General features: G+C 43.7%; 1 protein-coding gene across 1 annotated transcript; it reads right to left on the bottom strand.

Annotated features, from left to right (window-relative positions):
• Positions 1 to 4,205: 4,205 nt before the first annotated feature.
• PPA1 (inorganic pyrophosphatase 1) lies at positions 4,206 to 32,117 on the bottom strand. Its single transcript, XM_059662491.1, has 11 exons — positions 31,914 to 32,117; positions 29,368 to 29,426; positions 19,165 to 19,218; positions 18,201 to 18,320; positions 15,454 to 15,540; positions 13,909 to 14,035; positions 8,495 to 8,622; positions 8,142 to 8,227; positions 6,377 to 6,446; positions 5,121 to 5,163; positions 4,206 to 4,555 (listed from the first exon to the last, which is right to left on the bottom strand). The coding sequence occupies exons 1-11, from the start codon at positions 31,975 to 31,977 to the stop codon at positions 4,524 to 4,526; spliced, it is 870 nt and encodes a 289-aa protein (XP_059518474.1). The 5' UTR covers positions 31,978 to 32,117; the 3' UTR covers positions 4,206 to 4,523.
• Positions 32,118 to 60,948: the final 28,831 nt, after the last annotated feature.

The raw sequence follows: 60,948 nt of genomic DNA, 5'->3' as shown, positions 1-60,948 counted from the left end.
CCACCTCCTGGCAACCGGGGATCCACAGGAGCCCAGCTAGAAATAAGCCCCAGGGGAGAGGGGAGGCACTCTCCTTCCACACAGGCCTGAGACTCCCCTTTTCCAAGAGTTATCTAGGTGGCGGGGCGCAGGGAGGGGGGAAGGGGGGTGGGGCTGAGCCTGAGGGAGAAATCCAGCTGTAGGGGTGGACTGACTCAGGAGCCTCTTTATCCCTTTGGCCTAAGACTCCTCCCCATCCAGAGGCACCAGGGCAGAGGGGTGGGTTGGGAGGGCCAGCTGGGGGACCTCCACACCCCTCCTCCACCAAGAGATACCTACCTGCCCTCAGGTAGCACCTGCAGGGATCAACAGAAGCCCCAGCAGCACCGGGTAAACCACGTGACCCAGAATAAACCTGCAAAGCTGCTGAAAATCATCCTGCCCTCAAACCACAGAAGCAGACCCAAACACACCTGCTAACCCAAGAAGGGCGATGCCTGCAAAAACGGAAGATCTAACTAGGACCTAGAGTCTCCTAACACAACAGACAAAATGTCTAGAGCACTATTAACAACCACCCATCAGATTAAGAACTAGGAAAAGCACAACTTGAATGTGGAAAGACAATCAATGGATGACAAGATGAATATTTACACGAATTTTTATGCATCTGTGTTAAAACTGCAATTAGTCCTTAGAAATTCCCTTGAAATAAGCTAAAATATAGAAAATCTCTTAGCAAAGAAATAGTAGTTACAAAAAAAGAACCAATGGAAATAGTAGAACTGAAAAATACAGTAACAGAAATAAAAGACTTGCTGGATAGTTTCAATATTAGAGTGGAGATGACAGGATACTCATTGAATGAGGACAAAACCATGGAACTCACCCAGTCTGAAAAAGAGAAAATAGTCTGGGAGGGGTGGGGGGTGGGGTGGGGTGAGGCAGAACCTACAGACCTGTGGGATAATGACAAAAGACCCCATATTCATATCCTCAGAGTCTTAGAAGAGAGGAGAGTGGGGCTGGGGCAGAAAGAGTATTTGAAGAAAAATGGCTGACCATTTTTCTCAAATTTGGTGAAGGACACAACCTTACAGACACAAGAAGCCGAGCAAACTCCAAACAGGAAAAAGTGCTAATCTGGCAATAATTATCTTAAGTGAAAATGGTCTAAATTGGTGATTTTCAACTGGTGTGTCACAAAATATTTTAAAACATGCAATACCTGACTATTTAGTCAGGGACACTGACCTCTTTTCCTTTAGATTTTCAAATAAAAAAATGGCAACAGCCAACACAACAATAGCCATCGGTGTGACTGAATCAAAATTATACCTATTTTTGGTGTGCCACAGAATTTTAGTAATTAGTTTATGAAGTGTGCCATGAGATGAAAAAGGTTGAAAATCGCTGGTCTGAACATATCAATTAAAAGAGTGGATAAAAAAAAAAATACAGGCCCTGGCCGGTTTGGCTCAGTGGATAGAGCGTCAGCCTGCCAACTGAAAGGTACCGGTCGATTCCAGCCAAGGGCACATGCCGGGGTTGCAGGGTTGATCCCTAGTAGGGGGCATGCAGAAAGCAGTCAATCAATGATTCTCTCTCATCATTGATGTTTCTCTCTCTTCCTCCCTCTCTCTTAAATCAATAAAGAAATATATTAAAAAAAATACAACTCAACTACATGATACTTATAAGAATTTACTTCAAATTCAACAACATATGTAGGTTGAAAAATAATAGAAAAAGATAGACCTTGCCACCATTAATTTAAAAAGTGGCTATATTAATATCTGATAAGGTAGACTCCAGAGGAAAGAACATTAGTAAAGACAAAGAGGAACATTACATAACAATATAAGAATCAATCCACCAGGAAGACATAAAGATCCAAAGTGTGTGCATACCAAACAACAGAACCTCAAAATACATGAAAACACACACGTGCTCTGATAGAGCTGGACAGGGAAACAGACAAATCTACAGCCATCACTGAGGACTTCAACACCTTCCTTTCAGCAACTGATAAAACTAATAAAAATCAAGGATATAGAGGATCTGAACACTACCATCAATCAACAGGAGTTAGTTAACAGAAATGTAATATTCCACCCAACACCATCAAAATACACATTTTTTTCTAAGCACCTGTGGAACATTCCCCGAATCAGACCACATTCTGGGCCATAGGGCAACCTTAACAATATAAAAAGTATTGAAATCATACAATGTGTGCTTCCTGATCTTAATGGGATCAAACTAGAAATCACTAACAGAAACACATTAGGAAAGTAAGCACATGGCTAAAATTGATCGATCATAATCTCAGCAAGATTTTTTATAGGCATAAACAATAGACATAGGAAAGTTTTATTTTAAAATTTAAATGAGGCCTGGCCAGTGAGGCTCAGCGGTTGAGCTTTGTCCTATGGACCAGGAAGTTAGGGTTCGATTCCCAGTCAGGACACATGACTGGGTTGCAGGCTCAATCCCCAGTAAGGAGAGTGAAGGAGGCAGCTAATGATTCTCTCTCATCATTGATATTTCTATCTCTCTTCTCTCTCTTTCCCTTCCTCTCTGAAATCAATAAATATATGTATTTTTAAATTAGCCCTCGCTGGTTTGGCTCAGTGGATAGAGCATTGGCCTGCGGACCGAAGGGTCCTTGGTTCGATTCAGGTCAGGGGCACGTAACTTGGTTGCAGGCTCCTCCCCACCTGGGCCCTAGTCAGGGCGCGTGCAGGAGGCAACCACTCGATGTGTTTTCTCTCTGTCTTTCCCTCTCTCTTCCACTTTCTCTAAAAATCAATGGAAAAATATCCTTGAGTGAGGATAATATATAAATAGAGAAGATAGAAAAAAAATTTAAATAAGAAGGCACATTTAAACAACTAGTTAAACAATTCTTGATAGAAACTAAAGTGGGAGGAAGTACTCTGTGTGGTAGTAAGGCTTACCATGCAGCTACAGAAATCCAGACAGTGTGGTACTGACAGAGGAACAAACACATAGATCAGTGGAACAAACAGAGGACCCAGAAACAGGCCCATGCATCTGATATTTAACAGAAGCACAAAACCAATTTAATGAAGAATAGCCTTGCAACAAATGGTACTGAAGCAACTGAACGTCCTTGGGAAAAAAAAAAAAAGAACTTTGACTTAAACCTTAACACCTTATACAACAACAAACTCAAAATGGACCATAGACTTAAATGTAACACTATAATACTTTCAGAGAAAAACAGGAAAGAACCAGTATCTTGTAGGATGCAAGAACTTACATAGGTGATTAATTTGTATAGAATATATCATTCAAATGAGTATAAAACTGGGAAATCCTAATAAGATCGATGGATTGAATAAAAGCCAATGTCCTGGCTGTGATATCATACTATAGTTTTACAAAATCTTACCTTTGGGGGAATCTAGGTAAGGTATAGAGAGAATCTCTCTATTATTTCTTACAGCTGCCTGTGACACAATGATTTCATTAAAAATGTCAAAGTGTTTTAATGCTTAATACATAATGTGAATAACATCTCTTCACTTTTTTAAAAAATATATTTTTATTGATTTCAGAAAGGAAGGGAGAGGGAGAGATAGGTAGAAACATCAAAGGAGAGAGAGAATCATTGATTGACTGCCACCTGCACGCCCCACACTGGGATTCGAGCCGTGACTTCCAGGTTCATAGGTCGATGCTCAACCACTGAGCCATGCCAGCCAGGCTCACCTCTTCAATTTTACAAATGAAGGAACGGAAGTTGGGTGGGAACTGACCGAAGATTACAGAATTAATAAGTAGATGGGCTAGGATTAAAAATTCAGGTCTGTATAGGTCCACAGCCCATGAACTTAATCACAAAGCTATTCTGGCTGATAACTCAGAGAATAATGTAAATAACTTAAGAGTTCAATTAGTTGCCTAGAGAAGTAAAGAAGGTAACTATATCACTTCAAAACGTGAGCAAGGTTGTGTTTTCTGCTAATATGATGTAAATTTAAAAGCTTCTGCTTTACAGTGGGATGCTAGGAATTGGGCAAGAGCACAGTATCAAGACTACTGTAAAAATAAGAAATTTCACTCTCAGATTCCTAAAAGTAATATCAGTTTTAGTCTAAAAGCTATTAAATTTTCATTGATAGAAAACAAACAACAAATAGCGCCCATGCCTGCTTGGTAATGTCTGGCTTTAGATTAAAATGAAAATATAACACAAATTTCAGCAAAATAATTTTATTTTCTAACACATAGTAAACATATACATCCAATATCTCGCACATTTATTCACAAATGACTTCCAAATTCCAATAACTGCTTTGATATTTAAGCCTGTGCTAAAAGTTATCTTAGCTGAGATGAAAAATGCTTTCATATGGATAACACACTAAATATATTGGATTGGTCACAGCAGAATTTCCTTTGTTAGTTAGATTAGTTCTATAAATTTAAAGCTTAGAAAAGCCACTACTTTTGCATCTAATACTTCCAGATGAGTATGATGCAGTAATATCAGCTTGTATTCCAGAGAAATTTCCTTAGTTTTTCTGGTGATGGAACCATTTATCCACTATATTCAGAGAAAAGAAAAACAAATTAGAACCCTCATTAAGAATCAAAATATAGCCAACATACAACAAAGAAGAATATACTTGCTTTAATGTATCCTACTATTGATTACCATAAAACAAACTTCCAGACCTGCAAGTTTCACTACGGCAGAAACAGGCAATTTACCAGTGTTTTCTTATAGGCTTCGTTACTCTTGATACTAATCATACAAACATGTGATTCTCATTAGAGGAACCTGACAGCGAATTCTAAGTCTATGGGGGGAGAACTCAGTGCTGGGTGAAGCAGCCTATAGCCAGATGGGGACCCAGAGTCCACGAAGCAGGTCCCCAGAACCCAGAGAGTGGGTCCTGGTGTGGAAACGGCTGTGATTAGGGTTGGCACCGAAGGTGGTACGTACAACCATTTTCTTCCTACATACGTTATGAAACTCTACAAATGTTTCTTCTCCCCTTCCTTCTCTTTCTTTGTATGGATGTGGTATGTAAGATTTATCTATAGATATAATTTTCCCACACATTCACACAAGGTTTAATGTAATTTTACTAGAATATTGTTCTTACCATCTGCAGGTATTGTGCAGGCAGATTCACATGGTGGTGGTAACTAAAATAAAATGTTAAAATACATTAGTCTAATTCTTTTTAATAAAACTAAAAAAAGTATACTGACAAAAATGAAAATGAATCTGAACAGAAGACAACTATCCTAATTTTTAGGTTCAAAAAATAATAATTTATAGGAATGCAAGGTTTGCTCTACTGCTAAAAAATGTTAACAAACTCAAGCCTCTTTAAATGACATACATGAGAATAAATAATAAAACTAAATGTATTCTGAAATAAAGAATAAAAACTGATTCACACACACAGTGATTTAATATATATTACATATATATAAAATGTAGGCAGAGTGTTCTCATTGAAAAGTTATGACTGCCAACCAATAGCTTTTCCTATCCAATTTTTCTTATTCGTTTCAACTTTGTCAGGATTCATACATAAAGATAAATATACATTATTGGCTTCATCACTAAATTATTTTTCCTTTTACTCAATTAAAAAGCAGTACAAAATCAGACCTAATTTTCTTTTGTTTTCCTTATTTAATATTGTAAACGAGAATAAATTAAGATGATCTAGTTAAATATATTAGTTAATCTGAATCAGATAAAAAATAGTACAAAAACAAAATTATGTCTTTGATAAAGGGTTTACTGTCTGAGCCCGGCTGGCGTGGCTCAGTGGTTGAACACCAACCTATGAACCAGGAGGTCACAGTTTGATTCCAGGTCAGGGCACAGGCCTGTGTTGCAGGCTCAATCCACAGTGGGGGGCATGCAGGAGGCAGCTGATCAATGATTCTCTCTCATCATTGATGTGTCTACCTATCGCTCTCCCTTCCTCTCTGAAATCGATAAAAATATATTTTAAAAAATTTTACTGCCTTATATGAAAGTCTTTTCTGGGGTTATGAACTGCCCCTGCAACAGTACCTAAAATGTGATAACTTTAACTGACCTTGACAAGTAAGTTGCCATTGATTCTTTTGTGAAACATGGCTTATAATAGGTACACAGGCACTTGGGTTAGTAGTACAAATTGTACTAGTTCGCTACCTGCCCAATTTAGGGTGGACTAGGACACTACTCAGCTTTTACATGCAGTCAAATGTCTGCTTAGGTGTGTTCACGTTTTGTAATTTCAAGACCTCACACAGTAATATGCATACAGGAGGTACTCAAGTACTTGGTGAAAGCAGTACTTTCCCTCCCCATTTAGCACCATATTTGTCCTTTTTCAAGGAAGCTTTTACGTACAGCATCCACAATGGCTTTGGCAGCATCGGGATCACACTTGAAGGGGCTCTCAGACACTGTGGTATTCATGCTATTAAATAAAACAAAGGTAGTCTTGAGTTGCAGTAACAAAAATTCTCTCACGAGTTAAAAAACAAGTTGAAGATGGTAGGCCAGAGGAGATTCAAGTTCAATTTACTTGAACCTCAGGTTTACTCAAGTTGCAGGATACAAAATCGGTATACATAAACCATTGCACTTCTATACATTAATAACAAACTATCAGAGAGAAATTAAGAAAATAATCCCATTGCCCCAGCCAGGTGGCTCAGTTGGTTGGAGCGTCATCCCATATACCAAAAAGCTACCTGAAAAGATGTTTAACATCAATAATCATCAGGGAAATGCAAATCAAAACCACAATTAGAAAATCTCACACCTGTTAAAATTACTGTCATCAAAAAGACAAGCGACAAAAAGTGTCAGCAACGATGTGGAGAAAAGGGAATCCTCGTGCACTGTTGGTGGGAAATGTACACAGCCACTATGGAAAACAGTGTAGGGATTCCTCAAAAAACTGAAACTAGAACTAACATATGACCTAGAATTCTACTTCTGGGTATTTACCTGCTGAAAATACTAATTCAAAAACATATATGCACTATCATTGAAGCATCTATATAGTTAAAATTCTAATATGCAAATAGACCTAATGGCGGAACAACCGAACAACTGGTCGCTATACGTGTGCTGACCACCAGGGGGTGCACGTGGAACATCTGGCTGAGGCAGGATGGTGGAGCAGGTAAGCAGGGGTGCCAGACCAAGGCAGGGTGCCGGTCACTGTCATCGGGGCCAAGCCTCTGGTGGTTACTGAAAATTCTTTGTTCCCGCGCGTGCCATGGTACGGCCCAGCACTCGCACATGTAAGTGGACCCAAGCAATTCAAACTCATATTGTTCAAGGGTCAACTGTACATACATATTCATTCTGTAATCAGCCACCTTACTGAATGCTTTATTTTTTCTAGGATTTTCTGAGTACACAATCATATCATCTGCCACAATATGCTTCCCCTTTTCAATATTCCTACATCAAAACACATGATTTCTTCATTGGCTACTATTTTCAGAACATTAGTTAAGAGGTGATAGTGGACATTCTCTTACAAATCTTTAAAGACCTCAGAGGAAGTATATTGCCCTGAACATCAGGAGCCAGATAGACTTGAGTACGAGTCTTAACTCTGAAAACACTTTGGGATGACTCTGGTTAAGTTTAATCTGCCTATTCTCTGTTACATGCTTTGCAAACATTTACTGCTCAGTAAATATCACCTACTATTAGTGGCAGTAAAGGTTGTGTGAATGGTAGACACTGGTTATTTGTGATACACCTTACACATTCACATCAGAGAGTACATACCCTAGCACTCCACCTTATTTTACCCATTCCATTCTGCCTCCTTAATGCCTTTCCCAATCTCTTACCCTCAGAATGTTCTGATCTCACTGTCCCCCTGACAGTTTTAGTTTGTCCTTTTCAGGTATCTTATGGTCACTTTTCAAGTGTTTATCTACCTTCCCACTCACTTGAACACTGAATGACAAAGAAGACACAAGTGCTAAAAATATCAACCAGGAAAAATATTTTTGGAAGGAAGAATACATTCAACAACAGAAGCTCTTTTCTAAGTGGAAGTGATGACACTGTGTTATGGTTGTTAAAACCTTTGGAGCAAGCTGGTCTGCTTTATGTGTTAAACATGAAAAGAGTGAGTGCTTACCAACTGATTCCTTTTCCATCAGTTTTCTTTGTCACTAATGCTCTCCAATAGTCATGAGTGCTTTTAATAATGGCAGTTGCAAAATCCTATAATTTGAAGAGATACGCATTACGATGTTAGAAAAGTATTCTTATCTTAGTATCACCATTTTCCCAAAGCCTGATAACTTTGTCTCTTTGAATCATTTCCTTGGGTCAAAAGGGAAGAAAACATTCAAATGAATAAATCAACATCAAGTCAATGTCTTTAGACATTTTTTAAATGATCATATAGTCTTTAAATGGTAACAGTAGGTTAAATTATAAGTCTCGATGCAAACAGACTTAAAGCCACAGTTCTGAAGGACACATTACCTTATCTTTAAATTCCGCATTGAAAGAAAACTGGTTTTCTGGTTTTCCATCAGGAACCTTGTACCTTCTGAACCAGTCCACAGTAGCTTCCAGGTAGCCAGGTTTCAGCCGCTTGACATCATTAATATCTTAGAAGAGAATAAGCAGATTCCAAGGTGCATACGTAATTATTTATGTGATAAAATATCAAGTACATCTTTCCTTTGAAGGAACTATGGGATGGTTATGAAAAAAGTTCAAGATCACATTAGAGCTAACCATCTTGTTAAGAAGGGAACTATATACACTAAAAGGAAATAAACTAGTGTCTTAGAATACCTCTGCCACTACATGGTCAGAGAACAACCAGTACAATAATAACTTCTATTAGATAAGAAGAAGGAGAAGTGATTGGAGCTACATAATGAAAGAACAGTTTGGCAAACGTTTGGTAATTTCTATGAGACAGACAGACGATACTAATACTAAGAAAGACAGGTTGAGGCTCTATTCAGAGCCTCAATTCACCACAATTACATACTAAAGACAAAAATGGATGACACTGATGACCACTGATGCGTTACATAGTAAATGTGACTAGACTATTCTAACTGTAGTGCAGTATTGACATTCTATATCACAATGCTTTTGTTCTGGCCAATAGCAAAGTGTTCTGTTTAAAAAAATTTTTTAAAGTTTCTGTACATCCATCAACTTTAAATGATCAAGCTGCCCCTCAATGCAAGCAAACAGAAGATACAAGTGCTAAACATATCAACTAGAAAAAGTGTTTTTGGAAGGAGGACTACATTTAACAACAAAAGCTTATTGGTATTTGTATAAAATAACATTAAGTTCAATTTATATCACACACAGTTAAAGAATTTCATGCATTTTGTTTCATAGTACCATTAAAAGTATGAAAAGTTTACAAAGTGAACTGGGAACTGTTTAAACACTGATCAATTTCAAGGAACTTATAATAATTCACATAAAATGTGTCACCTACTACAGAACTAATCTGAAAATCCAAAAATCCCAAGTATGGGGTACTTCCCAAAAAATTTTCTGACCAATTCTCCTATTCTTCAGGCACTAAGTGAGTGTCCAACAATTCAATTCAATAATGACACTACTGGAATTAGCTCTGATCCCACAAATTAAAGGGCTCAGTCCCAAAAGACTTACCCTATTGTACATACATCTTTGCATATATTTATGAGGAATTCCATGAAACAGACACTCAGAAGTGGGTCAAAGTGATATTGGTCATAATACCAATTTTCTATAAATGCTCTAAAAACAATTTTATTTGGGATATTTAGAAAATATTTCTTATGTAGAAGATGGAAGTTTATCCTCCTTTCAGATGGTGCTTTTTATTTCACAAACCCTGTTCACCTATGGTCTCTCATTTGCTTTCCCCATAAAATGGTATTTACAGATAATTATGAACGTTACCAAGTTAATATACAGCTAATAAGTCAAAGAATCCACATCTCAGCACCTGGTCCAATGCTCTTTCCAATAAGAAGAGAAATCTTTCTTTTATTAATCTTAACAAGACAAATCCTAACAAGATAAAAAACCTTTCTTGGCACTACCTGGTAATGACAGAATAATAGTGCTGTAAGATCTCCTAGCTTACACAATTGTGATTGAGAAATGTCAAATATCCACAATAGGAAAATTTATAGAGACAAAAAGCATATTAGTGATTTTCAGGGCCTGGGAGGAGGGAAAAATAGGAAGTGATTGCTTAAAGGTACAAAGTTTCCTTCTGGAGTGATGAAAATGTTTTGGAACTAGATAATTGTGATGGTTGCACAACAATGTGAATGTACTAAATGCCACCTAATTGTATACTTCAAAATAGTTAAAATAGTAAGTTTTGTGTAATGTTAGTTATACTGCCAAAAAAGGGGAATGAAGTACTGAACATGTTACAATATAGATGATCCCTGAAAATATTATGCTAAGTGAAGCAAGCCAGACATATCATATGAACGCATTTATGTGACATGTTCAGAATTGGAAAATCCATAGGGATAAGACAATAGGTAAGTGCCTGCCAGGGACTGAGGGAAGAGGGAGTAGTGTGTGACTGCTAATGGATATGGGGTTTCCTGCTGGAGTGGAGAAATGTCCTGGAATTAATAGTGTTGAAGAAAAAGAGAGAGCAAGGGATTGACGACCTATTTGAAGAAATAATGACTGAAAACCTCTCTAACCTGGTGAAGGAAAAAGACACACAAGTACAGGAAGCAAAAAAAGTCCCAAACAAGATGAACCTAAAGAAGCCCACACCAACACACATTACAAATAAAATGCCAAAAGTTAACGACAAAGAGAAAAGCAGTTAGTTACCTACAAGGGAGCTCCCATAAGACTGTCAGGTTATTATTCAACAGAAATTTTTCAGGCCAGAGGAACTGGCATGAAATATTCAAAGGGATGAAAGCAAGAACCCACAATCAAGATTACTCTACCCAGCAAAAGCTATCATTTGGAATTAAGGACAGATAAAGAGCTTCTCAGACAAGAAAAAGCTAAAAGAGTTCGTCACCTCTAAACCAGTATTACATGAAATGTTAAAGGGCCAATAAGGAGAAGAAGGAGAAAGGAGGAGGAGGAGAAGGAAGAGGAGGAGGAGGAGGAACAGGAGGAGGAAAAAGGAGGAGGAGGAGAAAGAAAAAGGAAGAAAAATATGAATAAAATGGCAATAGCTACATATCTATCAACAATTACTTTAAATGGATTAAATAATCAAAAGACAAACAGTAGCTGAATGGATAACAAAACAAGACCTTTACATATACTGTCTATAAGAGACTCATTTCAGATAGAAAGACAAAGACTGAAAGCAAAGAGATGGAAAAAGATACTCTGGGAACAAACAAACGCTGGGGTAGCGATACTTACACCAGACAAAACTGACTTTAAAAGAAAGACTATATAAGAGACAAAGAAGGAGCCAGTAATTCCACTTCTGGGTATGTATCCAAAGAAATACAAAACGCTAATTCAAAAGGACATAAGCACCCATATGTTTATTGTGGCAATAAATGAATGGACAAAGAAGTAGTGTAGATATACAATGGACTATGACTCAGCCATAAAAAAGAATGAATTCTTGCCATCGGCAACAACATGAACGGACCCAGAGGGCACTGTGCTGAGGGAAGTAAATCAGAGAAAGACAAATGCCATATGATGTCACGTATATGTAGAATCTAAAAAACAACATAAACAAACATGCAAAATAGAAACTCATAAAAACAGAAAACACTTTGAAGGTTGCCAGGTGGGAAGGGGTTGAGTGAATGGATGAAAAAGGTACAGAGATTAAGAAGTACAAATTGGTAATTACAAGTAGTAATGGGGATATAAGAAGTACAGTACAGCCCTAGCCGGTTTGGCTCAGTGGATAGAGTGTCGGCCTGCAGACTGAAGGGTCCCGGGTAAAATTCTGGTCAAGGAAACATGCCCAGGTTGCAGGCTCAATCCCCAGTAGGGGGTGTGCTGGAAACAACTGATCAATGATTCTCTCTCATCATTGATGTTTCTATCTCTCTCTCCCTCTCCCTTCCTCTCTGAAATCAATAGAAATATATTTTAAGAAATAAAATAAAAAGCACAGTACAGTCAATAATCCTATCTAATAAAAGAGAAAAATGGTAATTGGCGTACGACGATACCCTTTTCATTGGCTAATCAGGGCTATATGCAAATTAACTGCCAACTAAGATTGGCAGTTAACTGCCAACAAGATGGCGGTTAATTTGCATATGTAGGCACAATGCAGGGAGGTGAAAGGGAAAGCAGGAAGAAGCCCCCTGCCACTGACAGTGATCGGAAACCCAGGGGGGAGCTAAGAGCTGGGGGGCAGGGCAAAGGTGGCCCTGGGGCCGCCTTTGCCCTGCCCCCCAGCCATGATCGGAGAATCAGGTGCCTTTGCCGCCCTGGCCAGTGATAGCAGGAAGTAGGGGTGGAGCCAGCGATGGGAGCTGGGCACGGTCGAAGCTGGCAGTCCCAGGAGCTAGGGGTCCCTTGCCTGGGCCTAAAGCGAAGCCCACGATCACGGGGCCGCTGCAGCTGTGGGTTCCCGCTGCCCGAGCCGGACGCCTCAGCCAGAGGCGTTAGGCCTGGGCAGGGGCGGAGCCTGCAACCGCGGGGAGCTGGGGGTCCCCTGCCCAGGACTGACACCTCTGCCGGAGGCCTCAGGCCTGGTCAAGGGGCCGATCCGGTGATTGGTGATCGGAGGGTGATGAGGGTCAACTCCTCTGGCCGAGGCATCAGGCCTGGGTGGGGGGCAGAGCCGGGGATTGGGGGGATATGATGGTCCCGTTGCCCAGGCCTGAAGCCTGGGTCAGAGGCATCAGGCTTGGGCGGGGGGTGGAGCCAGCGATCAGAGGGAGATGGGGGTCCCCTGCCCAGGCATGATTCCTGGGCCAGAGGCCTCAGGCCTGGGTGGGGGCCAGAGCCAGTGATCAGGGGGAGATGGGGGTCCCCTGTCCAAGCCTGACACCTCTGGCGGAGGCATCAGGCCTGGGCAAGGGGCCGATCAGGCAATCGGAGGGTGATGGGGGTCTACGCCTCTGGCCGAGGCATCAGGCCTGGGCTGGGGGCAGAACCAGTGATGGGGGGAAATGAAGGTCCCCTGCCCAGGCCTGACGCCTCTGTCAGAGGCGTCAGGCCTGGGCAAGGGGCCGATCCTGCGATTGGAGGGTGATGGGGGTCAACACCTGAGGGCTCCCAGTATGTGAGAGGGGGCAGGCTGGGCTGAGGGACACTCCCCCCGAAACACACACACACACACACACACACACACACACACACACACACACCCAGTGCACGAATTTTGTGCACCGGGCCCCTAGTATTTTAATAATTATGTATGGTGTCAAATGGGTTCTAGTTTTATTGGGGTGATCACTCTGTAAGTTATATAAATGTCTAATCACTGGGCTGTATACCTGAAGCTATAATATTGTACATCAACTGTAATAGAAATATTTAAAAAAAATTTTTAAAAAGGAAATCCTTAGGGACTCTTCTGTGCTGTCCATAAATCTTTCTGTGATGATATAAACATTTTAAAAAAAATGATGACTTCTAATGGCATGTGAATTACATTTCAATTAAAACAAAAATTTTAAAATAAATAAATAGACCTACTGAGGGCAAGTATATGAGGAAGGAAAGGAGAAAACAGTAAACACAAACTATCAGATTTTTGCCTTTCCTGGAATGAAGGAGAAAGTTTACTCAGTTAGTTATAGAAGTTCAGCATTAGAAACAGCAGTGCTTTGTCAAATGTTTTGCTCCTCCGTTCTTTAAGAGTTTGAAGGCATGAGCTTGTAAGTCTGTCGTTATAGGTTAAGGGGTGCATCAGATGTAAGCACAAATACTTCAGACTCTTTACACTTTCTTACCATTATAATTGGCTGCATCGGGATCATCCGCATTGATGGCAATCACTTTCCAGTCAGTTTCCCCTTCGTCAATCATAGCCAATATGCCCAGAACTTTCACCCGGATTATTTCACCTCTTGCACAGACCTGAGAGTCAATAACCACAGTCAGGACATACCACAGAATGAAACTTTGGAAGAAAAACTTTACTTGATGGATAGTAGGAAATAAGGAAGACACCAAGTTTCTGCAAACTTACCTTAAGATTGTTCCTTTAAGCAGTTTTTTAAGAGCTAAACAAGTAACTGCCCATCAGTTTTATCAAAGTTGAAAATGTACCCTTACTACTTATAGGTCCTAAGAAAATCAGTAACATGATTCAGGATAATTAATCTTTCTTTCAACGGTCATTGATTATGCCAAACCCCCCATAATTTTGTTTCAAATATATATTTTAATGTGCTTTTATTTTATAGAAGCCACTGAGTTAGACATCATACAATATGACTGAACTTGATGACTTAAGAAACTCAATGACAAGTTTCTTTTCAGTTGCTTACTATTTTCCCGAGCCTGAGAAAGTTCATAAAGATATATAACTACAGTTAGAATCTCAAAGCAACCCTTCCTGATATAGGAGTCCCTACCATCAATGTCCAACTCGTGAGGTTACTGGGCTTGGGTCAATTGCAAGGTTTGCCTTGTGTTGAGATGACATTTGCTTCTTAGTACCCTTCATCTACTGACCAGTCATCTGCCCTCTAAAGCAGAACATGTCTACTTCTCCCACATATATAGGGTGTCCGCCAAAAATATATACATACTTTTGCCCTAGACCAGTGGTCTGCAAACTCATTAGTCAACAGAGCCAAATATCAACAGTACGATTGAAATTTCTTTTGAGAGCCAAATTTTTTAAACTTAAACTATATAGGTAGGTGCATTGTTATTAACTTAATTAGGATACTCCTAAGGCTTAGGAAGAGCCACACTCAAGGGGCCAAAGATCCGCATGTGGCTCGCGAGCCGCAGTTTGCCAACCACGGCCCTAGATGGTTTGGTTCAGTGGATAGAGAGTTGGCCTGCGGACTGAAGCGTCCCGGGTTTAATTCTAGTCAAGGGCATATGCCTGGGTTGCAGGCTTGATCCCCAGTAGGGGGCCTGCAGGAGGCAGCTGATCAATGATTCTTTCTCATCATTGATGTTTCTATCTCTCCTCCCTTCCTCTCTGAAATCAATAAAAAACTTATTTTAAAAAATGTATACACACTTCAACAGCTGATAACTCACTTACTTTTCACTTATTTTTAGTAATAATAAACACTGACTTTATAATCATTCGAAGTGTATATAATTTTGGGGGATACCCTGTATGTATAGCCACATACACGTATATGTACATCTTTTTCTAGGCTAGGTTTAAATATACAAATGCTTTAAAAGAAATGGAAGCTTCTAATCACCTCAAGTGACATCATTATTCATAATATTTTTTAAAGTATGAACTTTATATATTTCATTAATATCATCTTAGCACTAAAGAAAAACATTTCAGATTACATTACCTTGCTTCCAATTTCACAGACATCAATCGGGTCATTGTCGCCACAACAACCAGTGTGTTTGTCATTGTGTCCAGGGTCTTCCCAAGTCTAGGGGGGAAAAATGCTTAGAGCATATCGTTCCTATACATGCTACTGACAGAATGGATCATGTTGACATTAAAACATCACATGAGTCTTTCTGCAAAAATAATAATCTTCAGCTATTTTTTCTCATTTAGAAAAAACTTTTACTCACATTTAAGAATCTTAACTACACATCATAATTTTAATTAAATGCCAGGGTTCCTATTTTGCATAGAATGCTAAACTACATTTAAGCTTTAAAACAGGCAATGATCACCCGGCCAGTGTGGCTCAGTGGCTGAGCGCCAACCCAGGAACCAAGAGGTCATCAGTCAATTCCAGTCAGGGCACATGCCCAGGTTGTGGGCTCGATCCCCAGTAGGGGACATGCAAGAAGCAGTCGATTGATACTGATGTTTATCTCATCGATGTTTCTATCTCTCTATTCCTCTCCCTCCTTCTCCCTCTAAAAATCAATTAAAAATATTTAAAAAATTAATAAAACAGGCAATGATCCTATTTAAAACAAACAAAAATCAACCACCTGCCCTGGTTGGGTGGCTCAGTTGGTTAGAGCATTGTCCTATACACCAAAAGGTTACGGGTTCAATTCTCAGACAGGGTAGGGCACATATCTAGGTTGTGGATTCAATCCCCAGTTGGGGCATGTACAGGAGGCAACCAATCAATGTTTCTCTGTCTCTCTCTTTCCCTTCCTCTCTCTAAAATAATCAATCAAAAAAACAAACACAGCCTTAACAGGTTTGGCTCAGTGGATAGAGCGTCGGTCTGCAGACTGAAAGGTCCCAGGTTCGATTCTGGTCAAGGGCATGTACCTTGGTTGCAGGCACATCCCCAGTTGGGGGTGTGCAGGAGGCAGCTGATCGATGTTTCTCTCTCATCAATGTTTCTAACTCTATCCCTCTCCCTTCCTCTCTGTAAAAAAATCAATAAAATATTAAAAACAAACAAACAAAAAAAACATATCCTCAGGTGAGGATTAAAGAGAAAAAACACACATCTAATAACGGAGACAAATGCAAACACAAATATAGGCCCAAATACTTACTTTAAAAATATATGAAAAGAAAACTGCTTTGAGGAACTCTTGGTACTTACTATCTTGTAGTAACTAGATTTTCTTTAAAATAAATTTCCAAAGCAGAAGTAGGTAGACAGTAATACTAAAACAGAAACTGTGTTCTGATGGTAAAAGTGTCATCATTGACAGGAGCTAAGATTGAAAAGTTTAATCAGAATTTTCTGAAGCTTTAAGTTACTGGCTTTCTTTCCTGCTAAACTGCAAGAGAGAGAGTCCTTACAAAGAATCCCATGAAAAGAACAGATGACCTATGTTTACCAAAAAATCAAGTTTAAAATGTAGCTGTTGTTTTGGTTTTCTCTCCTAATCCAGAAAACTTTCTTGGATTTGTTTGTCTACTCAGCTGGAGTAAAGTGAAAAAGATAAAAATGAAGGGTGATAGAGAAGACCGTATCCAGCAAAGCCAAATCCACCTACAGAAGAATAAGAATTTCAGCATTGTTTTCCCAGAGGGAAGGTATTTCAAGGCTAAATATTAAATAAGTTGAAGTACAAGGCAAAATGATATAATTAAGGCAAGCTAGATGAGTTTGACCTATGTTTGGTTAAGTTATAGACTGTTTCACAATAGATTCCACTTAATAGACTTAATCAGGGGTCCTCAAACTATGGCCCACGCCGCTGTGTGCATAGGAATTTGTTCATAGCTTTTTTTTAAAACTATAGTCCGGCCCTCCAACAGTCTGAGGGACAGTGAACTGGCCCCCTGTTTAAAAAGTTTGAGGACCCCTGGACTTAATGGTTAATAAAAACAAACTATTTATCAATAGGGAAAAAATAAATAGAATATTCTGTGTAAAAATCCTAAATGCCACAGCATTAGCCTAACCAAACTAGAATTTAATCTGTTGATTACTCATAATAGACATGATTTTAGTGATCCTTCACTCAAATGCTACATAATGACCTACTACATAACACTGACATTGCACTGGGGATAAATTTGTAAACAATGCAGATTATCTCCCATCTTCAAAGGGCTGACTGTTCAGGAAAATCCTATTTTTGCTTTACCACAGAGAGCTTGGCTTAAAGAGGGAATCAGGACTCTAAACATAAAGGTCAATAGCTCTGTGAGCTAAGTGCTTTATTCCTCACAATAGCCATATGAGCTAAGTACTATTAACATCTCAGGGGGAGAGATTCATGTCTCAGGAAGGACGAAACAAAGACAAACTAGGTAATTTAGGGAGTGGCAGTCTTGGGATTTGAACTCTAGTCTTTTTGGTGCCCCAAATCAGTGCTTTTATCACCATTAGCCTACACTGTCTCTCTTAATACAGATTTGCCACTCATTCTGTAAAGAAAGAGTTTATATAATTTATAACGAGTCCATATAGAAAGATAAATATTTCAAAATAGAACAAACTTTCAAACATGAAATTAAACATTGTAAATATTTGCCTTTTAGTTTAGCTTGAAAAGTTATTCAAGGAAGTATTAAAATTAATTACCTCTTATGTTTTTAAAATCTATTATAGCAAAAACTTCCTGAAGATGTTTAAATATTTTTTTACTAACGGCAGTAAGTTCATTTTTTTGTAAGCTAAAAAGTACATTTCTATCAATTGCACAGACATACCTGAGGGATGGCACCATAGTTCCAGATATATCCTTTATAAGGGAACACATTTGCAACATAACGGAGTTTCCCTTTTTTCACATCTTGTTTAATTGGGTTTAAAGGGTCCTTTGTAGCAATCTGAAATAAAAATTTTCTAATCATTGCATATTTGGATGTAAAATACTATTCAAATAAGGATTTGAGGGAATTATGAAATACACACCCCCTAGTTCCACTGTAATGACATATTTTATCTGTAACATTTTTATAATTTGAAATAAAAGTTTCTCCATAGTCAGCCTTTAAGTGGAAAACATTTGAGGTATACAGGAACTATCAAGAAGGGGAAAAGAACATTTAGTAATTCCAGAAAACAAAACTAAACTTATCTGGAATAAATCCTAACATTTGAGAAATAAAAGATTTTTATTAAAATGGTAAAATAAATATTACCAAATTCAGCTTTCCTTCAGAGCATTTAAAATTATTAAAGCATTTGAGTATCTATTACATGCAAAGTGTGGTTACATTTTAAAAGCTTAATTGACATAAAACACATAAAAAATATCCTTAACAAAAAGCCAAATATCTTATGTGTCATCAGAAGGAAATTAACAAAATGCAACAGAAATTCCAATAAGATCATTTGTGGCTGGGGGACCAAGGAAAGCCTGTTGACTCTGTGAAGTCAATGATGTGCTTAAAAAGAACAAGACAGAGGAGAAAAAGATAATTCCAGGCTTTGGGAACTCCAGAAGCGAAGATGTAAGGGAAGGGAAGTCTGTAGCATATTTGTAAATTGTAAATAGATAAGTTTAGTTGGAACACAGAGAAATGATTGGCAGGCAATGGGAACTATAACTGGAAAATAGATTGGGACTAGAAAGAGGTAACCTTGGACTTTAGCTGTTTAACCCTTGAGCAAATCAGATGGCTAGATCAAAGCTAATATCCTACATCGTACTATCAAAGGCAAACATACCTCCATTTTTGCATTAGACCAGCGTGGTACTTCAACTACCATGTTGAACACATCCTGAAAAACAGAAGGTCAGATGGTCACAGGAGCTAATTTATTCTCTTCAATGAGCAGGCCCTGGTTCCTCCAAAGAAAAACTGTTCATTGCATCTGATCTTTGAAGTCAATGGACTTTCAATAAAATGCATCAAAAAATAAGACAGACTGATGGATGAAGAGACAAAGCAAAATATTACTTTTGCAAGATATTATTCTTGCAAAATACTATTCTGCTAAAGTATTAAAAAATCAAGGTGGTGGGTGTATGGTTGTCCGCTGTATAATTTTTCAAACTTTACTGGGTGTTTTATATTTTTCATAATTAAATAGTTGGGGTGTATGTGGAAAGAATCCTATATAATAAAAGGGTAATATGCAAATTGACATTAATGGTGGAACGAACAGAACAACCGCTTGACCAGTCACTATGAGGCACACTGACCACCTCTCGATCTCTTTCCCCAGCTGGCAGGCTCCCATTGCCCAATGGTGAATGGGGAACTGGGGGTAGGTGGCGGCAGGGGGTGGTGGGGGGAAGGGGGAGCGGGGCCGGCTGCCAGGGACGATGGCCCTGATCACAGGCCAGGCCTAGAGACCGTACCCATGCACGAATTTCATGCACAGGCCTCTAGTGTTTCTATAAAGGGAAATAGTTTCTAAACATAACAGAACTTGTATCACTGAGGAAGCCCATCTTCAAAGCAATAATCTCCAATGCCTAGTCATTTCCATTGTGACTCTGAAATCACTCAAAATGTTTTTAAATCACCTGTTTCAGAGGTGGTTCATAAGACAAATCCCAAATCAGTTTAATTATTTTGTCATAGTTTGGTTTTAGCCTCAAACAAAATGAATCACCCCCATTATTCTCCCAACTTGGCTGTCTTTAAAAATCAGCACTCCTCAAAAGGACATGAAATAAAATAATATGTTCTAAAAATGTTTTTACCAATAGCATTTCTAAGTGTAATTAGTTTCCAGCCTTAATATTGATTACTTAAAAGTGAATGATACATTTTAAAAATTCCGAAGAGCTTATTATTTAGAAACACAATGACAGAAAATCACAGTCATCTCATTTTGCACACCTACGTCAAATACCAACTTGACATAGGATCTCCAATTAAAACTGAGCTTTGAGGAGTCAGAAAATTACTTTTGCCATGGAGCAAAACTTTAAATTCAGTTTTTCAGTTGATAACCTCAATAAAAAGCACACATGAAGCCAAATCTTCAATTACTCTGTTATAAAATATATATTTAAAGTTGATTTAAAATCAAAATCATTTAGTCATACAATTTCTTAGAATTACATCTTTGCTATTTTGCATAAAAAACAGGGATGTATAGAACTGTATACCTGAAGCCCATGTAATTTTAATAACCAATGTCACCCCAATAAATTAAAGATATACAAACAAAAATCAGGGACTGATGAACTATAAGGGAATAAGTCAAAGGTTTCAAGTCAATAATTACTTTGCTGCTACTTTTAACCAAGCAGAAAAGCTACACAGATTTATATTAGAGAGTGTAAATCTTAGTCAAACCAAGGGAGATTAAAACATTCCTTGGGTTTTGTTCTAAACATCCTGACGCCTACTTGCTAACAACATAAAAACCACAGAGAATGGAGACAGTTTTCAAGATCTATCTATTCTAGTCCCACTACTCTGGTATTTTAAAATGTAGGATCTGTAAATCTATGATACTAGAACAAAGGGCTTTTAGAGTTTTCACAGCAGTAGCCTAAAGGCTCACAAGAGGGAGCTGTTACTCTGAGATGAGAAAACCTAGGAGATCCGTTGTTAATTTTTTTTTTTTTTAAGAAAATATACAGAATGAATATACTGCCTCGAGAAAACAAAGTAGCAAATAGAGCTGAAATCATTAATTCAAAGTTTGGAAACTACATCAAACTCTTCAATGGAATTAAATGATAAATATGTATAGATTTCAAAACCACATTACCTAATATTACAAATCTGCTTAATTAATAGAAACAAAAACAAACAAACAAAACAACATTAGCTGGGCCAAAAATAGCAAGGAGTATCCTGCAAGGAGCCACATATCCAATTGACTGATTTTTTAATGAACATTTACTGAGCACCATCATTAAGTGACATTTTTCTAGGCACTGAAAACTACCAGTGAACAGAGTAAGTTTTTAACTCCCTAAAGAGCTGGATTTCCAAACCAGGTCCTTCTGGCCCGTAGGCCTCAAGCTACAGCTGGGGGTCCACAAACCGAGATGAGAGACTACCTGCAAAATGAATGTTTAGCACATTTCCAAGTGTATGTAGATGCTGTAGTGATTACCGTGTTTTGTTTTTTTAAAGCAAAGCAGCGCATGTGTAGTTTTTATTATCATAAGGAAAAGTGTTCAACCAGTTATTCCATTGCTAGGAAAATGTTTACTGTTAAAACATGCATTCTCATTGGAACTCTTGTGCAGTTGGTAGGAAAGTAAAACAGCACAGCCTCTAGTGGAAAACAGAATGGCGGTACCTCAACAAATTAAAAGTAGAACTGCTATATTGTGCATTGTGGACAGAGCTGACTCAGTCTTGAAGCTAATCTGCCATATCAACTGCTGTCCGCCAACCCCATTTGGGAATGTACACAAAACTCTGCAGTGAGCCACTCGTGACCTTATCTGTCTCTTAACCAGCTCTGACACCAAGGCATCTGGGCACCTGGAGGTCCCCCTGCCCTTACGTTAAACAATCATTTCTTTCCTAGCACCTAGGCTCAGTGTTTTTAACTATAAAACACAGACTCTGGGGAGTGGAAGGTGCAGTGGATATCCAAGTCACCTTGCCACCTCCCAGGATGCACCTCGTATCTCAGGTGCCTTAATAAACGTAATGACAGGGTTGTCAGCCTCGTGCTCTAGTCTCTCAGCCCTGGGAAATTGTAAGTAACAAGTGGTGAGCCAGCCAGGAGACCTAAGAAACGGGCCTTTAGGAAAAAGGCATCCATGGGGAAACCCCAGTTGACCACCTACTTCCATGTGGAGAAGGGTGGCCCATACACTAGATTCCTGTGGACTGCCATGTGAGTACAAGGACACCCCCAAAACACTGGCCATTCTTATGCTTGTTTGAAGAAGTACACATTACACATTGTGGTCTGGAAGGAAAGTACATGGCCACAGCTTCGGGCTGGCCTCTCTTAGGGATGGTTCAGCTGGCCACCGACACCCAGCTAGAGGCAGGAGCCAGGGTTAGAAAATTAGAACTGAAACTAGAAAAAGATATCTACAACTTTGCTAGCATGAGGACTGGCTGATAGAGGCGGTGGGGAGTAAAGATCCTTTGAATAGATACCACTTCTTTTATGCTAGCCATGAAGTCTGTTTGCATGTTCATGTGTCAATACATATGTTTGTAGATGTGTAGCATTTTCTGCCTCCAGATGGTATTAGTTGCTTTAAAAATAAAACAAAAACTACTTAATTGGTTTAAAAAACAAACAAGCACTTATAAGGGTGGGCTATTCTAAAATTCTCAAAAACACAAGAACTAACCAAAATGTTTTTCAGGTTCATGTGATCTAAGATTAATCTTTAGTAGAGCTAAAAAATAAATTTGGATCTGTTAATAAATACTTCTTATGCTTTGTTGAGGAAGCATATGTTTCAAAAAATTATGAAATAATAAAAAAATATATAAAATATATTTGCCAGTAAAAACCCATGTTTCTATGTCTGGCCTGTGTGGTTCAGTGGTTGAGCATTGATCTATGAACCAGAAGGTAATGGTTTGATTCCCGGTCAGGGCACATGCCCGTGTTGTAGTCTCAATCCCCAGTGGGGGGCATGCAAGAGGCAGCCAATTAATGATTTTCTCTCATCATTGATGTTTCTCTCTCCCTCTCCTTTCTTCTCTGAAATATATATATATTTTTTACAAACCTATGTTTCTAGGTTATGAAAGAAAAATAATGCTTTCAGTAATAAAAACTATAAGGTATAAATATGTATTTTTAAGAGGGAAAAAAGTAATTTTTTCCTAAAGTGAGGCTGGTTGTTTCAAAATCAGAAAGAAGAAAAACAACAAAATCTATTGTAAAAAAAGTTGTTGAAGGTTTAGGAAAAGGTTATCTTTTTTTTCCCCAAAATATATTTTATTGATTTTTTACAGAGAGGAAGGGAGAGGGATAGAGAGTTAGAAACATCAATGAGAGAGAAACATTATATCCTATATAATAAAAGCCTAATATGCTAAGTGCCCAGTCAACCGGTCAGCTGTTCAACCAATCAAAGTATAATATGCTAATGATATGCTAAGGCCGCTCAACCGCTCACTATGATGTGCACTGACCACCAGGGGGCAGATAGTGGACTGGTCGCTATGACATGCACTGACCACCAGGAGGCAGATGCTCCGACTGGTAGGTTAGCTTGCTGCTGGGGTCCAGCCAATTGGGACTGAGCGAGATGGGTCGGACATGCCCTGGAGCCCTCCCGTGGTCCCTCCTTGGCTGGCCAACCTTCCGCATCCCTCCCTGGCCCCGTGCACCAGTGGGGTTCCTCAGCCTGGCCTGCACTCTCTCGCAGTCCGGGCTGAGGGACCCTCCCCCGCCCTACCGAGTGCGCAAATTTCGTTCACCGGGCCTTTTATTTTTGTTTTGTAATAATATTTGGAAAACTGGTAGTATAATTTTCTTCTAAATTTATCTTATTTATTTTCTTTTCTTTATAAAAAATCAAGCAAAGAGTCTGCATTTTCAGTTGTCAAACTTTTCTAGGATTTTCAACAACTGAGAATTCTGGCCCTAGAAAATTACAATTTACTATAAATATGCATTTTCTGAGGAAAAAAATGCACATTTATAGCAAAATGCAATTTCAGAGAATTCACAGAACCTCAGAAAGCCACCAATGGCGATTCCAGGGCCTCAGAGCCAGGACCCTGAACTACAAAACTTTATAGCCTTCCCAAAGGAAGAAAGCTCTTATTTCCTTTGCATTCTAAGCTAAAAAAATAAAGATAAAAATAAAAAATTAATTAAGCAAGTCTTTCTTTCCTGCATCATCAAAGAGATGTTTACTATAGAGAATGCGGAAAATACAAAAAGGCACTAAGTAAAATCCACCCACAAACATGCCTCATGGGAAGTAGTATAGCTCAGTGGTTAAGACCACGGGTTCTGGGCCTGAATGCCTGGCTATTGCTTATGAGTTCTAGCTGGTGATCCCAGATAACAGGGTTAATAAAAGAACCTAGCTTAGAGAATGACATGATGGTTAAATGGAATAATCCACATAAAGGGTTTAGTTTAGAGCCCAAGGTATGGAAAGCATTCAATAAGTATTAACAATATTATTTGACTTTTGAAATAAAAATCTTTAATAAGACTTCAACAGCAAGTTAAATATATAGAATCATGAGCTGTCAGTGTAGAATGTAACAAAATTCCACTAACACCAACAAGTGCTCAGAGGTAAAGTAACATCACAAAACCAGTCAGTGATAAAACCAGGACTCAAATCAAGATTTGCTATCCATAAAATAGAGTTCTCAAAGTCTTCAGATATAACCAATCATGTGGTCAACATAATCAACCTATTTTTATTTGTTTGGTTATTGTGTTTTGAGACTTGCTTCAAGAACAATATATGCATATTTAATCAGCACAAATTAATTTTTTTATAAAGTTTATAAATCACAGAAATTATGGTTAGAATAGCTGTGTTCAAATTTTAGTCATCTTAAAGCTCATCTGAGGGGGGAAATAGGAGCTTATTTTTAGTTATGACATGTCAATTAAGTTTAATTGTGATAATTTTCATCTATGTTTTGAGTTCTAACTTTGGTTTGGCAAATGCAAAACCAAAAGATAAACAAAACAAAACAACCCAGAAAACCCAACCATTCTACCCAACCTTTCTCTAGCTGAGAAAGACAAACAGTGTTTATATTATTAATTCTGTAATATTTTTACAACTCCAATTTATGGAACAGAAATAGAAAATTCAAAAGAAGGCAATCCCTGTAAGAAAGTAAATAATCTGAAAAGCATTCATTTGAGTAGTATAGAGGAGTCTCAAAATTTTGGGCACTGTACAAGTGAGATAGTATCTTTAAAAAGCTAAGAATGATACACACTGCAAAAAATAGTTATATTTCTCAGGCATCAACCTATTTAATTAGAAGCCTGACTTTTTTTTAAGAGAGCAAAGAAACATAGTTCCATATTTACATACGCTCCCAATAGTCACTGAAAAGCAAACAAGCCTATATTGTTAGAACTAGTATTTAACACCAAAGTTTAAGATGGAATAGAAAAATACCAAACTTCTAAAACTAAACATCAAATCATATTTGAATACTTTCGCATTTAGATAAAGCTTTAATTTACCCAATGTTTCACATTGTTTATGCTCTTTTTTAAAATTTTAAAATATTTTTAAAATTTCTGGTAGCTTAGAAATTTTAAGCCAGAAGACACTCTGAACTACACGTGCTTTTATATTTGATTCCCAAATAGCCCCAGAGCAAAGGACACTCTTACAAACCAAAAAATAACAACAAAAATCCAGTGAGTCCTTGCCCTTGCCTTCTTCTACCCAATGGATTTGGAAATAATTCAAGCAGCGTGTCTGAGTTATGATTCCCAGAACTGGCTGGATTGATTACCTAATGGCATGTATCCCAAATCAAATGCTCTCCACACTGAAAAGTCCTGACTTGGAGTAGCATAATCCTTTGGGCATTTTCCTTAGTAGAACTGACTGTGTTAATGCTAAAGGTACCTTCTCTCATTATCATCTGCCTAATGGATGACCATGTTAGGTATAAGGCCTATGGCAACACACATACAAAAATGTATGTAAATTTAATTACATTGGAATTTTTGTTGTTAATCCTCACCCAAGAATATTTTTCCCATTGATTTTCAGAGAGAGTGGTAGGGAGTGGGAGACAGAGAAACATGATGTGAGAGAGACACATCAATTGGTTGCCTCCGGCAAGCACCCGGGGGCCAGAATCCAGCCTATGTCCTTGACCAGAATCAAACCTATGACCCTTCAGTCCTCAGGCCAATTTGGGTTGAAATATTTTTAAAATCACACTCTTCTGTAGCCAATTGAATCAATCTGTTATTTTACTTAGACTATAATCCAAAATAATTTATGTGTACCACACCCTTACTCATTTTGTACACAGTGAATTTCCTTAAAAACGAAACAAAGGAACTCTTTCCTGTTTCTCAGGCAGTAATCTGAAGTACTGAAGTTCACTGAGGAATAGACCTCTAGCGAAATACAGAGTTGTTGCAAGAGCTTGTGCTTTTGAGCCACCTTTGGGTGGTACAAGAGCAAAGTATTTTTTTAAAATATGTTTTTATTGATTTTAGAGAGAAAGGAAAAGAGAGGGAGAAACATGGATCAGCTGCCTCATGCATGCCCCCATCTGGTGATCAAGCCTGCAACCTGGGCATGTGCCAGCTTGCAGGCACATGTTCAAACCTAGGAATTGAACTGGCGACCTCTCGGTGTATGTATGAGAGGACACTCAACTAACTGAGTCGCACCAATCAGGGCTAAAAGTCTTCATTTAAGTAATCCCAGATTACAGATACAACCAATCCGTATGAGACTTCAAGGAGTCACAGAATAACCTGAGTGAAGATGTTTTTTTACATGACACCAATCTAGTCTTCAGTTTCCTATTTTGAAGAAACTTGAAGCAACAAGAAGATTAGATACCACAATTGCTATGATCATTCTAGTCCTTGGCTAGAACATTGTCAAGTCACTTATTGCTATGGTCAGAATGTTTGTGTCCCCCCAAAATTCATGTTCAAGTCCAAAATTCATATGTTGAATGTATGTGTCCCCCCAGAATTCATACCTCAAAGATGATGGTATATTAGGTGGGACCTTTGGAAAGTGGTCAGACATGAGGGTAGAGCCCTCGTGAATGGGATTAGTACTTTATAAAGAGGCTCTGCAGAGCGCCCTGGGCGCCTCCGCCACGTGAGGATACTCTGCGATGTCTGCAACCAGAAGAGGGCCCTCACCTGACCAAGCTGGCACCCTGATCTCAGACTTTCAGCCCCAGAACTGTGTGAGCAATACATTTCTGCTGTTTATAAGCTTCCCATGCTGTGGCATTTTGTTATAGCAGCCCAGATGGACTAAGACAGGAAGATTGTTTTAAAAAACACAACACAGCCCGGCTAGTGAGGCTCGGTAGTTGAGCATCGATCTATGAACCAAGAGGTCACGGTTCGATTCCCAGTGGGGGTGTGCAGAAGGCAGCCAATCAGTGATTCTCTCTCATCATTGATGTTTCTATCTCTCTCTCCCTTCCTCTCTGAAATCAATCAATCAATCAATCAATAAATAAATAAAAATAAAAAACACAACACAGCTATATGTCAAAACAATGTTTTCTTCCTTAGTACATCTGTATGCCAAGGTGCCATCAATAAACTTAGGGTAATCACTTTATACCTCTTCATTACTCAAAATGGTGTAAGATGTTACTGTAAAGTACTTTGCTATACATATGACTTATACAAAAAACATTCAAATGATGCTTATTCAAGAGGAAGGAAGGATACTGCAGTTCACATCAACTCCTAGGAAATCAGATGTAACAACGTAGAGTCTGTGAGTAAATACGCGTTAAGAATCCCACAGGAGAACACATGCCAATCAGAAGTCCCTCCTGTAACATCACTGGCCTGGGGCTGTTTGTTCCCCGGCCTCCAGTTAGAGCCCCAGCTCAGGTAGGCTCCTTGGAAGCAACACACAGGTTGGATTTTCTGCCAACGTCCAAGTGTCAATACAAACCTGCAGCTAACTTCCTGGTAGAAGTAAAATGAATTCATCTGTTTCTCTCTGATAAACAAGCGCAGACAAATAGTGAGACAGCACACCCAAGGATAAAATTTCATCTTTACTAGTATTCTAGATGTGCGCTGGGATATGATGCTCACATGCTTATGTATAGACATCTAGCTAAAGAAGATCAATAACCTATGTAGCGTTTACAACTCCAAAAGATTTGCACTCACTGTGAATCAAGCTTCTTGATTAAATGAAAAAAAAAATGTTTTAAAGGTAGAGAAAAGAATCAAACATTTGTTTTTGTGTCAGTTCCTAAATTCAGTACAAACTTCTATTAGGATAAGGCTAAAAAAGCTGTGTTTCTTTTTAAATGACTATTTAAATCTGTACCAATAATGCATGTTCTTTACTAAAAGATTAGGAAACATAAAAAGGCAAAAATGAAAGTAAAAATGAAAAGAGTCACTAGCAATTAATTTTACTTCCCAAGGATCATGAGTATTTTGAAATATCTGTAGACTTTTTTTTCCTAGGGAAGTAAAGATTCTTTCCATTTTGTGGTAAGCCTATCATCTGTGCTAAAGTTAGATTTCTTTGGCTCACTGTATATACAGGAACAGGCACCTCTTTTTAGAAGTCTGTGGACTTACCTTTATTAACACTATTTGCAGATCTTAACTCTACCGTCCATTAAAAGTACTGAATTTTTCTGTATTCACTGAATAATCTAGTTTATTTTTTATTATTTAGTAAATATTCCACAGCCCAAATTTTGGGCTGGCTACTTAATTTTAAAACCACTAATGGAGCACTACGGTTTTAGTTCCAAATACACACACAAAAGACACCAATGTGATTTTTTTTGTTAATCGAGGCAGCTTTAAAACATTTGCTTCTATTCCTCTACTCCTTCCCCAAGTTATAGTTGCTTCTTTAACTGAATAATCTGGATTTAAGACTGACTTCTTATTTAGTCAATGCCCCTTAACTCACAGCACAATGAGGCATTTTAAGAACTTATTCTATATAATAAAAGCCTAATATGCAAATTGTCCCCTCGACCAGGAGTTCCACTGGGAGTTCAATCAAGGGTGGGGCTGGCCAACTGCTCTTGGCCCCTCCTGCTCCCACCCCCCGCCCCCGACCCCTGCTGGCCCTGCCCTGGCTGCCTGTGGTGGCAGCAGTGGCAGCAGGCAGCCAGGGGAAAGGAGGCCCCAGCCAGCAGCTAGCAGCCACTAGAGACCTTACCCGTGCATGATTTCATGCATGGGGCCTCTAGTTAAAATATAAGAAAATCCATATGTGAAACTATCTGACCTCAGTAAAGAGACTGGGTTCAAAAGATAAGAACACCTTACCTTATCTGCATAAATTGGAATATCATGAAATGGAGATATATATTGTCCCTTTTCATTTTCTGCAAAATAAATTAGAAAAAGTTATTACTTTTTTGGTTAATTATATGAAGTACACTTTTAAAGAAACTTAATTTTTAAGAGCAGTTTTAGATTTACAATAAAATTGAGAAGGTAGAGATTTCCCATATACCCCCTGCTCCCACTCATGCATAGCCTCCCCTAAAGTCAATACCACTCACCAGAATGGTACAGTACACGTTTTTACACCAAGATTTTATTCCCACAAAAAAACTGGTTGTATACTCCACCTTTCCTGACTCTCCTCCAAGACTGGGTTAAGTTTTCACCCCCTGCATTCCTTAGGCATCTGAGAGGTACTAACCTCTATAATGAGGACAGGGACTGCCTTATCCTTGGGCTCAAAGAGAAGGGAGGGGGTCAGTTTGCTGAATTATAAACCATGTTGCCTTAAATACTGTTCCAGGAAGACAGAGCCAGCTGAGATTATGATTTTTCTTTAGGATAACCAAGTTGCAACAACACTTTCACAGGTAATTTCTATATTCTAGAGACCAAACTACCATATCCAAAAAGTAATTTAAAAACTTCCCAATTTTTCTCCAGGAAACTTAAAAGTCGGTCCACATGGCATCCCTTCAGGTTTAGAAACCAACAGTGACCACTCCCAATCCCATAAAGTCACCTGAGACTGCTGTCCAACCCACTCTCAGTTTTAAAGAGGTTGGCAAATGTAACATTACAGAAGGTAATATATCTCCTATTAAGGAAGGAGTCCAAGAAATCTATGACTTTTTAAAAAAAAACAAAAAACAACACTTAAAATTATACAATGATATAATTGGATCTAATTATTGGTATTCTTAAGTTCCAGAGAGTTCCATCAGGTAAAAAGTTACATTAGCGCCGAAACCGGTTTGGCTCAGTGGATAGAGCGTCGGCCTGCGGACTGAAGGGTCCTAGGTTCGATTCCAGTCAAGGGCATGTACCTGGGTTGCCGGCACATCCCCAGTAGGAGATGTGCAGGAGGCGGCTGATCGATGTTTCTCTCTCATTGTCATCGATGTTTCTAACTCTATATCTCTCTCCCTTCCTCTCTGTAAAAAATCAATAAAATATATTTTTTAAAAAAAGTTACATTAGCCAGTGCCAAAGTCAAGGAGTGGCGTTGGTCTTCCATCGTGGCTATCAAATATTTGCTACCAATACACAATCTGAAAACTGTTTGTTCTGCAAATATAGCGTGAATCTCACCCAAACCACCCCCAGTCCTTCAAACCAGTCACCCCTCTAAAACCCTCCTACCGAGGAATTCCTGTGCCAACAGCAACTCCGGAAAAATAGTTCAGTGACTTATCGAAAGCCCCTGCACTGCTCTTGCTGCTACTTCCAACATTTAAAAAAAGTGGAGAGTGGCAGCCTCCCTGAATTTCACAGGGTAGTCTAATATTCAACCAGATGTGCAAACTCGAGAGTTCACCTACCTTTTCCTCCCACCCCGGGCTACTTTTTGATAGGAGCTCCGTTCTTTCTTTCAGTATTCCCATTAGTTCCCTTTGGACCCACTCTTCCCTGCCCTTCACACACTTGGAGAGCTCACAGAAATGAGCGCACCTGCCCATTTCCTCCCAAATAAAACTGTAAAGCAGTTGAAACAGAAGTGCCCCCGGTGACACTTCTCTGAACGCCTCCAATCACCTAGTCCTAATGGCTAGGGGAGCGGGTGGCAGAGAGTAACGATGAAGGGTAAAGCCCAGGTGGCTTTCCGCCGCCTGCAGGGCATCGGCGGTGCGCGCCGGGGAGGAGCGCGTGCACGCAGCCCGCAGCCTCCCCCGCTGCGGTGCGGGTGGGCGGGTGCTCCCCGGACGCCTAGACCCCGCACCGGGAAAAACTCGGCTCTTTCTAACTCTCTTGCCAGGCTGACGTCACCCGCTTGCCTGGAAGGGAATGGCTTTCTGTTTCACTGGCGGCTCCCAGCATCAGCGCTGTGGGAAAGCAGGCGGCAGGCCGACAGGCAGGGGCGCTACCAGCACCCCCCGCCCCCAGGGATGGTCGGGGCCTCCGTCTCCCCGTCCCTAGAGCCAGGGGCGGCACTCAACCCGCTCAGGGCCCAGAGTCAGAGCTACAGAAGGAACGAAGGTCCCGGGGGATCTCCCCCGCTCCCCTCCAACCCCTCCTTCTTTTCTTCCTAATTGAACAATCCTCTTAAACGGATTCGTTTACCTCTAGGCACCTTTCTAGGGTGACTCAGAGGTTTCCTTTTCCCATCACACACAGCCGAACACCTGCAAAACTAGCCTGGCCCAGGTTCGGGTCCAACCCAGCCCCTGCCGTCCCGCCCGCGGGCCGGACCTGTGAAATGGGACGACCGGGTCGGCCCAGGCCCCAGGGACCGGCCGGAGAAGCCCACCCCGCGCCCGGGACGAGGGGCTGAGCGCGGGCCGCAGGCGCCCAGGCGGGACGCGAGGCGAGGCCCGGGAATGAATGAAGGGGCGGGCGGGGAGGGACCGCGGGGCCGCCGGACTCACTGAAGAAGACTCGGTACTCGAGGGAGAAGGGCGCGGCGCGCTCCTCGCTGCTGAAGCCGCTCATGATGCCGAAGACCAGCCGCCGCCGCCACAGAGCAAGCAACCCGCACGCGGCGCCGACTGACAAGGGAGCCCTCCGCGCCTGCGCACTGCTGGACTGGACAGGGGAGCGGCGCCGGGAGCCGCCTTTAACGCCGCTCGCCGGTCCCCTCCACCCAGCCCGGTCCACCTCGCGCGCAGGCGCACTCCGCCCGGCCTGGGCGTCCTTGAGTCCCAGCCCCGCCCTCGGGCTCCACCTCCACAGCCCCGCCCCCTGGCTGCAGGGCTGGGCCACGTGGCTGGCGGCCGGTTGTGGCTCAGCTCTTTGGCCTGCGGACTTTGGGGCACTGACAAGAGAGTAAAAGCTCAAGTTCTCGGTTTGGACCCGCTTGGAATTGGCCGCGGACCTCTTCCCAACCACAGGCACTGGGAATTCACCTTTGATTCTCACACACCCTTCCTTACAGAGTGAGTCCTTATCTCAGAAGTCCTTTATAAGTCACCCATCCGCTGTACCGACTGGCCCTGCCTGTGGCCGGTCGTCATGGTGTTCATTTGCATTTGTCTAATCCATAAGCAAAGCTGAGGCATAACACCGACAGCCTGTATCGGCTGGCACCAGCGAAGTATGAGTCCCACCACTTTGTAAGTGCATGACAGCAGCCAAATTGCTGTTAACGTCTCTGACTCAGTTTCTCATCAGAGATAGTCAATGACTATTTCATGGGTTGTGGGGATGATTAACCGAGTGATACACGGCAGGAGTTGGAGGAAGAGCCTGGCTCCTTGCAAGCACTCAACAAGTGTGACTTGTTATTCTCACCCTCCCCAGTGGAGGAGGATTTTCTTCCCCCACTTCCCCTCCTTGTTAGACTCACCCCAGTTCCTCCTTGTTAGACTCACCCCAGTTCCTCGGGGACTTGAGATGGAAGCATTGGAAAAGTTCAGGCTTGAGCGCAGGGTCCCTTGAGGACATTTCTGTCAAGCAGAAGCACTATGGAGCTTATTTTTCTACTGTTGTTCCAGTTTATCAGGCCAGACCCCCAAAGCTAAAGTCTAATTGAGGTTGTTGTGGGCAGAAATTTGCATCACTTACATACCCAATCTATATGGTTAAAAAAAAGTTTATTTCAAAATCCTAATTATAAATTAAGAAATGATTATTCACATTTCACAGAATGCTTAGTTTTATTTTATAAGTTAGATGGCCAGGGCTTCTCACAAGGGTGCCTTAAAAACTTTTTGATTTAAACTTTATTTTTGCAAAACAATGTCTATTATGTAAAATGAGATGCACCTTTTATTAAGTGAAAATGTAGTAAAAAAAAAAAAAATCTAATTAGTTAGAAAATGTCCCTCCCTTGTCGCCATCCAGACTCCCATTAATTTTCAGGAGGCCACGACTCACTGACCCTTCGGACACTACACCACACCTTTACCCGTAGTTAGAACACAGGGTAGAGGGGAACAACAACCGTAGAGCAGTAGTTTAGTCAGTAACACAACGTATTGTTGAAAGCTAACAATCTCTGCGGAGTGAATATTAAATAGGATCAACTTCAGAGAGTTTTTTGAGGAGACGTTCTTTTAATGGAACTGCTCTGTTTTCTGCCTTTGGGCAGATGAAACTAGTTTTCTTGGAAAAACCCAGATTCTCCTCTGTGACTGACTTATGAGCAGGCAGAAATGATGCAATAGTGTGCCACACATACTTTCCCTTTTGCCTCCTGCCAGCTCAGAGCAAGATAGTAAAGTTTTCCTGACCTCTGGACTTACGCACTAACTTTTATATCATCGAATGTGTTCGGAGAGCCAATCAGTACCAACTTCAATGAAGTGTCAAGCCCTGGCTTTCCTGGGGCACAAGTCAGTGCTTTGTAACTTTCCCTTGAAGGCAAGGGTGGTGAGCCCCACAGGCCGGAGTGGGCCTTGTTCTCTTTCTGATGTCTCCCTGGGGCTTAGCACAGTACCTGGCCTAGAGGAGATGTTCAGTGAGTCTCTGCTGGACCAATAGATAGAGGAATTAGCGAAGAGGAGCAAGGGGGAAATACCTTCTTTTTTTTTAAGCTAGACAAAGAGTGGACACAAAAATCGTTAACCTTAAATGAAAAAAAAAAAGATGAATTGACTTTAAAACTGCTCAGCAAAAGACACAGTTAAGAAAATGAAAAGGCAAACCACAGACAGTGTGCCAGTTATCAATTTATGGCCTACAAGCGTCAGATTCAGCCTTCTCCACCTTCTCTGGGGCATGTGAATATTTTTCCGTTGCCCTCTTTGTCGCTAAAGGACTCTGGTGTGCTGGTTCACAGGCCCCTACGGGGGCTTGTGGCTCCTGCAGTGCGTGCAGCTCCTCCGGGCCTGGCTCCTGCACCATGGCAGGCAGCTTCACTGTCACCTTCTTCCAGCAGTTTTGTCTCGGAGTGCTCCAGGGGGACATTTCCCTATGAACATCTGCACTGAGGGCATTTTCCTAGCAAGTTCCACCGATGTGGCATCCCAGTGACTTCTCCCCTTAGCCGTTAGGAGGCCACATAGCTGGTACCTTCAACAAGATTTCCTTCTCAGCTCTGGTGGGGCTTCTTCTGTGGGTACTGTGTTTCTCAGTCCTAGGGATAGTAGCTGCTCCTTCTACTGTGTTTATTTTTAGAGCTCTCTTTATTCCTTACTAGCCAATCTTTTGCTACTTCAGTTCCCTGTAATAAGTAAGCATTCTTTTTTTTTTTTTAATTAAATTTACTGGGGTGGCATTAGTCAACATGAGCATATAGGTTTCAGGTACAGGTTTCTATGTTATCAGATCTGTATATTGCACCGTGTGCCCACCACCTGGAAATACCTTCTTAAGTATATTAGCTTAACAAATGATGCACTCGCTGTTTTTAAACATTAGCTTTCTTGCTCTGTAACTAAATCCAATGGCGCTTTTCGGTGCCTCTCCTCTTGCTGTGACTGACTCTGTTGGATACTTGCGATTTTCTGATGCTCTCTCCACTTTGACTTGTTATTGCATTCTCTTCTGACATTCCTCCTACTTCTCTGGCCACTCATTAATCATTCTTCCCCTTAGCCTTCCCTTCATCTCTTTTATGAAAATATATTTTTATTGATTTCAGAGAGGAAGGAAGAGAGAGCGATAGAAACATCAATGATGAGAGAGAATCATTGATTGGCTGCCTCCTGCATGCCCCACACTGGGGATCGAGCCCGCAACCTGGGCACATGCCCTAACTGGGAATCAAACCATGATCTCCTGGTTCATAGGTTGATGCTCAACCACTGAGCCATACCAGCCAGGCTACCCTTCACCTCTTCATCTTAATCATCATTGTCTTTCTTTTTTATCTTATTATTATTTTTTAAACCTCACCTGAGGACATGCTTAGAGGGGGGCGGGGGGGAGAAACATCGATGTGAGAGAGAAATATCAATCCGTTGCTTTCCCCAACCGGGGATCCAACCCGAAACCCAGGTATGTGCCCTGACCAGGAATTGAACCTACAACCTTTCAATGCATGGGACAATGCTCAACCAACTGAGCCATCTGGACAGGCCATCATTGTCTTTCCTACTTTTCACGTTCTCTCTTTCTAGAGATACTATGTCCCTAAGTTATTTCATGTATATATTTGGTGTCGACTACCACCTATAGGTCCTATATCATGAAAACTTTCAAAAACTAAGTACTATTTAACATTTATTGTGGCCATGCTCTGTGCTAGATAATAGGGATCTAGAACTTAGAAAGTCATAGTCCTGGAGATGAAACCAGAGATGTGGTCAGGGCTGAAGTGAAAAGCCTTGGAAGGCAATGAGAACTCTCATACGGGGTTTGAACTTTTTCCTAAGAGCAATGGGAAACCTAAGAAGGGTTTTAGCAGGAACATGACATGATCAGAATTGCCTTAGAAAGTGACTCTGTTAGCAGCTTGGAGCCTGGATTGGGGTTTAGCAGCACTAGAGGCAGGGAGGATAATGAGAAGACTGCTGCAGTGGCCCGGAGGGAAGAGGGTGGTGGTGCCCTGGATTTAAGTGGCAAAAGAGAAGATTGAGTACAGAGCAACATTCCAGATAGAATTAATGGAATTGATCATTGGTGCACAAAGGAAAAGATGAGGAGGATGGATTTGAGGATGATTTCTAGGTTTCTGTCTACAACAACTGGTTGATGGTTTGTCATTTGCTGAGGTCATTTAATTGGGATAGAGAGTGAAACAAATTATGACTTTTTTATTAGTCTACTTCTTAAGTATTCATTTATCCTTTTTTTGCATGAAAAATACACTCACTCTCCCTACAAAAAGTGATACCCAAAAGTCTCAACTAATCATGACATCCGAGTCAAAGTTTAATTTCTCATGATAGTATCTGCATTATGTCAAGATATGGCTTCTCTTGATCCAGAGACTTATGAACTTAAAAAGAAACCGATGTTGCCCTAGTCAGTGTAGTTAGAGTGTCGGCCTGTTCACCAAATGGTCACAGGTTCAATTCCTGATCAAGGGCATGTACCTGGGTTGCAGGTCCGATCCCCTGCCCTGGGTGCATGCAGGAGGCAACCAATCGATGTGTCTCTCACATCGATGTTTCTCTCTCTGTCTTCTCTCTCTCTCCCATTCATCTTCCCTTTCACTCTCTCTAAAAATCAATGGAAAGAGTATCTCAGATGAGGATTAACAAATAAAAATAAACAATTTTTGGACAATTTCAGTCATAGGAGACGAAATATACTAATAATTTAAAAAAGCAGAGGACCTAGAACAGAACCCTGAGGACTCCCAATATCCCAGGGAAGGATGACAGAAGCAGCTTCCTAAAGGGGTCTGAGAAGGAATGCCGTAGAGCAAGCATGTCAAACTCAAAGGCTAACATGGGCCAAATAAACAAGGTTTTAGTTTATGCGGGCTGCAAAAAACCAAAAGCTTCAATTTTCATAGAAACGTAGGTTTATTTCGATAGAGACATGCTGAATACAAAGGGCTGAAATAAATGCGTAATCGTTAAAATAAAATAATAGAACGTTTTAATAAAAATTAATATTTTTTCTTGAACATTAACTTACCAGACACTGAATAACTGCACAAATTAATAAGCGTAATGCAAATAAACCTATTTTTTTTTTGTTCTCCAAAAGCAAAATATTTCCTGTTGCGCACACCAAACAAGTCAGTCCAAGACTCATGACGTGACAATCGGCTGCTAAAATATTCGCTGCTAGTATTAGTGGAGAGAAATGGTGCGCCTGCATGTAAGGCGCATAAGGGAAATGAATGCAACACGATTATAGTAATCAGTCATTAGCGAATGTTGTAGTTCGTTATTAATAATTATGTATAACAGGCTATTGTAAAAATTAAGTTATGAAATTTTTATTAAAACGTTTCTTACGTACCATTATATTGGCTGGACCACAAAAATATTGTTGTGGGCCACGAGTTTGACATGCTTGCTGTAGAGGTAGGAGACAAAACAGGACACTGTGGTGTCTTGGAAACCAGAAGAAAGAGGGGATTTCAAGACGAAAGAGTAGTCAGCTCTTATATGCAGCTACCTTCTGGACTTCTCTACTTGGCTGGCATCTCATATTCACCAGGTCAAAAAATGAGCTCACCTTTTCCTCCCCTGAGTCCTCTATCTCAGTTAACGGTGCCACAACTGCCCAGTCAGCCAACCTGGAAGTTCCTCTAAGCTCCTCCTGGTGAAGCTCTGCAGCAGCCACTGGTGGTTGCCCACCCAACACCTTTTACACTCCCTTTCTCCTTCCCAACAGGACTCTGTTGTTGTTCAGATGCATCTACCCACCGCTGTATGGCCATGTGCTTTAGGGAATTTGGTGCTATCTCAGCCCCGGGCGGGGCGGGGGGCGGGGGGCCAGATTTAACTTGATTAAATCTAAGTTAATCACGGTGGTCCATTCCCTTGTCAAGACTGGTTTGGTTGTGGGTATGTGACCCAATTCTGGCCAAGGTTATGTAAGGGGAAGTGTGATAGAAGCTTCTGGGAAAGGCTCTCTTGCTTTTATGAGCTATATACTGGAAGAGGCCATGTTCTTCCTTTTTTGGACATTGTCTTGGCATTTGCCAACTCTAGCTGTCTTACAACCTGGAGGAGAGGCACCCTGCAGGTAATAGTGATAAACCTACAATTAAGATGCCAAACGGAAAATTATGTGAAATTGTTATCTCACGTGACTTTGTTGTTGTATTTAAACCAGTTTGATTCAGAGTTTTCTGTTTCTTGCAGCTGAAAAACATTCTAATGGACACAACTTCCCAGCAGTCTTTACCCCCTCCCCCAGATTAATTTGATTGCTGATGGACTCTAGCTCCAGGTGTGGGTCTTGATTAGTCTAAACCAGTGATTCTCAACCTGTGGGTCTCGAACAATGAAAATACATCCTGCATATCAGATATTTACATCACGATTCATAACAGTAGCAAAATTACAGTTATGAAGTAGCAACGAAAATAATTTTATGGTTGGGGGTCACCACAACATGAGGAGCTGTATTAAAGGGTCGCGGCATTAGGAAGGTTGAGAACCACTGGATCCCAGCCCATTAACTGTTCCAGAACCCCACTGAAAACCATGGGATTTCCCTAGCCGCAAGGTTTGGTTCAAAAATAGATACCTGACCCAATTTGAGCCAATGAGTTTGCTGACTCCTTCTGAGGAGTTACTTTGTTCTCTTAGGAGAAACTCATGGGAAGAGATATTCTCTCTCTCTCTCTCTCTCTCTCTCTCTCTCTCTCTCTCTCTCTCTCTCTCTCTCCTAATGTAAACAAGAAAGCTTGTAGCTCTGATTGCTGATAGCTGTATTCTGTACCATGAAGGAAGCCAGCCTGAGGATGAAGTTTACATTGTAGATGGCAGAGCAGAGCCACTAGGTCAACCAATCCTTTGCACTTATTGTTCTGTGAACCAACCTATCCCTTTACTTTAAGTTACTTTGAGTCAGATTTTGTTAATGGCAACTAAAAGCATCTTACATGATGACCAATCCTCCCACAAGCTACCATTTACCAGGTAATAATGCATGGATCTTTCTAACACCTCTTGAACTTACTGCCTCTTCTTCATCTCTACAGCATTAGCCAATCCTGGGTTTCTCACCTGGGTTCCCACAAAGAACTCCTAACTCACTGGTCTCCAGTCCCATTTCCCTGCAACTCATTCCCTACCTGTTGCCATTGTGCATTTTAACAGATGAAGATCTGAGTGTATCACTTCCCTGTTTCAAACCCTCCTCTACCTGGTTGTCTATAGCTCAGTCTTTAAGACATTTCAAGTTTTTATGGGAACACTTTTCTGACCCCCTCAGGCTGTTCCATTGGTTATGTGCTCAACCATGATACCTCATCAAGAAAATACTAGTCCACACTGTGATGTTTGTCTTTCCTACCTCTGCTCACTTGTCTGTGCGGAGTTCCCCTCTGTTCTTAGACTCAGCAGACACTAAGTTTGTTGAGCGTACACATGCCAGAATTAAGTTTTGTCTACCCTGTCACATTTGAAAGGGGGAAGCTAACCAACAGGTAATTTGGTTTAGTGTCAAGAACACTGGAATGCAACCCACAAAGCCTGAAATTTTGTTTTGATTTCACTACTTATGAGCTTTGGGACATCAAGGAAATGCCGTGACTTCTCTGCAACTCACTTCCCCAGCTGCAAAATGGGAATACTGCAGTTATGTCGGTGGTCACACAGCCTACTGTCTACCTTTTTGGTGGGAGGATGGCTGTTTTGCCTGGAAACTGTTCATTCAGAGTATAGATGCAAAAGGGGGGAGAATTACTGTGACAGAAAGTGAAAAGTAAACACTGTGTTCTTTCACAATTAGTTCATTTTCCATAATTTATAGCATAGATAACAGAATCATTTTCCAAATACATGGACTAGACCAGGGGTGGGCAAACTTTTTGACTCGAGGGCCACAGTGGGTTCTTAAACTGGACCGGAGGGCCGGAACAAAAGCCATGGATGCAGTGTTTGTGTGAACTAATATAAATTCAAAGTAAACATCATTACATAAAAGGGTACGGTCTTTTTTTTCAATAGTTTTATTCATTTCAAATGGGCCGGATCCGGCCCGCGGGCCGTAGTTTGGCCACGGCCGGACTAGAGGATAATAAAAGGGGGTGATTACGATAATGGAGGTGGCTTCAAAAAACCGCCAGACAGCAAACACCGTGAACAAACAAAATACACTATGCAAACTGCTCCTCCTTGGGGGCAGTCAAACAGAAGCAGAGGCATGGATACATGGAACAGACTGACAGATCTCAGAGGGGAAGGGGGGGGGACTGGAAAAAGACGGTGAAGAGATTAGCCAAAGAACATATAGGCACCGCCCATGGCCACAGACAACAGAGTGGTGAAGGCCAGGGAAGGGGGCGGCGGGCGCTGGGTGGAGATGGGCAAAGGGGGGAAAAGGGGGGGTGCATCTGTACTAGTGTCAACAATGGAAAAAACAACAACATAAATATAGGCTGCTCAGTCCCTGAACGAGCTTGGCTTTGGCTGTTCTAACCTCTCGGCAGAGGGGGAGACAGACCAGGGTGGGGAACGGTTACTCCTCAAACAGAGAGTGATTTAACACCACCCCTGGCCATGTGACAGCCCAATTAATTTGCCCAAATCACTAAGCTTGGGTTTTTCCACCCACATTAATTTGTTTGCTTGCACATGACAACAGCAGCATTTGTTGGTGACAGGATTCAAAGGCCTGGGCACTGCAAGTAGCAAGAGAACACAACTCAAGGCGGGACACCACAGCCAGGTGGCAGCTTTCGCCCCATCAGTGGCCACATGCAGAGGGACCCAAAGGATCTCTTTCAGCCCCGGCCTGCCTTGAAGGCTTGGTGCAGGGTTGGACCAAACTAAATTTACACCTTTTACTTTGAGATGGTATTCTTTCCATCTCAAATCTTTGGAAACCACTAAATGTGATGGAAATGTGGTCTTGTGGCCAAAACAGCAGTCTGGAGCCTGTGGTCGTCTGGTTTTATTTTTAGGATTAAAGGGGACCTCCATCGACCCTCTTTCTTTTATTCGGAACCTCAGTTCCCCAAATATAGGAAGGAGAATCCATAACAGCTTCCGGGAGAAGCAAAAACCTGGCTTCCTAGTCAGATGAACTGCGATTTGCATCTCAGCTTCAGCATCTCCTGGTTATACGACCCTCAATAAGTTACCTAACTCCTTTGAGCCTTGGTTTGCCATCGATAATCTGTGAATAATAATGGCTACCTGCTTTATTTCATTATTTCATTCATTCGGCAGACATTTATTGAGTGCCTCCTGTGTACCAGGCAGTGTCCTAGACCCGAGTGCACGAAGGTGAGTGAAACAGATGTAGCCCCTGTCCTCATGGAGCTTATGATCTGTTGTGAGAAATACACAACAAAGCTCTTAGAATTATGCCTGGCTTTTAACAGGAACTCGGTAAATGTTTTGAATTGACCAGAATCATAATTATTGAAATTCAGTACCATATTGATATGCGTTAATTCCTTTTTCATCGATTCCCCCTCCCATGTTATGGCCTTTGCACATGATGTTTCCTCTGGGTTGTTCTTTCCTCAGCAATTGGCATGGCTCCCTCTTCCATTTCATTCATACCTGTACACAAATGCCACCTCCTCAGAGGGGCCATTCCTAACCACCTATCAAAACATCCTCCCACATCTGTCACATTCTATCTGCTAATCTTACCTTAACCCCATTCATTTGTTTGTTTGTTTGTTAATCCTCCCTCAGTCAAGGATATTTTTTCCCCATTTATTTTTTTAGAGAGAGTGGAAGGGAGGGAAGGAGAAGGAGAGAGAGTGAGAGGAACATTGATGTGAGAGAGACACATTGATTGGTTGCCTCCAGCTCGCAACCTGACTGGGGCCCAGGATCAAACCTGCTACCCAGGTACATGCACTTGACCGGGAATCAAACCAGTAACCCTTTGGTGTGCAGGCGGATGCTTTAACCACTGAAACACACCGGCCAGGGTGCTTAAACCCATTCTTGATGGGTTTAAAATCATCTACCTATGAGTGATAAGTTCCTCTTAAATTTAGGGCAATTTTTTTGTACAAAAGTTTCTACAATCAACACTAATAAAAGAGAAAAATGGTAATTGGCGTACGAGCTACACTTTTCATTGGCTAATCAGGGCTATATGCAAATTAACTGCCAACTAAGATTGGCAGTTAACTGCCAACAAGATGGCGGTTAATTTGCATATGCAGGCACAATGCAGGGAGGCGAAAGGGAAAGCAGGAAGAAGCCCCCTGCCACTGACAGTGATCGGAAACCCAGGGGGGAGCTAAGAGCTGGGGGGCAGCCATGATCAGAGAATCAGGTGCCTTTTCCGCCCTGGCCAGTGATAGCAGGAAGTAGGGGTGGAGCCAGCGATGGGAGCTGGGCATGGTCGAAGCTGGCAGTCCCAGGAGCTAGGGGTCCCTTGCCTGGGCTTAAAGCGAAGCCCACGATCATGGGGCCACTGCAGCTGCAGGTCCCCACTGCCCGGGCCGGACGCCTAGGCCAGAGGCGTCAGGCCTGGGCAAGGGGCCGATCCTGCGATTGGAGGGTGATGGGGGTCAACGCCTGAGGGCTCCCAGTATGTGAGAGGGGGCAGGCTGGGCTGAGGGACACTCCCCCCCCACACACACACCCAGTGCACGAATTTTGTGCACCGGGCCCCTAGTATAATCATAATTTTAAAAGACAGATTTGATAATACTTTACAACAAAAAATATAGAGTAACCAATAGGCATATGAAAATATGCACAACATCACTAGTGATCAGGAAAAATTTTTAAAGATTGATACTACTAAGTTGGCAAGAACAACAGGAACTTTCATACACTGCTGGGAATGAAAAATGGTGCAACAACTTTGGAAGACATTTTAGAAGTTTCTTATAGTTAAACTATACACTACCATACAGCCAGTAAACTCACACCTAGGTATTTGTCCAAGAAAACTGAACGTGTGTGTGTGTGCACGCACACGCGTGCTTTTATACGCTCATAGCAGCATTATTTGTAATTCATAAATTTATAAAAACTAGTAACAACCCAAATGGCTATCAAATAATGAATGAACAAACTAAATACAATATGTCCACACAATGGAATGCTACTCAGCAATAAAAAGGAACAAACAGACACATGCTGTAACATGGATGAATCTCACAAACGCCGAGCTCAGTGAAAGAAGACAGACTCACCGCATGGTTCTCCGTATGTGACATTCCGAAATCAGAGCGGTGGTTATCAGGTACCAGGAGTCGGGGGAACAGGGCTGACTACAAGTTGGCACAGAGCATTTGGGGGTCAGGGGTGGGTGGGTGCTAGAAATATCTTGAGTGTGATAGTGGTTACACAATTGTATACAATAGCTAAGACTTAGCAAAACATACACTAAGATGGGTGAGTTTTATTATACGCAAATTATGCCTTAATAAAGCTGTTACAAACATTTTAAATATATAGATAGATATGCATAAAGAATGACTCTATACTTACCTCTGATGGTAGGATCTGGGTGCTTTTTATTTTTGTTTCTTTGCTTATGTAAATTTTGTAAAATTTCCACAGTGATTCTAGTGCTTTTGTAGAGAGAGAGAGAGAAAACAACAATAAAATTCCATAAACATAAATAATTGGGTTATTCAACAAGTGTTCTATTATCGAGTCAATATCGTTTGCTTGTAAGGAACCCATTGGGTTCACGTCCTCATCTATCTTTCCTCAGTGGCACTTCTGAGGGGTGAGCTGAGGAAATGGATGCAAAACGGTACAGAGCTTAATAGCCATGCTTTGTCCGTCCAGTTCTCGGTTTGGCTCTCACCTGGGTTTCTGGATGAATACACAGTAGACTAATGATTGGGGGGCTCTCACCCTACTTTGCCAACTCCACCCTCTATTCCAACCCAAATCAACTCGTGGGTCCTCCAGGCCCCAAGAGAAAGTCCTCAGCATAGGGCTGGGCAGGTTGTGGTTTGTGGGGTCCAGGCCTGGCCGCCCGCCTCCAGCTCGCGTTGGTCTGTTGAGTGTTGCGTGGCCTTGATGAAGTCAAGAGGCCATTCATCAGTGGAGACCCATGATTAGCAGGACCTCTCACACTGCCCATGGCAGGACAGGACCCGGAGTCCCTCCAAGAGCCCCTCTGGGGTGGGGGTACTTGGTGTCAACAGGTCTGGTCCTTTTCCTCCATCATACATCCAATTCATCTTCTGACTTTCCACCCCTGGGAGAGCAGTCACCTTAGGAGACCTGACCAGCCCGTAGGCGGGGGATGGCACCAACGGAGAAATGTGCTTTGCTTGCCCTTCCATACCTTGGGTAGCGGGACAAAGCCCCTATCAAGGCCCAGGTATTAGGACACAGGACTCTGCTGAGGGTAATAAAGCGATACTTATAAAAAGAGCTTCATAAAACATCATCCCGTGGGGAGAACATAATTTCCCAGCCACTTTAGTTAAGAGGGAAAGCCCCGCGTAGGAATCAGAGCAGCTGGGATGGGTGTGGGGAGGGAGACAATCCTCGCTGCCCTAAGAGACTCTGCTCCGTCACCCATAAGTGCTGAGTTGGCAGAAATCCCAGTTCCCAACCTGGGGTCTCTGCCCTCAGGGTTCACACAGGCACTATTTTCAGGGACTTAAAACTCCAGCATGTTAAAACTCTACACATTATTCATAATAGTCAAAAGGTGGAAACCATCCAAGGGCCCATTGACAGATGACTGTGTTAGCAGTGGAGAAAATGGCGCCAGGCGCTAGCCTCGGTTCAGCAACCTCAGTGCTTGAGTTCTGGCTAAGGGAAGAATTCCGAGCCAAAACTCAAATCATAAGAGAAAGTTTATTTATAAAGTCACAGAGGGAGAAGAAGTGAGTGGTAGAAGAAATGGGCTCAGGAAAGAAGTTATAGCAAAAGAAGGCCTCCACGGATTGGTTGGCGCTAGGGGAGGGGGTCATTAGCCATGGCAGCTGGTCCTGCTGTCAGCCATGGCGTCGCTCCCGCTCTGCCTGGTTTTGCTGCTTTCCTGGGCCTGGAGTGGAAACACACCCGAGGCCTAGATGTCGTCTCCAGGGATCAATGCTTAAGGGAATGGCCGTGCAAGGGCTTGTACGTTGGCCTGTTGCTAGGCACCTGAGGCTCTAGCCCCTGGTGGCCCTCTGCACCTGACCCATTGCTCCTGCTCTGCTCATGCCTATCAAACTGCCTCCTCCAAGAGGATAAACAAAATGTGGTCTATGTGAGAAAGGACTCATCTGTCCGAATTTCAAAGGACGAACTGGGAAACAGAAGCATGGCGAAAATGAGATTTTTAATAACACTCGAGAGAAAGTAGGCGTCCATTGTACAGGTCCATACGTGGGGCAGGGCCCATAGCCCATCTAGTTAGTCCCACCTCTGGTTCCTCATTGGCTGAGTACTATGAGGTCACCTGTTTCCTCATACGTGGCCCAGGTCTTGCTGTCTCCGGTTGGGCCATTAAAAAAATTGGCGGAGGCCTTTCTAGCTGACTCCACCTCCCGTGTCTAGCTGAGGCAGATGCCTGGGGGTTTCCGCCTTGTTGGCCCAGTGTGCAGTTCTTTGTTTCCCTTCCCTCTTCCCTACATTCTTCCCCGCCCCCCCCCCCCCCCCGACATTCAGTAAATTCCATCAGAAGCCGACCATGCTGGAGATGGACCACAGAGGTCCATTTCTTTTTTTTTTTTTTTTTTATTGCTTAAAGTATTACAAAGGGTATTACATATGTATCCATTTTATCCCCCCGCCCTAGACAGTCCCCTAGCCTTCCCTATCACCCAGTGTCTTATGTCCATTGGTTATGCTTATATGCATGCATACAAGTCCTTTAGTTGATCTCTTACCCCCCTACCTCCTGCCCCCCAACCCTCCCCGGCCTTCCCGCTGCAGTTTGACAATCTGTTTGAGGCAGCTCTGCCTCTGTATCTATTATTGTTCAAAAGTTTATAATGGTCTCTATTGTCCATGAATGAGTGAGATCATGTGGTATTTTTCCTTTATTGACTGGCTTATTTCACTTAGCATAATGCTCTCCAGTTCAGAGGTCCATTTCTTGCAGTATATACATATACAATGGAATATAGTCAGCCTCAAAAAGGAGCAAAGCACTGATCCATGCTACAACACGGGTAAAGCTTGAAGACGTCATGCTAAGTGAAAGAGGTCAGTCACAAACAAGGACAAACACCGTATGACTCCTTTTGGATGAGGTGCCTAGAATAGTCAAATTCCTGGAGACGGAAGTAGGGTGGTGGTGCCAGGGGCTGGGAGGGATGGGGAGCTGTTGAGATGGGTACAGAGTTGCAGTCGGGGATGCTTTAAAAAGTTCTGGAAACAGTGGTGATGGTTACACAACAATGTGAAGGCACTTAATGCCCCCGAACTGTACTCTTCAAAATCGTGACAATGGTAAATTTTACGTTGTGTACATTTTATAACCTACACAAAACTCCGAACACTCCACCGGTCTCATCCCCTTATAAAAGCATTAAATCACGCCTGTTACCATTCCGATCAAATCTCTAAATGGGCAGGCATGACCTCTGATTGATTTTTTAAAAATAAATAAAAATAACAGCAAACACATATCAGTTATGGCCTAGTGCCGTTTTCCTGGCAAGCGCTATCTTTCAAAGCATGGCATCTTTGGGGGGAGATAAGACAAAGGGGCCTTGATGGAAAGGTTGGCTGGGTGCGCGCCCCGGTCTCCACCCCCTGTAGGGCTGTGCGCTTGTGGTTGGGGAGGCCATGCTAAAGGGGAAACACACCCCACAGGAGTGACCAGACAGTGTCTCTGGACAGACTCCACCCCCGGGACAAGCGTTTGGGTCTGAGATGGCCGCTCTCTGGCCTATTTTTAGAGCCTGGCGTCAGAGTTATTCACAGTAAATAGCCAGGAGCTCTCTGGCCTATGACACAGAACATTGATACAGCACCAAAAACGGAGCCCATGCAAGCACTAGCTAATGAAAGGCCGGATGGCACACCCCCTCCTGGGACCCTCATCCATCATCCCAGACACCTGGACCAGGTGGGGTCCTGCAGGGCCTCACTGTCTTGGCACCCTGCTCAACACGTGGGTTTAGAGATGTGCACAGAGCCGGTCAGGCCGGATATGGAAAGAGTAGACACAACAGATTCATTTCCCAGGCCAAGAGCTTAAGGGTGGGGATTCTGGTTCACCCAGGCAGAAAACGTTGTGGGAATTTCCAGCTTTCCTCCCCGCTATCCCCAGTCCACCTCCTTGAGAGGCAGGATGCAGCGGAGGAAGAAACCACCAGAAGACACATTCTAATCTAACCCAAACCCTGCCCCTCTGCGGGCTGTGCCCTTGGCCCCTTGGAGCGTCAGTGACTTTGTTTATGGAATGGCAACAGCAATATCTCCTTCTGCCTCCTTTGTGTGAATCAAACGAGACAGTGTCTGGGGACTTGCTTGAGAAGAAGACATAATTGTTTAGAAATTTTCTTCTGCCCCTACATCTGGAATAAACAAGGTTCAGTGATTGTGTGTAGATTAAGGAAACAATCGAAGTCTCAGAGTCCAATTCTCTTTCCTGGAAATGTTTCTTTTTTATTTACTAAAATTCTAGTCACACTGTGTTTTCTTCTTCTTCTTCTTCTTCTTATTATTATTATTATTATTATTTAAAATATATATTTTTATTGATTTCAGAGAGGAAGGGAGAGGTAAAGACAGAAACATCAATGATGAGAGAGAGAGATTGGCTGCCTCCTACACACCCTCTACTGGGGATTGAGCCAGCAACCTGGGCATGTGTCCCAACCAGAAATTGAACTGTGACCTCCTGGGTCGATGTTCAACTGCTGAGCCACACAGACCGGGCCATGCCGTGTTTTCTATAGAAATGAGGGGAAATGTCCAGTTAGCTGCAGGTTATTGGGGCCATGCAAGGATCACCGAGGCAATCCATTTCCTTCCATCTCTTAAAGAGAAGCCTCATTTCTCCAAAGTGATGCAGGCATGTTGGGTGAGAGGTAGAGTATACAAGGAACCCCCTGGTCCCAACTCCTTTTTAGGGTACCAGTTATCCATGTTGGGAGGGACTTAGCGTTGGTCCTCTAGGAGGCCCCAAAGGGCACACCAGGAGGGAACGGGGAAAAGGCCTTGGGAAGGCCTGTACTTGCAGCTCCAGTGAGATGTGTTTCCAAAGGCAGGAAGAGGTTAGGTACTGTGCTTCCCCTTCCTCCTGTCCATGTGTAAACAGCCAACACCTCCGTGGGCCTTGCAGCTAGCTACCTGTCACACCCTAAGTTCTTGTCTGGGCCTGGGTGATGCTGGTGGGTCCCCTATGAGGAGAGGAGGGAAGACAGAGCCCCACTATCCTTACCCCCCACCACACACACACACACACACACACACACACACAGTTCTCAGACCCAGAGGGCGAAACCCAGAGTACCTGCAGGTACTGATGCAGGCTCTTCAGGGCACATTCCGCAGCTGCTCAGGCATGAAGTCCTGTTGTAGTACTTTGGCGAGAAGTGACTGACCTGGACACCAGCTAAGACACCTGCACAGAGCTGGCAGGAGGGGCGTCCATGTTCGCCTCGGAAGGGGTCAAGGGGAATGGCTTCAGCAACACATGAGGGACCCCAGGACACAGACGCAAAGCATCACAAGCACCGGCCAGCCTTGCTTTTTGCTTCTTTCCAGCACATCCATGCAACGGAATCCTAAGCAGCTGTAAAAAGAATGAAAGACGCTTTCATTTGTTAACATAGAATAACTTCATGTAAATTAATTTTAACGAATCCTATTTACAATATACATGCTATATTTTTAAGCAGAGAACAGGTAACAGTGAAGAATTGACTACAAAGTTAGCATTTCCTGAATTTGCTTGCACTTGTATAAAATGCTTTCGGAAAGAGACACAAGAAACTGACAACACTGTCTTCCAAGAGAGGACAGGGTAGAGAAGAGATTTCCCCCCCCGATGCCTGTGGGAGATTTTGACTATTGAACCATGTAGATGTGTTATCTATTCAAACAATTTCTCAAATTTTAGGCACATGGAAAGGACTGGCAAAGCCACCTTAACCAGTGATCTCTCCGTATCATTGTTGACCGGTGTGTGTGTGCCTATATGTGTGTGTGCATGCATGTGTGCATGTGCCTGTATGTGTGCCTATGTGTGTGCATACATGTGTGTATGTGCCTGTATGTGTGCATATATGCGCGCACACACGTGTGTGTGCCGGTATGTGTGCGCGTGCATGCATGTGCGTGTGTCTGCATGTGTGTGCATGCATGTATGTGTGTACATACACGCATGTATGTGTGCGCCTGTATGTGTGTGCGTGCATGCATGCGTGTGTGTCCTGGTGGGTTGGGAAGAAAGATGAAGCACGGTTTATGTCCAGCTACCCTGAAGGAACCTGGGGTTCAGCAGTGAGTAAAGGTCCTGTGAGGCAGAGCCAGCACACCTCAGGGGAAGCTGACTGCCCTGGCTCCACTTTCCTGGGTTCTAGAACCTATAGAAACTAGGACTGTGACTCCCCTGCCCCAAGCCACGTAAGTCACTGGGAGTGGGGCTCTGAGCTCAGCACCTGCAGGCTGGGACCTCCAGGGGTCTCCACAGCCCTGGAAGTCCAGAGTCCCAGGGTCTAAGGAGCCTCATTCAGACACAGGGGAGAGGGTGGGTGACGGGGGGGATCTTTCTGACACTTGCAGATGAACAGGCAGGAATTTAGTGGTCAGGAGGTCTAGTTCTGCTAAATAGTCAGCCGGGGCCTACTTAGATGCTCCCAGCGACAGAGCTGTCTTTTATTGGAGAACAGCTCAAATAAGTGGATTTTTAGGTCTTTATTCAGGTGAAATCTGCCTCCTTACCACGTCTTCCCAGGGGTTCTGGTTCTGCCCATGGGAGCCACCTGGGAGAGTAGGACTGAATGGTGTGCTGTTAGAAAGATGGGTGTGGGAATAGGACACGTGGCAGGTAGCCCTGCAACTACAGATCCGCCCCTTAATCACTCCGAGCATCAGCTTCCTCACCGAGAAAATGGAGATGATAATAACGCATACTTCACTGGATTGTTGCAAGGATTAATTAAGATAATGCAGGGAGAGTAAATCACAGGATGCCTGGGAAAAGAAAAGATTAATTCCTTGTGTCTATTATTCTAGTTTAATCCCTCAGCCACGTGACTGTCTTGAGAATTGAGACCACGGCATCCTGGCCTAGAGACCAGGCGAGCAATGATTTCAGGGGAGGGTACGGCCTCTGCCTCCATTGCCTACACTCGCCAGTGATGAGGCTGTCCACAGGGCGGTAGGCATGCAGCCAGGTTGCTGATGGCCAGGTGGCCGCCACTGGTGAGGAGTGTCAGTAGTAGGCAGAGAAGGTGAGGTTTGCAGCCGGGGTGGCCTCAGCATGACTCGCATTGTGGCAGGGGGCAGCTGCTGTTGGGAGGCTGAGAGGGTTCCACTAGGAGCAAAGGAGCCCATGGCTCAGGCTCCTTGGCAAAGAAGAGATGACTGGCTTCTCGCCACAGGTGAGAACCTTCTGTGCTGCAAACCCTGACCATGCCCTGGGAACCCCAATCATGGGCTCAACTCCACATCTGACTGGATCCAAGACTTTCAACCCACAGGCACTCAAACCCTGACCTCACACCTCCCACCTGGATTTTCCTCTACTCGTTTCCCAATGTCAGCTGTTCTCCATTTGCAAACAATTCCCCTCTGCCCCATCTACGCTCCACCTTTCTCAGCCCTGCTCTCTGCCCCAGAGGCTAACCTGTAAGGACTACATCACCCAGGTTCCTTGCCCTCTGATTGTTGATCAGCCAATGGGAGGCTCCAAGGGAGACTGAAGGACTGGAGAAGAGAGAAGTCAGAGTATTCATCTCCCAACTCCCTGCCTGCCGGGCCCACTACTGCCTGTGAGGCTGCCTTTAAGGGCACATCTGTTAGAGGATTCATCTTCCACGACTCTAGATGTTTGGGGGCCACAGTGACACTGTTCCCTTCTGCACAGACAGCTGCCTGTGGTTGCCAGTCCCAGGGCCACTTTAGCATCCCTTGCTGGTTCTCCTGCTCCCCTTCCCCCCTGGAAAGGCTCCCTGTTAAACTCTCTTCAGTTAAATCCTTTCTGCGTGCAACACCTGTTTTCTTCTGGGACCCTGACTGTTACACCCTCAAAATCTTTGATGCCCTTCCTCACTATCTCCTCCATGGAACTTTAGTTGGGAAAAGCAAGAAGGCAGTAGAGCAGCGGTTCTCAACCTGTGGGTCGTGACCCCTTTGGGGGTCGAACGACCCTTTCACAGGGGTCACCTAAGACCATCGGAAAACACATATATAATTACATATTGTTTTTGTGATTAATCACTATGCTTTAATTATGTTCAATTTGTAACAATGAAATTGGGGGTCACCACAACATGAGGAACTGTATTAAAGGGATGCGGCATTAGGAAGGTTGAGAACCACTGCAGTAGAGGAAGAAAGAAATTCAATTCAATTCACCAGAAGACCATCCAAAGCCAAGGCCACCACCCACCCTTCACCTTCTCCCGGTGTGGTGATCAGCTGCTTCATTTGCACAGCATTTAACAAAGCACTTCCATATCTTTCATTTAATCTCATCCTCCCACCGCCACGTGAGGTACACAGATTAGGTATTAGCCCCATTTCAAATGGGAGAACTGGGATCAGAGGGGTCCCATGACTTGCTCAGGTCCACAGGACTATGCAGCAGAGCTGGCCCTGCCCTGTGTGTCTCTGAATCAGTCCCAGGCTTCAGTGTGTTTCTCCAGCACATTCAGAAGGGAATGGCTCAGTGTCCAGCCACAGCTGCATTGGAAAGTCATTAGATGTAGTGATTCATGGTGTTGTCTCAGAAACTCTCCTCCTGCCTTCCTCTGGGACTGCATGTGGCCTGACCTGGGGATGAAGAGTCTTCGGGGACTCTTCTGTCACATCCAGAGCTCAGCCACTAGAGGCCCACTGGAGGCTTGGGACCTAGAGAACAGAGACCCTGAGGGGGAGTGTGCCCAATGAGCTGGCACATCAGGGCTGCAGGGACCAGCAGGTGCCTCAGGGGCACTCTGGTGGGGGAGAGCGGGCCTGCTGGTAGAGGTGAAGAAGCTGGAAGTTTCCGGTGCACAGCGAGGGGAGGAGATAACACTCCCTTGTAGGCCCTTCCAGCGGCGTCTGATTGCACCCAAACATCTTTATTTTCATATGGAAAATGTCAAACATGTACAAAAGAGAATGTTATAGTGAACATATATAAGAATCTGTAGTTTAATGAGCATTACAAAGAAACCCCATGAATAAATCATTTGCTTCCAACAATTATCAACTCAAGGTCAATCTTGTTCCACCATGCTCCCACCTCTCTGCATTATTTTGAAGTGAATCACCACATGGCTTCTTTTCATCCATAAATATTTCAGCTTGTATCTCTAAAAAATTGGGTCAACACACCCATAACCACAGTATCTTTATCACACCTAACAAAATGAACAATTATGTCATAATATTATCAACTAGGGGCCGGGTACACAAAAATCATGCACTCAGGGGGGAGGGGTGTTCCTCAGCCCAGCCTGCACCCTCAGTCGGACATCCTTAGTGTTGTTGCGGAGCATCTGCCTCCTGGTGGTCACTGTGTGTCATAGCGACCAGTCGTTCTGCTGTTTGGTTGATTGGCATATTAGCCTTTTATTATATAGGATTATCCAGTATCCAGCATTCAAAATTCCTGATTGTAGCATAAATTTTAAAAAATAATAAGATTTCTGTTTCTGTTATCTATTACTATGTGGCAAACAATTCCAAAATTTAGTGGTGCAGCACTGTGGCTTGGCAATCTGGGTGGTCCTTCTGCAGGTCTCTCTCAGGATCACTCATGCAGCTGTGGTCATCTGATGGTTCAGTGGGGCTGAGCTGTTTCACAGGGCTGGCGTTTAGTGTTGGATATTGGCTGGGTGTCTTGGTTGTCCTTCACATGGCCTCTCATCCTCTAGGCCTGCGCTTCTTCACAGCTTTGTGGTCCCAGGGTTCCAAGACAGCAAGAGAAGAAGCGACAGGCTTCTTAAGACGTAGGCGCCAGAATTTTCACATCATCACTATGTCGCATTCTGTTGGCCAAGGCAAGTCACAAAGTCAGCCTAGATTTGAGCCAGAGGAGAATAGTTTCCACCTCTTGATAGCAACATTACATTGCAAAAGGTATGTGGACACAGGGAATATCATTCATTAAGGTTCACTATTATAAAATCGACCACCATCTCTACTAGTACATGGAATTTTGTTGATGTGACTCTGAAGTCTCTTCCAGTTCTAGGTTCTTCTGTCTCCACTGCCCTGCAATTTATTTGTCATGTAAGCAACTAGGTCATTCGTAGAGCTACTCACAGACTAGATTTTGTTGATTGCTTCCTTGTAATGTCATTTTACATGTTCTACTCTCTGTCCCCTGTATTTCCTGTAATTGACAGCTAGATCTAGAGGTTTGATCAGATTATCTGGTGGCCTCTTTTCTGATGCCACCCTTGATCAGTGGGTTCAGGAGATGTCAGCCTGACCCCTCCACTGCCAGTTCCCTGTCAGCTTTTCCTCAGTGTCGTCAGCAGCAGCCACTGAAGGTTATTGCCTAGGCCCCTCATTGCATCTCAAATACAATCCAGACTCTTCCGGCCTGGTCTTGTGCCACTCTCTGGTCTCACCCCCTGACACGCTCCCCATTATGCTCTGGCTGCCTTGTGATGGCGCCTGCACACTCTTGGTTTTCCAGCCTGAAGGTCTTCGCCTCTTCCTGTTCTTTCTGCCTCTTCCCCACTTTCAGCTCCCAGCTTAAATGTGGTCTCGGAGAAGCCTGACCTGATCGTTCTATTTAAAGCAGGTGCCCACTATCACCTCTCTACCATCCTGTTTGTTTTCTGCAACCTGTCAATAGCTTATTTGTTTTCAGGGCTGTTGTCCCCCCACCCACCCTTGAAAGCTCCTAGGGAGCAGGATTGTCCCTGTCCTGATGGCAGCCATGTCCCCAGCGTCTCATCAGGGCCGGCCCAAGTATGTTAGTAGATGATTGTGGACTGAATAAATACTTGTTTGAGAAGAAAAGGAAGAACAGGTGAATCCTGACACTAGATGACAGGATCCTATCCAAAGCTGTGTGTTGGAAGGTCTTCTCCAGGGCCCTCCAGAAAGAACCCTCATCACAGGGTCTGCTGGGAGCCTCCCCAGGCAGCTCAGCCCTGCTGAGCCTCCAAATCAACTCTGAATCAGTTTCCATGACCCCAGGGAAATCTGGGGGTGCGGATGGGTAGAGGAAATTGCCAGAAACTGTCTGGCTAGATCCCCGTCTGTGTTTCCTCACTGCCTTTCACTCAGCCTCAGAGAACGGCTTAGTGAGCTCACGTTCCAAAATCTCTCTGGGAATGATGCTGCCCATCCCCAAACCCTCGGCTGAGCCTGGGCATCTGTCTCCACTCCGGCCAGTTTTCCGCACTGTAGATGGATCCTTTCTCAAGGAGGAAAAAATTCCTATCCCTGGCAACTCCCCTGGGCTGGGGGGAGATGGAGGGGAGGTAGGCAGGGCTGCCCCCAACCTGGGCTCCATGCTTGGGCTCCATGACAGCAGCTGGAGACTTCACTAACACCTTTTTTGTTTTTTTACAGAGGAAAGGAGAGGGAGAGTTAGAAACATCGATGAGAGAGAAACATCGATCAGCTGCCTCCCACACAACCCTCTCTGGGATGTGCCCGCAACCAAGGTACATGCCCTTGACCGGAATCGAACCTGGGACCCTTCAGTGCACAGGCCCACGCTCTATCCACTGAGCCAAACCCGTCAGGGCTCATTAACACCTTTGACTTGTCTTTCTGGCATCTGCCTGGTGCCTCTGTGGACACATTACAGCCTGTGAAAATTTCATCCCCAAACCCAATTAAGCCCTTCCCCTCCTGGGGAGCTTCCTGGAGGTCTCAGGATATAATAATGTTTGCCTCTAGGGCTCTTTGATGGTCTCAGAGACCAAGCCCTGGCCGCTGAAAGCTGAAGCTGGGATGGGCGGGTGGGGGGTGCACCGGTGTGTGCGTCCCCGACCAACACCACCACCTGGAACTTGTCACAAATGGAAATTCTTAGGCCTCGCCCCTGATCTGGGGAATCAGAAACCCAGCTGTCTGTTTTAAGGCATCTTCCTGGTGATTCCAATACATGGTCCAGTCTGAGAATCACAGAACTAAAGGACTTAGACCAGATCCCCTGCAGGCAGTGCGTACACACAGCCCTCCTCTCTGCCTTCTTCCTGGTGACTCCTGGCGACAGCGTGAATGTTTGTGTCCTTCAACATTCATTTGTGGAAACCTAATCCCCTATGTGATGTCCTTGGAGGTGGGGCCTTCGGGAGGCGATTCTATCTTGAAGGCAGAGCTCTCGTGAATGGGACTCGTGCCCTGTGAAGAGCCAGAGAGCTCCCTCGTCCCTTCTCTGTCAGAACAGAGAAAAGACAGTAAACCATGACTAGGGCCCTCACCCCATCTGTGGGTGCCTTGATCTTGGACGTCCCAGCCTCCAGTCCTGCGAGCAGTGAGTTTCTGTTATTCATAAGCCACCTAGCCTGTGCTATTCTCCTCTAGCAGCCTGAGCAGACTAAGACCACCTCACCTCTGTGGGAACTCTGAGTTCTCCTCTTTAAAATGGAAACACATTTCCTGGCTGTGACCTCCGGTGGCTCAGGTCACCGCTCTGGGAACTGGAGTCCTCACTGATAAAATGAAGAAACGTTCACACGTACTGAAAAGGGGTTGTGGTGAGGAGCCAATGAGATAATGAGAAAACTTGGAGAATGCCGGGTGCATGACCCTTATTAGGGTTAGGCCATGAGCAGCAGTTCTGACTACTAAACTACACAATGGTTGTGAAGATAATATTTTTATAATACTCTTGGTCTGGGCCTTCTTGCAATGCCTCCTGTGTGAGAGAGGAAACATCACCAAAATGAATGCCCTGAGCACGGTCAGTCTAGGTATCTCCTGGGAGTTCACTGCCTTCACACTAATCACTTCATCGTTATCGCCACCTGCCTGCCTGTCCTGGTACCACGCAGGAGCTCAGCCCCACACTGGAGACCTGGGTTCACCATTCAACACCCACTTGCCGAGAGCCTCCTGGGTGAACACAGGTTGGGCCAGGGCACAGGGACCTGCTGAAGAACACAGCATAGGGGCTGCTGAGCGCACAAAGCGGAACACAGTACGAATGGCTGAAGGGCACACGAAACAACAAGTTCAAGTTCGTGTAATTTCAAAAATGCAATTTTAAAAGAGCAACCTTTTCATCAATCAGATTGTCAGAGGTGGAAAGTGCTCAGCGAGGGCCAAGTGTGGCTGTGCACTGCGGGGTCGGGGGCACAAGGCAGCTCAGCCTTCGAAACTGGGACACATCCATCCAACGTCCTGACAAGGGACCTGCTCTCCCGGCCAACACTCCACTTAGGGATTTTCCTGAGGAGAAGGTCTAATGGTGTGGGGGAAATACCGACCAGGGTAGTAATGGTTACAAAACAGTATGTGCATGCATTAGAAATCTACATTCTGTATAAAAGTGTGTGTGTGTGTGTGTGTGTGTGTGCGCGCACGCGCATGCGAGTGTGTGTACATAAATGACAATATAAAAGTTTGCCCACAGGGGATGTTTCAAGTGACTTTCCGTTTCCTTTTCACTAACTTCCATTTTGACCTTTCATATCAGAAGGAAGTTCTCACCAATATGATTTAAAAGCTGGTTCTAAACTCTGACTCACATCAAAGTCACATGGTTTTTAATAATATAGGGAACCGCCACCCACACATTCTCACACACTGAATCAGAATCTCTTGGGGTGGGGTCTGAGCACCGGTATTTCTCTTAAAAGCTCTCTTAGTGACTTCCAAATGTAGCCAGATTTGAGAACCACTCAATTACACAGTCCCTCGCCTCCAGGAACTTACAGATGGGTTTCGTGATGCTTAACCCTTTGGGGGTCACCAAGGAGATCCTCATGCATTTGAATTCATTTCACAGATGCTTTCCGGGGCTTTGTCCTGATATACCAAGGCATGGTCTCTTTCTACATGGAAGTGCGTCTTTGAACGCTTCAGATCCTCTCTCAGAGAATGCACTCGATGTTGTTCACACACTTTTGGGGGAGCAGTGGGAATTTATTTAGGTTGTGGCCCACCTTGCACCCATGACCCCTTCTTCTAGCATTGTGACGTTTCCCTTGGGGAGTCAGCCCTCCTCCTTACATGCAACTTTCCAGGTACTGTCAATCAGGGGCCTGCACCCACCGCTACCCAAAAGATGGCCAATCTGACCTCTTTTGCTTTGGATTTGACTCTGGGTCCTGGTAGCACAGCTTTTCTTTCCACTGGGTGACCTACCCATATTCTTTCCAACACATTCCTATTGTTGACCAAGTTAGCCAGAGCCAGTTTCTGGTGGGTTCAATTCCCAGCCAAGGCACATACCTGGGTTACAGGAGGCAACCAACTGATGTGTGAGTCTCTCTCACTCCCTCCCTCCCTTCCTTCCACCCTCTCTAAAAATGGGGGGCGGGGGGGAATATCCTTGGGTGAGGATTAACACACACACACACACACACACACACACACATACAGGAAAGGCAAGGCTCTAATGGTGCAATTTCAGTTATTAGCAAGAGGAACAAAAGGTGTTTGAGGAGAGACTGCATTTCATTCTTTTTTATTTGCACCTTAAGTAGAACTGGTAAAAATTAGTGATGTTATCAGTTCCACTCTCTGTGCCTCGGTTTCCTCATTTGTAAAATCAGGGTTTATCAGCTGCTCACCCAGGCCTTTCCTGGCTCTAATAACCTGGGACCTTCACAATAGAATGGGCCACACGACAATTGGAGCAGAAATACTGCAATTGTTGCCTCAACTCACCGCGGGCAGCAGGACAGACTGCATCAGTCAGACAACATCAGTGAGAACCAGACTGACCCCTACCTGGCCTCTGCCTCCCCTTCCATTCCCCACTCCCAGCCAAACAGAAAGGTGTAGACGTCTTCTGGACAAAGCTGGAGAGCTGCATTTTATGGAGGCTGCCGTCCTTTGTCCCCAGACCTGCACGCTGTACCCTAAGCTCAGTGTTACCATCTGTTAAATGGGGTGGGGTGATCTACCTCCTGCCCACCTCCCAGACTGGATGGGCAGCTCCAGGGGGATGAAATGCTTTACAAAAAAAGAAAAGGGCCCAGTGTGTCTGGAAGCATTTCAGGGGCATGGAAAGCAGAACCCACCAGAACTTCTAAGATGCTCCTGTGTCCTGGGCTGGAGGGAGACCAGCTGGCTTACTCCCCTCCCCTCCTCTTTCCAGTGGCCGCCTTCCCCACCTTGGGCCCTTCCCCATAGCACACCCACCCCCAGCCAGTGCAGTGTCCATCCTCCCAGACTGAGCCTCCCTCAGCCACAGAGCTCTGAGGCCCAGGCAGCTGTGGAGGCCGCTGGTCTGGGGTCGGGCTGGGACGGGGTGGGCAGTGGATCTGACTACTGTCCTCTGCTACTTATCACACAGCACACCACCACCGCCAAGGCCTGGGGGGGGGGGGGGAGGCCTGACGGAAGCTACTGCCTGGCTGGCCCCAGCAGCCCTGCAGGAAGCCCCGCAGGTGGCAGTGTCTGACCACAGGTATCAGAAGGAGGCTCATGGGCCCTCAGAGATGTCCAAGCATCCCCCCTTCTGCTCCTGGGTCAGCCCCCCTTGCTCAGGCTGGATACTCAGAACCGGGGGGGAAACAGCTTCTAGGTGGAATGACAAAGTTCTTCCTGGTGTCCAGTTGGATTGTCTTCCTGTAACCTGCCCCCACCTGTCCCAGTTCTGCTCCCTGGAACCACCCAGAGCAAGAATGAGCCCCATCCCTGAGTTCATCCCCCTCGGCCCCCCTTCTTCCCACCAGGACACCCCAGGTGCTCTTTAGTGAGAGGGGTTCCAGGCCCATCTCACTATCAGCCCATTTTAATTCGCCCCATGATTTTCCTCAAGAACACAAGCTAGATCTCCCCCATTAGGAATGTAGGAAACTCATTTTTTTAATCTAAATCCAGGATTTCGCATTTCACTTACACTTTCACTTCATTTTCTTGGTTCTGATCCAGCATTCCAGCATGTTGAGATAACCCCACATCTTCGATCTGTTGCCATGTGGGTGTAATGGCTTTTGCACAGATTTGATAAGCATGACTTTCATTTTCCTTTGAAGTTATTTAATGTCATATCAAGATCAGAGCTTGAGAGACCTCTATGCTTCATTCAAGCCTTTTTAATATATACATCCTATCTAATAAAAGAGAAACATGGTAATTAGCATACGACTGCTACCCTTCCCATTGGCTAATCAGGGTGATATGCAAATTAACTGCCAGCCAAGATGGTGGCCGGCAGCCAGGCAGCTGGAAGCGAACATGAGGCTTGCTTGCTTCAGTGACGGAGGACTCCAACGTTCCCCGCCTGCTGCTGCCGGCCTCTGAGCTGCAACTCTAAGCAACTATGTTACAAATATAGAAGCTAAACAAAACCCCAGAAACCTGCTTTAGTCCCGGGCTTCAGCCAGCAGGATTGCAACATTGTTTCAAATACAGAAGGTAAACAAAGGCCAGAAACCTGCTTTCAGCAGCGGAGGCCTAAGAACTGGAGCCAAGCCTCAGAGCTAAAGCTGGCCCAGAATAAAAAAGAAAAAAAGGAGCAGTTGGGAGCTTCAGTCACCCGCCAGCCTGAAAACAGCCCTCAGCCCCTCACCCAGACTGGCCAGGCACCCCAGTGGGGACCCCCACCCTGAAGGGTGTGTGACCAGCTGCAAACAGCCATCATCCCCTCACCCAGGCTGGCCAGGCACCCCAGTGGGGACCCCCACCCTGATCCAGGACACCCTTCAGGGCAAACCAGCCGGCCCTCACCCGTGCACCAGGCCTCTATCCTATATAGTAAAAGGGTAATATGCCTCCCAGCACCGGGATCAGCGGAGCCGCGAGGCCTCCTGGCACCGGGATCAGAGTGACAGGGGGCAGCGCCCAAACCCCCTGATCGCCCTGCAGCTCTATGTGTGACAGGGGGCGGGGCCACAACCTCCCTATCCGCCCTGCTCTATTCGTGACAGGGGAAGGCGCCCCAACCCCCTGATCAGCCCTGCTCTGTGCCTGATAGGGGGGAGCTCCCCAACCCCGATTGCCCTGCGGCTCTGTGTGTGACAGGCTGTGGTGCCCCAATCCCCTGATTGGCCCTGCTCTGTGTGTGACAGGGTGTGGCACCCCAACCCCACCTCTCCCCACGGGCCCTGCTCTGTGTGTGACGGGGTAGAGCCATAACCTCCCCATCAGCCCTGCCCTGAGTGTGACAGGGTGCGGTGCCCCAACCCCCTGATCCGCCCTGCTCTGTGTGTGACAGGGGGCATTGCCCCAACTCCTCTATCAGCCCTACTCTGTGCGTGACAGGGGGAGCTCCCCAATCCCCTAATGCTCTGTGCGTAACAGGGGGAGCTCCCCAACCTCCTGATCGACCCTGCTCTGTGCGTGACAGGGGGTGGCGCCACAACCTGCCCATCGACCCTTCCTTGAGTGTGATAGGGGGCGGTGCCCCAACTCCCCAATCGGCCCTACCCTGAGCGTGACTGAGGGTGGCATCGCAACCTCCCAATCCGCCCTGCTCTGTGCATGACAGGGGCGGCGCCCCAACTCCCCAATCAGCCCTGCTCTGAGACCGACCAGGGGCTGCACCTAGGGATTGGGCCTGCCCTCTGCCACCCGGGAGCAGGCCTAAACCAGCAGGGCGTTATCTCCCGAGGGGTCCCAGACTGCGAGAGGGCACAGGCCGGGCTGAGGGACCCCCCCTTCCCCCCGAGTACACAAATTTTTGTGCACCGGGCCTCTAGTATATATATAATTGATTTCAGAGCCGGAGAGGGAGATAGAAACATCAATGATG

Source organism: Myotis daubentonii, chromosome 13 (genome assembly GCF_963259705.1).
Source record: "Myotis daubentonii chromosome 13, mMyoDau2.1, whole genome shotgun sequence".
NCBI lineage: Eukaryota > Metazoa > Chordata > Mammalia > Chiroptera > Vespertilionidae > Myotis > Myotis daubentonii.
This window is presented reverse-complemented; position numbering and strand designations above follow the sequence as displayed.

What these genes read in the sequence shown, in the direction of transcription:
- PPA1 (XM_059662491.1), bottom strand. Translation starts at nt 31,977, where the DNA reads ATGAGCGGCTTCAGCAGCGAGGAGCGCGCCGCGCCCTTCTCCCTCGAG. An exon ending in CGATGCAGCCAATTATAATG is followed by an intron (nt 8,623 to 13,908) that starts GTAAGAAAGTGT and finishes TTCTCTTCTAAG; the next exon opens with ATATTAATGATGTCAAGCGG. An exon ending in CTGCACAATACCTGCAGATG is followed by an intron (nt 4,556 to 5,120) that starts GTAAGAACAATA and finishes CTCTGAATATAG; the next exon opens with TGGATAAATGGTTCCATCAC.